Below are 72,089 nucleotides of genomic sequence, written 5' to 3'. Positions count from 1 at the left end.
CAATTAGAGTACCAGGGTGTGATTGAACCCTGTGTCTCACCAATGAATAACCCATTATTCCCTGTAGCTAAACCAGACCATTCATATAGAATAGTCTTAGACTACAGACATTTAAACAGTCATACACGCACCTATGCTATCCAAAACTCGCATAGCACAGCACTAATGAGCAACATAGTGCATAAAAAATACAAAACAACACTGGATATTTTGAATATTTTTTTCTGCCAGAATATAGCGCTTGAGAGTACAGATTTAACAAGCTTCAGTGTACTAGGCTCCCAGAAAAAATTCTGTTGTTTACCTTGTATAAGAACAGCCCAGGACTATTCACAGCTTGTGTTACTGCAATTTTGCACGAGATTGACCCTGATGCATTATTCTATGTAGATGACATCTATCTTATGGATGATGAATCGCTACAACATTTAAGACGGGCAGCTCACATTATTGTCGGATTTGCTGAATTTGGCTACAAATTCAACTTTAAAAAAACAAAAATAGCCTTCCTCAGCGTCCTGTTCCTAGGATATGGGCTGTCAAGTGATGGGAAGAGCCTAGCGCCACAATTCTTAGAGAAATGCACACAGGTACAACCACCAAATACGATTAAAAAAACTCCAATCACTATTAGGTTTCCTAGATTTTGGCAGAACTTACATTCCAAATTATGCTACACGCATAAAACCTTCATATGATTTAATACGTCCCGATTTTTCAAGTAAATTCTGGACAATTGAACATTCACGTATTCTTCGAGAGTGGCAGACAGATATGCTTGCAGCACAACACTTGCACACGAGGGACAACAAAACACATTTGGTCATCAGAGTAATAGCTGGGGCCATCGGTTTCACCTATGTGACATTTAATGAAGATGAGACCGGCCCGATTGCATACAAATCACACTCATACTCAGCGGCAGAACAACGCTTTGCTCCCACTGAGAAAATTCTCACTTCTGTACAGATGGCTGTCATTAAAGAAAGACCTCTTGCCCAAGGAAAACGCATTATTGTTGTTTCCGATCCCAGCCCCAGCCCTAGAGGCTGTTACAAAAGCTAGCGTTCCCAATGCAAAAGCATTACATCCACGTTGGATACAATGGGCTATGTCTCTGACAGCCACTGATGTAGACTACATTTTTGACCCAAAGTTACAAACTCAAGAATGTTCACAATATGAAATAGAATACCCAGTTTCAGCAAATACATTGCCTATTGAACAATATCATAGAGTCATGTACACCGATGGCTCAGCACAACCTGCAATTGGAACTAAACGTCAATATTCTGCTGCTTGCACAGTTTTTAGTGGCTACATGGAGGGCGATAAATTCTGTCCTCTACATACCTTTACACAAACCCTAGGGGATTGCACAGCACAATTGGCAGAACTAAAAGCTGTGCTGATGGCACTGGAACACACGGACCCTGCACAGCCTACGCTGATTGTTTGTGATTCGTACTACTGTGTCCAGTCTTTTAATGAATACCTGCATTACTGGCGCCAGAATGGGTTCAGAGATTCCAAAGGCAACATCATTAAACACAGACTACTGTAGGGGAAAGTAGCTGACCTAAAAGCGATGCTACCAAATGTCCATGTTGTACATACACTTGGACACCAGCGCGTTGGAATACATGTTGCTGGAAATACACTGACTGATGAAGCCGCAAAGTCAGCATTGGCAGTAGCCATTGTGGTTGCAGTGACTCGCTCGTGTTTCAAACCGGACGCAGACATTTGGGCTGCCGTGAGAGCTACGGCTGATGGTAAGCCCTATCCTAAAGGATTTCCTAATAAATATACCTATCAAATGGGGGATCGCCTGAACGGTGAAGTTAGAATACCAGGTGTAGGCATAAGGGACATCCCCAACAAAGACATAAGACCAAGATTGATTAAAGCAGCACATGAGGGGGTGGCATCTGCCCATGCTGGCGTGGCAGCTATGATTTCAATATTGCAGGCCCGTTACTGGTGGCCAGGTCTCTACAAAGAGACCAAGCAGTCTGTTTTTTGTTGTGACATCGGTCAACAAATTAAAGTTTCCACTGACAAACGCCCGCCACAAACACCCCTCCTAATTTCTAACAAACAATTACAATGTGTGTACTTGGACCATTGCGGTCCCCTAACCCCGGATAGTGCATACAAGTATATTCTAGTCACTGTTGATTCATGCTCCAGATTTATATGGGTATGGCCACAATGCTCGGCTGACGTTCGGACTGTTATTAAAGATTTGCGAGTCTTTATCTGTACATATGCAGTTGCGGCTTTCCATTCGGACCAGGGCCGTGCTTTCGCCTCAAGGGCATTCAGGGACACCATGGCTTCGTTGGGGGTCCAACTCCAGTACTCGTCTCCATTTCATCCCGAGGGAAATAGTGTTGTGGAGCGATTAAACTGTGATTTAAAGCAATCCTTAACAGCCAGAGTCTTAGGTACAGGTTGTAGATTACTTAACCACCTGCATGAAGCCCAGAGAGCACAAAATAATCTGCCTAGAAGGTCCCTGGGGGGGTCATACTTCATATGAGTGCCTGTATGTTCTGGATCTTCATGGTCCTGGCGTGGAGGCAGCAGAAACACCTTTTGACATAAATGAACGTGTCACTGTCTTACAGGAATTGCAACAGTTCCGTGATGATAAGTCTTCTAACAGTGCCGCCTTCACAGGAATTAAGGATGTGCCTGTAACATCTACCAGCTGGATTCCCAGAGTTGGGGATCTTGTACGTGAGAAAGTTGCTGTGAAAAAGGAATTTGGTCCTTCTTATCGAGCACCAGTCCCTGCACTATGGATACGCGGTACCAGATCTGTAATTCTATCATAGTTGGAAACACCAACTCCACCACTGACAATGGCTCCGCCATTTGCGCGAACTGCCTCTGGATATTTTGCCGACTTCAACAATGACTTCTCAGATTCATTCGCCTCTTCGCCAGCTGACTTGTCAGGTACACGTAAGCTAACAAACTGGCTTAAAGAAACATATTTTATTTTTCCATAGAACTATCTATGGCTTCCTCTGACTGTCTTAGCCTTTCTACTTTGGATTGGTTTTGTCATCACCTTTTTCTTATTAATACATCGTCACTTTGTTCCTGAAACATCAATAGTTGAACTGGTAGAGGAGGTTTTAAAGCCACATTTTTCATAGTATAAAATCTGAAGAGACTTATCCTTTGTGAACATTTCTGCAATGCCAATTCCTGATGTGATTGTTTAGGACAAAGTAATGTTTGATATATGTGGTCCCACGGAAGTTATTCAAATACCGTATGTGTTCAAATTGTTCAAATTATCAATGAATGATATAGTAATACCAGGCATTTTTTCTGATGATTGGGATGTGAGAAAAGTTAATTCTATGATGACTGAATTGCAATACTATACTGTCTTTGAGAACGAAGATGTTTACCAATTTAAAGAAAATTATGGTGATATGTTTTGCTATAATTATTATGGGCACCATTTCATACATAGAGCGAGCAGCCACAGAACTGTTTTTAATTACACGCAACGGGAACATTGCCTGACTCCGCCTCAGGGGAGTTCCAAAACATATTCTGAAAAGTTTGCATATTTTCCTGGGCACAATCCAAAGAATGCTGAGTCATATTATTTTAAAGTACCACTTACCAAGGATATAAATATGTTAATGACCAATAAGAAATTGATATATTTGGAATGCTTTGTTTCCCGGTTATCGATAGAGGGTATGAATATTGACTTAAATCAATTGATCTGAAAAGTGTGTGGGGAACAAGAAATTGGCAAATTAAGGGAAAGGAAGTTGTTTAGAGCATGCCTTATTCCTGTACAAATTATCTTTTTAAATGACACAGTACAATAGACAAGTTGTTTAGGCTTAGCTAAAATTAGGGAATCAAACATGCCCAGTATACCTGCCCCCACAAAGTTTTATAAATGGCAAAAATATACAAATGCAACTGAAAATAAGCTCAATGAGTGGGTCTGGAATGGTACATTTAATACATCACTGACACGTCCTGGCGGGTGGTTATTGTGGCCAATAGATACCAATGGGTGTCATCAACGTTTTATTAACTCCTCGGGGTTTTAGGATGAGTAGGCCAGACCCTCGCTATTTATGCAGGTATAATTACAACATATAGTGTGGGAAAATTATGCCAGCAGTGGCTAAAATCATCCTCACTAGACGCGGTTGGAGAACACCTCAGTCTCCTGTCTAACTCCACTGACTTACAAGATTTCTTGTCAGGCCCCAGAACACCACGTAGGAAGCGTTTCTTATATGTGGTATATAATTAGATTTTGAAACTTTCCCAACAAGATGCTGCTGCCTGGTTAAGGCAAATAGATCAGGAAAATCTAAAAAAGACATTAGCTGTTGTAGATAATGGGATTAACACCTTGTCCGATTGGATATATACCATAAATAATATTGTCTCTTCTGCTATAGACATTATACAATCAGATATGTCTTCTTTACACCATGGACAGAGTCAGATCAGGTCCATTATGCAGTTGGGTTGGACGCTTCAAACATTGAAGGCAGGTCGCATTCCATGGCAGCACGTCAGTGCAAGGGAGATATTTTCTTCCTTTAATCTAACCCGACCACAGCAACTAATGGCTAAGAAAGAAGCGACTTATGTCATGCTTATCATTGGGAAATTAGAAAAGCTGCCTTTTACTGTGGCCGAAATACCATCTGTTGAATGGTTAATACATGGGGTCATTAATCTGCCTATTTCAACACTTCAATTCACCTCCTATTTAAAACACATTCCGGTAGGCAGATATGAAAACCTGGGAGATAGTTACATCCTTGCGGTGTGGGAGCTTACCTTCTCGTACAAATGCTTCAGTGGCATGAAAGAGGTCTTTCTTAGTGGTAGTGAATTCGAGACTTCAGTCAGCCATTCGATGGTTTGTAAACAGCTGTCCTTGCATGGGGCGTGTAATGCATCTGCAGCAAACTTGGCTTGTTATCTGAAGGGAGTCCCAGTCCCCTTGATTAGACCTGCCTTCCAGGTGCTTTCAAACGTCCGCTACGTCCTCCTCAATGGTGAAGACTGTTGTGGCATGCGGGCCGGAATAGTTTACGTTGTTTCGGTCTCTAAGGTCATTTTCTGCTGCGAGAATGTACTGTTTCTCCCCACTAAATTTAAGGAGGTAGCTGATATTTGGCCTTACATTGCTACTTCAAACATGAAATTTGACAAGTTAAGCAGACTCAAGGCTTTATTGTTTCAAAAGCATGTGGCCCTTACATCTGCGCACAAGACCTAAGCACTTCAAGTGGCAAGGTCATCCGCAGAAATACAGTCCCTATTAAATACAAACTTTCCGAAACACTTTGCTGAACTTGTGGGATAAATATTTAATGCGCCCAGTACAACGGGAAATGCACATTTTTTCACAGCTGTTGGTTCTGGTTTTGTTTACTCCTTCTTCTCCATATTTGGTTTGATACCTTCAGCTATCCACTCAATTTTCGGTAGTATTTTGGGGGGGATTTCCGATAACTTTGGCTTTATTAGCTGGTATCCTGCTGTTGCTGTTGTTTATGCGCAATGGCTGTCCCGCCACAACGAGGAGAAATGACGGCGCTTCCATCTGCGCAGCTGTGTGGTGAGCATATGATGCAGTATTTTGGAGCAACACTCCTGGAGCAATTGGAGTGTGGCTGGTCTTTGTCATTCAGACTGGTTTTGCATTGTGTGCAGCCCGTGTTTCGGTGCCTCTGGTGCCCTTTTAAACATGCACTGGAGGTCTGCCTTTCACAGCAGCGCTTGCCTGCAGTAGATGCTGATCTGTTGATGTTCTCGCTGAGGGTTCATTACTGGAAATGCGCATTGAGGTTGCGTTTGCTGCGTGAAGCTAATTATGAGTTACCCTTCCTGGAGGAAGTTGTTCACAACTCATCAATGAGCACTCCATGGGATGCCGCCTTGGTTGACAATGGGGCTATGGAACTATGGAACACACCTGCTCCTTGATCATTTTTGGCACGGACTTTCCAGTTTTGACATCTGCCGAAGTAGAAGATCTCCTGTTCTCCATGACTCGTACCTAGCTTGGAACTTTTCTAAATTGACATGTCTTTCTAATTTGGTTGTAAGTCACATGCTCATGTTTTAAGTTGACATGTAGGATGCTTGTGTGTCCTTTTAACTTGTCCAAATTGACGTGGTTTTTCTATATATCATAGGTTGAGCTTTTTAGCAGTAAGATTTTAGCTTTCGCTTTGAACCACTTTCAACCGACAAGGGAAGGGTGTTGTGTTGCCATTTTAGTTATAGCTCCATGCACGTTATCTTAACACACTGGCTGCTGTGCACTTTAACCTAGATATATTTTATTTGGCTTTGCATTGTTATTTTTACAATAACCATTTTTACGGTCTTGTTTGATTTTCATCTATCTGTTTTTGCCTAGCCTAGCACTGTGTTCTCAAACAAGACATTCTTGATCACTCTGTGCTTCATTCAAGGCTACAATTTGGTACATTGTTGGTGAATGTGGTAGAAGTTTAGTCTCCAACATTCATAGAAAATACACATTCTTACGTAGGGACATTTTCTCAGGACATCAGCTGTGTTATAAAAACACTTCCTAGTCCCATTACACGTTAGATGGAGATTCCAGCCAGGGAACCACAACTGTATGCTGATTGCTGAATGCTTTGCTACAGATGCTAACACAGACTACAGGCCTTTGCTCAGGTATGAGGGTTGATGTCTTCCCAGTGGAACTTGAAAGGCAGAATTAGAGCTTAACATGATGTGCTCAAATTATGACTTAGATAGGAAATAATTCATCGATCATGGTGACAATATGATAGCGTTGTTTTTATGCTTAACTCTTCTCGTCACAATTCTAATACTGTCATGTTGTGTCATCCTTGTTATTGCTTGCTATCTAAGATGCAGTCATTTTATTAAACTAATTATTAAAACATATACTGCCTCTGTTTGTATCATCATCAAACAGACTTTATTCGGCTTTCAACTGGCCATAAAAGTATCAAGTAATAGCACATTTAGTAATAAATAAATAGATACAAAAAATAGATAATAAAAAGAGGGAAAGTAATAAGGCACATCCTTAATTTATTCTGTACAAGTATATAAAGCCTAATGAATTTACACCAATGCCAAGTCAAGTTTCCTTGCAGTTTTTTTTTTTTCCAAAAGGTAAAACGTTTAGCAAAATTCCAAACGTTCCAATAAGATTAGTCCAGAGCTCCCATGGACTTCCTTAGAGTCAGTACTGTGCAGAGGAAGTTTGCTAAAATTCCACACATTTCAATTGATGATAAAAACTGGAAGCTAAAATACGCGTCACGACACTGACACAAATTAATCGACCTTAAAAGAGGCAATAAAAGGCATTTTCTTTGTAAGTCGTAAAATTTGCAGAAAAGGACCACGTGCATTGTGGATTGAGGGGCCTTCGCATCACAAGGACATACTCTTAAAATTGTACTCCAGTCGTTCATGGTCGGAAAGGTTACTAGCCGATGGAAGATATCTAAGCGGAGTCTTGTTAGAACAAATCGATGTCAAGGGTTTGCCACGCTTACTAGGTAAGGCTGGATGGCATCCGTAGACAAAATTAGTTGGTTAGACATTACAGTGTTTTTTTTTAATTCCACTTCCCATCTCTGTTCTTTCAAGTGCTTCAATGTCAAGGCCCTCAATTCTCTCCTGGTTATTTTTTCCAGTGATTGTGGATTTGAGTAATAATCTTTGCAACCCATTTTTTAAAAAAAAGTCGTGATGTAACTCAGCCAGGGAACTCTAAGCGAGTGCGTTAGCTTTATGCAATCGGATAGAATGGCCTTATTTAGTTCAGTATGCTCAGTGGTCCACACTTTGTGGCATAATAATAATGGCTGAATTTTTATCAGATCAATTACAAAGTGGACCCCAAGTTCTGCTTGACTAATATATGATGATGTGCTGTTTGGTACCATTAGCAAGTGTCTAAGGAAATTGTTTTCCGCTGTCTGAATCGCATTGCAGTTGGTATACCCCCAAATACATGCTCCATACGTAGCCGCCGGGATGCACTTAGCCTTGTAGATCTTTACCATATTTGTCGGGGTAATCCCCCCCTATCTTTTTAGAGAAGTTCTTCAAGGTCGCTGTTGTTTTAATAAGCTGATCTTTTTTTGTTTTCACACAATGTGCCCAAGTGGCCTGTTTGTCAAACAGTATGCCCAGATATGAGAAGGTAGGGGCTATCTTCACCTTGTCCTCATGAATAGTAATATTATAGGTCTTACTCAATTTCCTGCCACAGTTCATTATGAAAGTTTTTGAGCGGTTAACTGTAAGTGCCAAGTCTGTCATGTAATTTATACAGGTGGTTTGGAGTTTCTGAAGGGCTAGCGGTGTCCTGGCCATGAGTACTGAATCATCTGCATAAAGAAGTATGGGGACAGGTCGATTACCTATTTGTGGAAGGTCTTTGCATTTACCTGTCAGTTCACTTTCGAAATTATTTATGTATAATGAGAATAGAAGTGGAGCAAGAATGTAACCTTGACGCACCCCTCTGTATATTCCAAAGGACCTGGTACATTCCCCTCTCGTCCCATACCTTACTCTTGCTCTACACCCTGTATACAAATCCCTTCTAAAGTGAACTATTGTTGGTTCGACCCCCATTCTTGTTAAAATGTCCCATAGCTTCTCGTGCAGGACGCAGTCAAATGCTGAGGATAAGTCTATGAAGGCCAGGTGCAAGTTACCCTCTCTGATCTTCGTGTACTTCCCCACTAAAATAGTTAAATTCAGAGCCTGTTCCACTGTGCCTAGTCCTGTGCGGAAGCCATACTGCACTGGGGATAAAATATTGTTTCCTTCCGCCCATGTTTGGAGTCTATTTAAAATGATTCTCCCCGCTAATTTGGCTGATGTGTCAAGGAGAGAAATTGGCCTATAACAGGCTGGATTAAGGCGGTCGCCTTTTTTATATATAGGTATGATGATAGAGTTGCGCCAAGTCAGTGGAAGGCCTTGTGTACAGAAGGCCCTCAATACCTGCATCAATAGAGGGCCCCATAAGTGGATGTTAGCTTTGTATAAATCCATTGGAACGCCATAGGGCCCCGGCGCTTTCCCAGCTTCACTTATATTTATGGCTTCCACTACCTCTCCTAAGGTAAACTGAGGTGATACTGCTAGGTGTATGTCTTCCTGGGAGTCTGGAGCCTTTAAAGGGACCAGAGGGGCTCTGTCGTTAGATTGGCAGTATATCTTGGAAAAGTACGTGATCCAGTCCTCTTCCGGGATTGCAATTTCCCTTCTAGGAGTATCATTCTTTCCTAGAACAGGTATATTTACTGTTTTCCAGAAGAGGACGTTGTCTTTCATGAGACTAGCTCTGTGTAGGTTATCCCATAACTTTCCTCTCAAAGCAAGTTTCCTCTTTTTTATGGCTATCTTGTATGCCTGTCTGCAAATACATATTTCAGTTGGGCATCTTGTAGGGGCACTTAGGGCTTTTTAAAGTCTTGTATGGGGTATCGTGCAGTCATGATCAAACCAGCCAGTTTCCCTTTTTTTCCCCCTGCCCCTCCCGTCCTGATCGTAAGGGCTTCTTTCACGGCTTGCGTTATCTGTAGGAAAGCACTTAGGCATTTTCCTGGGGCCGTATCCTCGCCGAGGCAATCAAGGAACGCTTGGATATGTTCACTTAGTATATGTTTCAATAATACCTGTGGGTCAGTCCGAGTCCATCTTAGTGTATAGCCATTACCCGGGGCTGGTTCAATGTCATTTACCATCGTTACCTTTCCGACTTTAGCCTCTGAGGCAGGGGTTAGTGACAGTTCCAGGCTTTGGGGAAAATGGTCGCTTATTGCGATATTGTGAATTGTGTAATTAGTAAAATAATGTGCAAAATGGGTTGACATTAAAATATAGTCAATCACTGTGTTGGCATCCCTTCCATTGAAGGTTGGTTTAAACTGTAGCTCTTTAGAAAATAAATTGTTTACAAGAGACAGGTTGTGTTTTTGGGCCACTAAGTTCATTGGGTCTCCTTGAATGGTGTGTGAAAAATGCGGCCCTATGCCGATATCTTCGGTATCCCAGCCACACACCTTTCCCGTAGGTTCCTTGCAAAGATGTACATTAAAATCGCCCCCCTATATAATGAGATTCTCACGTCTGTTACTTGCACATATTCTCTCTAAATCCTCGCTCATCTCTGTTAAAATTTTAGAAACTTCTCTTGGCAGTGCATTATTATAGAAGTTAATAAGTACTAACTGCGTGTTCTGATCAAGATTAGACTCTATCAGTTGGTAATAGGGTTTCGTAATTTGCATTTTTGGGTTATGTAACCACGCATTGTTGGAAATATATGTACATAGGCCTCCTTTTGGCCTACCATGGTTAGTCTGTACAGCTGGGGTGTGAAATGTCTTGTAGCCATTTATTTGGACAGGATTTAATATCAAAGTCTCCTGAAGGCATATACAAGGAAACTCCTCAATAAAGTTCACCCAGAGCTCATTATTAATCTTATTAGTTAGCCCTGCCACGTTCCAATAAAGTATAACTGTTTTCATATGTTGGTGGGGTTGAGAACACTCCTTCTCTATACTTGATAAGGGTAATCCATCATCTGAAGTGTAAATTATTTGAGAGGGAAGATTTCCCGAATTCAAATGCCTGTCTATGATGTTCCTGTCGGATACCATCTCGCGGAATACATCTCCCCTATTCTTGATAGGCTTTTCTATATTTACGACCAAGGCCTCCTCATGTGGAAAATCTTTCTTATTCCTAGTTAGTCAATCCAAATCTTCAAGCGTGGTAAGAGATTGAAATCTATTGCTAAGGGGAATAGGGTCCAGGGTATTTAATGCTTGTTCATTTACAGATTGTGAGTTCCTTGAGTTACGCCCCGAGGATCTTGGGTAAAAAAGCCCAGGGGTAGTAGTGAGATTCCTTGACAGGTGGCTTGCCTAACGCCTAATTTGTGGATAATGCTGTGCACCAATTCTGGGGTCTTAAATGAAAGGACCACACAGTCTCCTTCCACTACTTTCTCCCTGTTTCCTATCCACTTGACTCTTCTGGCCATTTTTATATCATCAACTGTTTGTTGTTTATATAGGAGACTGAATTATAAATGAGAGAACCGGAAGCGACCTGCGTGACCACGACTTCCCTGAGAAGCCTAGTATGTCATGCGCTCGGCTGCCCAATTATCACTATCCCCTGGTAGAAATAAGGCACTGCTAGTTGGCCGGAGCAAAACCCAGATTTAGAGTGACAGGTGTCACCAGCAGTGGGTTATGCTCAGTTTCCCACACCATGGATGATTCTGCTGCTCGAAATCTAGTAGTCTCATTAGAATAATGAGAGCCTACGCAACACCAAAATGCAAGGAAAGTTTAGATCACCCACCAGAATTACCCATTGTTTTGGGCAATGATTTCAAAACAGAAAGAGTCTCTGAGTTGCATCAAGGACATTACAGACTTTTCAAAATACATTTATGACATCCTGTGGGAAACTGATTTGTTGCTATTAACCCTGGATGTAAAATCATTATTCATGTGCATTGGAAATATGGTGGGTCTTGACTGTGTGAAATATATTTTAATATGAGACCAGCTAATCTACTACTCCATAGTGAAATTATCAGAATGAGCATTCAAAAATGTCAACTCTGATCAGAGGGACTGCAATATGTTCCAGATTTGATCCTTCATATGCCCAGCAAGTTATGAGGTGCTTTGAAAGGGAGGGAATTTGTCACCCACAGCTATGAGATTTTTGGTGGTTATGTTCTACTTTGGCTTCACTTGATCAATTACATTTTTATAATATGTAATGGTGAAAGCAATGTTTTATTTGAATCTAGTCACTCAGTTAACACCTTTTTGGATTGTGAGTAATGTAATGGCCAGAGCTACAGATTTTGGAACTACTGAATCAAGTTTGCATCCCAGCGACAGCTCATCATCATGTGAATTTGGAGTGGAGAGTGGCATGTGGAGAAATGAAAGAAGGAGCAGTGAGGCCCTCTGAATTTTGTTGAACGTTTGGTTAACTTTAGTGCTTATCTTGGTGCTTTCCTGGTAGCCTGCCCCCGAATAGCAGAGAGTTACAGGCATTAGACCTGTAGTGGAGGGTTAAGCCTCCAGGCAATTAGCGCAAAAGCAGCCAGACTAGGGGTCTTATTTACATGCACGTGGCACTGCTACTTATTTACATGCGTGTGGTTTCTTCCACATGAAATGTTATGCACCAGTGGTGCAAAGGGCCTCTAATAAGCCCCTAGGTCTTTTGTGACTAGAAGGAGCCCCCCATGGCTTTCAGTACTTGCCACAGATCCTGGCACCCAGGACATAGGATCCTGTTTTGTAGAGTAGCCCTTGTCGGGATTGAGGCTAATTCCTATGACCCCTGCATAAATCATGTGAAATTGATCAGCTTGAAGCAATTATGACTAAGGTCAAGCCAGAAGGCAGAGTGGGAGTCAGAGGTGAGGTTTAAAAAGAGGACTATCATGGAGGGAATGCAATAGGCATTGACCAGGTTGTCGACTGAGATGTGGAGGCAGCCAGGTTAATTAGTAGCTGATGCAACTTGTGTCTGGAGGGCTTATCTGTCATGTAATTACTTTTGCTTGTTTTACACTGTGGGAAAATTGAGCTGATTGCAGAAGCCCTCTAATTGTTTGCCCCCAAGTTTCACTTTTTGCTGGTGTGGTGATGCTGATGGTGCCCTGGGCACTGCTAAACAGTCCCAGGGGCTGATTAAAATGACTGTGCAAATTAGGCAAATTATCAACCTACCTATAAGTCCCTACGATATGGTAGGGCATGTAGGTTTCGGGACCCCCAGCATAGGTATTGCACCCATAGGTACACTGCTGAGGTGCCCAGTGTCATTTTAAATGTAAGCCTGCCTTGATGGCTGCTTTTAAATTAAAGCTACATGCAGATTCGATTTTGGAATTAAAAGTACTTCCAAAGTCTTAAACTTCCTTATTTTTATAAATGTCACCCCTAAGGTGTACCCCCTATGTGCCCCCAGGGTCGGGTGCAGTGTAATTATACGCAGAGACCTTATAAAATATATTTCATAAGCCCTGGTGAGGAAAAGTAGCCACAATTGTTTCCCCCTCATTTTAGTGAATGGGCTCCTAAGGCTAAAATGGGGAGACTCTATTTCAATCAATAAAGTCTCAAAAGGAGCTAGATATATCAAATGTGGTATCAAACATATTGTTATAATAAATCAAACAACTTTCCATTGTTGCATTTAATGTAACTAGTTCAGGGAAAGAGTTTTAGAACGCTACCTGAAAGCTGCTAACTTCAGCTCTGTAGTGCCCTTCTCTGATTGGCCAGTCTCTGTGAAGTTGCCTGGGCTGAAGACAAAGGTATTGCCTGGGGGAGGAAATCTTCTTCAGCAGATGGTGAAATAGGATGGGGGAGAGCAGCCAAAGTGGCATTCAAAGGAGAAAAGGACATTTGGAGCTTATAACCTCCCCCATATCCTGCAAACCCAGACAGCCAGGTGCCTCCCTGATTACATTAGGGGGGAGCTGGAGAGGGGTGTGTTAAGGGAACATAGCCACACTAGTAGGCGGACTCAGCCAGACCTAACCTCCAAAATTCAGATTAAGCCATTTTGGATTTTTAAAGAATGTTGCTCCCTGGATTGATTTTTCGCACAGTTCCCGGGAAGTGGTCATCCAAGAGTGAAAAAAAGGAAATTTTCATTTTTTATGTAATGGATCCTATTTTCCTTTAAGGAAAACAAGCTACATTTAAAAAAAAAAAAACCTCTTTATTTAAAAAGCAGTCGCAGACATGGTGATCTTCTGACCCCAGCAGGCCACCATCCCTGTGAGTGCTCACCATTCCTTGTGACCCATGTGCAAACAGTATTTGAGACACAGTGTACGTCAGCATTTGCGACTCGTAAGTTGCAAGTTATTGAAAATCACAATTTGTGAGCCGCAAAAGCTGGCCTTCGTACATCTGGCCCAAAGTGACTAAGTAGGTATTTACAAAGTATACACAAACAGGCTTCATCACAAACTCTTAATGATCGCAGGTACAATTCAAAAGTAAAGCTGGTGTTTCTGGGACTCCAAAGACTCGGTTAACATACAGTTTTCAGTTCAATCTTGAAACATATATAGTGCACTCTAAGGTCTTCTCTTGTTCTTGGTACAACAACTTGTCAAGAAATGTTGACGTGAGGGTTTTCAGTTCTGATGCAATTTAAAGTTCAGAGCACCCACTCAGTAAATGTGTCCAGAGTGCTAAGACCAAAGAAACTTTGAGAACAAAAATAATGTCCAATTTTACTAAAGAACTGTGAGAGTGTTGTCTTTAGTCTCATACTTTATCTATAGACCAGTGTGCACTACCCTGTGGTATAGGGAACCAAAAAGGAAATTTTAATTGTTTCACTGAACACAAAGACGACAGAAACTGCAATGGCATCGAGAGCATAGGAGCAGCAGAGAGGCTTGGGCTGAGGAAGACTAGAGTGCTGGAGGATTACGACTCAGAAGGTGAGTGCAGGGATGATGCTTACTCAGGGCAGGAACCAGGTCAAGCACCGACTCAGGTTCAGATGTGGTTTAAATACTCAATGGGTGAGATTTATTTCTGAAAGGTAAGTGGCTCACATGGGAGACCAGAAAGTTCCAAACGAGCCCTGGGAGAGAACACGTCAGCATAATGGTTTTGATGTTAATTGAAGGCAGGTGCAAATGACGGTTGGAACCAACAAGCATTAACAAGTGGAGTTGATAGCTCATGGCAGTTGAAGCCAATAAACCATGGCAGGTCGAACCAATAAATGGGAAAAGACTTGGCTGTCCATGTCAAGTGTGTAAACCGAAACAACTAAGTGAACAAAGGTACAGGAGGTACAATAGGATCATGTGCTCTTGGAGGGGTGTATGTCTTGGTTGTATGAGACCATGAACTGCCACAGGAGCAATACATGGGCCCTGTACACCAACCCCATAGTGCAGAGGGCACAAGAGGGGGTTGTGACACTACTTAAGTAAGTGGCACAATCAATGCTGAAGGCCTACTAGTAGCATTTAATCCACAGGCCCTGTGTATACGCTATATTACTTTACAAGGAACTTAAAAGTAAATTAAATATGCCAATCAGGTGCAGCACAGTTTTGCCATGTTTTAGGGAGTGTCACAAGTACTTAAGCACTGGTTAGCAGTGGTAAAGTGCACAGAACCCTAAAACCAACAAAAATGAATTCAGCAAAATAAGAACGTGAAGGCAAAATGTTTGGGAGAAGACCACCCAAAGGCTGACAGGTCTAATAATATACAAATCAGCTAGTACTACAACATCTGACAGAAATAAAGGCTTTGTCTCAGCTTAAAATAATAACAAAGAGTTTGATACTAATGCATAGCAACAAATGAGAGAAGGCAGAACTGTCTGTCATAAATAAATATAAACTACTCAAGTGGAAGAAGGGATTTTCTCCATTATTCCTTTAAAACCAAATGATCTGATGAGTGGAATAGGGTAGGGGTGGATAGATGTTTTCCCTTCAATCATGGCCACGAATAAGATAAAGGTAAGTCTAAAAGAGAGCCCCTATTGCCCTCAGTAGAACCAGCTGGGAAGGGCACTAAGGGGGCTAAGAAGTATGTAAACTTGAGTTGGAGGAGGGACAGGGACATAAGAATGTATTTTCAATTTTCAAAAGAATAACATATGAAACAACTGTCCAAGAAAGCCCAAGACAAGACAAAATTAGAGAATAACAAAGAAAGACATGAGAACTCTTAAGTTTGCATCTCAATTGGAAAAGGAAAATGACAGTTCCCTGGGAAATTCTAAGTGTAAAGAAGTGAACCCCAACACAAGCAATAACGGGACTATGAAAACAATCTATGTTAATGGAAATACAAGAAGAAAATGAAATACTAGGCTCATCTTCCAATAACCGTGCAATGCAGTAACAATGGAGGGTATTATGCAAAAAAAAGAGGGAACCCGATAACCCTCACCTGACCTGGGTTCAATACCAATAAATAAGCAAAAAGTGGTCTGACGGTAGGGATGAATTAAATTAATATTTCTGAAGAACAGTATTCATTACTGTCTTCATGGATTATTTACTTTCCAACATTTTAATTCAATTAGTTGAGTGCAAGGCAAACCGATGGCTCATACATGTATTGTACAAAATACAACATATTTACACAAAAATATATATATACAAGGAAATATCCAGAATATTTACAAAAACATTTTTTTACACAAAAAAAGGACATTACATATATCTGATTCTAGTTACACCTAGAATCGACATTGGACAGCTTCTAGTTTTTAGTAATCTCAAAGCTGCCCATTTCGTCAGTAGAGGGTTGTGCCCATCAACCTTTCTTTATAGAATACTCGTGGTCTGTTAGACCTGACAGCCTTAGGGTAGTCACCCCTAACTTTTTGCCTGCCTCCCTCCACTTTTTGGACACTGTTTTTGCTGGTTTTTAGACTCTGCGCACTTTACCACTGCTAACCAGTGCTAAAGTGCATATGCTCTCTCCCTTAAAACATGGTAACCTTGAATCATACCTGATTAGACTATTAATTTACTTATAAGTCCCTAGTAAAGTGCACTTCATGTGCATAGGGCTGGTAAGTTAAATGCTACTAGTGGGCCTGCAGCACTGGTTGTGCCACCCACTTAAGTAGCCCCTTTTTCCTTGTCTCAGGCCTGCCATTGCAAGGCCTGTGTGTGCAGTTTCACTGCCACCTCGACTTGGCATTTAAAGCTACTTGCCAAGCCAAGAACTACCCCTTTTTCTACATATAAGTCACCCTTAATGTGTGCCCTAGGTAACCCCTAGAGCAGGGTGCTGTGTGGGTAAAAGGCAGGACATGTACCTGTGTAGTTATATGTCCTGGTAGTGTAAAACTCCTAAATTCGTTTTTACACTACTGTGAGGCCTGCTCCCTTCATAGGCTAACATTGGGGCTGCCCTCATACACTGTTGAAGTGGCAGCTGCTGATTTGAAAGGAGCAGGAGTGTCATATTTAGTATGGCCAGAATGGTAATACAAAGTCCTGCTGACTGGTGAAGTCGGATTTAATATTACTATTCTAGAAATGCCACTTTTAGAAAGTGAGCATTTCTTTGCACTTAAATCCTTCTGTGCCTTACAATCCACGTCTGGCTGGGCTTGGTTGACAGCTCCTTGTGCATTCACTCAGACACACCCCAAACACAGGGTACTCAGCCTCACTTGCATACATCTGCATTTTGAATGGGTCTTCCTGGGCTGGGAGGGTGGAGGGCCTGCTCTTACACAAAGGACTGCCACACCCCCTACTGGGACCCTGGCAGACAGGATTGAACTGAAAGGGGACCTGGTGCACTTCTTAGCCACTCTTTGAAGTCTCCCCCACTTCAAAGGCACATTTGGGTATAAAACAGGGCCTCTGCCCTACCTCATCAGACACTTGCTGGAGAAGAGACCTGAACCAGAAACTACATCCTGCCAAGAAGAACTGCCTGGCTGCTCAAAGGACTCACCTGTCTGCTTTCTACAAAGGACTGCTGCCTTGCTGTTGCCCTGCTGCCTTGCTGAACTCTTGTCTGGCTGTGAAAGTGCTCTCCAAGGGCTTGGATAGAGCTTGCCTCCTGTTCCCTGAAGTCTCAGGACCAAAAAGACTTCTCTCTTTTACTTGGACCCTCCGTGCGGCGAAAATTTCGACGCACAGCTTGTTTCGCGGCGAGAAAAACGCCGCACTCCGACGCTGATCGACGCGACGCTCTTGGGACGATCGAAGATCCGACGCACGGCCTCGCAAGGACAACGCCGCCCGACCTCTAGAGGAGAAATCGACGCGACGCCTGCCGTGAGATCGTAATTTCGACGCGCAGCCCCGCAGACCGACGCGCAGCCGGAGAACAAGCAGGAAAATCCACGCACAGACCCGGGACATCTGGTAATCCCCGCGATCCACAGAAAGAGACTGTCCGCGCGCCGGAAAACGACGCCCGACTTCCCCGCGTGGAAAATAACGATGCAAGTCCGTGTGTGCTGGGGAGAAATCGACGCACACACCCGTTTTTCACGCACCTCTTCTTTTGTGGCCCTCTGAGGAGATTTTCCACCAGAAACCAGGTACTTTGTGCTTAAAAGAGACTTTGTTTATATTCTAAAGACTTAAGACACTTTATATCACTTCCCTGTGATATTTCTACAATTTTCCATTGCAATGTTATTCTTTTTGACCTACAATTATCCTGATAAATATTATATATTTTTCTAAACACTGTGTGGTGTATTTTTGTGGTGCTATATGGTGGTATTGTATGGTTTATTGCACAAATACTTTACACATTGCCTTCTAAGTTAAGCCTGACTGCTCGTGCCAAGCTACCAGAGGGTGGGCACAGGATAATCTTGGATTGTGTGTGACTTACCCTGACTAGAGTGAGGGCTTTTGCTTGGACAGGGGGTAACCTGACTGCCAACCAAAAACCCCATTTCTAACATTGGTGATCAGCGGTGAGGATAGGACTTGTATTTGTGCAGTGACATACAGTAGCTAAGTATTTCACTACCTACCCACAGTTGAAGGTCAACTTGGTTTTTATCTCTTTTTGAAAACCTGATTTTTTTTCCTGACAATTTTCAAAAACTAAATCCTCACTCAACATGTCTCTGACTGGGTCTCAGACAGGGGACTTTGACCTAGTCCAGTTGGATACATATACGGTCAAACAACTAAGAGGATTCTGCAGGGCACTGAGGGTACCCACCCAAGGGGCCTCCAGAAAGGAGGACTTTCAAGTGGCGCTGAGGGCCTGGGCAGAAGCCCATTTAGAGGATGATGAGGAAGAGGAGCCAGAAAATGGCACCTCAGAGGAATTTTCACTATCTGTGGATGGTGTTACCACTGCAATTGTGCCCCCTTCCAGACCAGGGAGCAGTGTCTCTATGCAAAGCCTGACCGCAGAGGAAAGGAGAGAGGAAAGGGAGTTCCAATTGCAAATGGCAAAACTGAAAATTGAGGCTCAACAGGAGGAGAGAAGGGCAGAGAGAGAAGCCAAACAAGCTGAAGCTGAAAGAACAGCCAAGCAAGCAGAAGCTGAAAGAGCAGCCAAACAAGCAGAAGCTGAAAGAGCAGCCAAACAAGTGGAAGCTGAAAGAGCTTTGGCTGAAAAGAAACTATTGCTGGCTCATGAACTGAGTCTCAAGGAGCTGGAGATCAAGGCGAGACAGTCTGAATCCAGCAATAATGGTGGCAGCATACAGACAGGACCTGCTGGAGAAAAGAAGGTTCGTATACCCAAAAATGTGGTGCCCAGTTTTGTGGTGGGAGATGACATAGATAAATGGTTAGCTGCTTATGAAGTTGCACTAAGGGCTCATGAGGTTCCTGAAGGGCAATGGGGGGTAGCTATGTGGGGTTATGTGCCGCCATTGGGGAGGGACACACTTCTCACATTGGATCAACCTGATCAAAACACATACCCACTTCAGAAAGCCATTTTACTTGCCAAGTTTGGGCTGACCCCTGAGGGATACGGTCAGAGGTTCAGGGACAGCACCAAACAAACCACACAAACATGGGTAGATTTCTTTGATTTCTCCAGTAAGGCACTGAATGGATGGGTGCGGGGCAACAAAGTAGCAGATTATAAAGGTTTATATGACTTGATTCTGAGAGAGCATATGCTTAATGTTACTTATACAGATTTGCGCCAGCACCTAGTGGATAGTAAGCTGACTGATCCCAGGAAGCTTGTTGAGGAGGCGGACCTCTGGGTTAGCACCAGAGTGTCCAAGAAGGTACCTGGGGGGGACTCCCACAAAGGTGGTCAGGGTTCCCAACAGAAGAAAGAGGGGGGAGATAAACTTGCAGATAAGGAACTCTCTAAAGGCCCCCAAAAGAATTCCCAGGGAGGGTGTGGCAACCCTTCCTTTTCCAAATTTGGGAAAAAAGCCAGGGACATATGACAAGTCAGGGAAATCTAGCCCCAAATGCATGGAGTGTTACCAGTATGGTCACTACAAAGGCGATCCACAGTGCCCCAAGAGGGCACCGTCCACTACTGGACAGGCACCTGGGTTGACTAGTGTAGCGCTCGGGGGGGAGATGGACCCAAGTAGCTTTGGGGAGCAGGTAGAGATTTCCCTAGTGTCCCTGGGAGAAGGAGAAATGGTGCCCAAGGCCCACATGCCCAGAAATACTTCCAAGTACCGGCAGTGGGTCACCATTGATGGGCAGAAGGTGGAGGCTCTGCGTGACACAGGAGCCAGTATGACTACTATCAAGAGTCAGCTGGTGTCAACAGAGCAGATAGTACCTAATACATTCCACCAGGTCAGAGTCGCTGACAATCGCGAGAGTCACCTACCGGTGGCTCTGGTTCCCTTTGAGTGGGGGGGGGTCTCTGGTACTCTGAAAGTAGCTGTGAGTCCTGCCATGCCTGTAGATTGTCTGTTAGGCAATGATCTTGAGCACACTGCTTGGAAAGAAGTAGAGCTCAGGTCTCACCTGGAGATGTTAGGGTTACCTGAGTGGGTCTGCATGACCACACGGTCCATGGCTGACCGCGAGGGAAGTCAAGGGCATCTGGAGCCTGGAACGATGGCCCAGAGGGCTGCCAGGAGGAGGGACCAGGGGTGCGGGGAACCGGCCCCAGAAGTTCCCACAGTAGCTGACTGGGCTCCTGAGGAGGATGCTCCCGAGCCAACTGGGGAAGACATTGCCGCCCTAGGTGACTTACCTGAGCTTGCTGGCTGGCAAGTTGAGGGTGGACCCACCAGGGAGGAATTCTGCAAGGCGCAGAAAGAATGTCCCACTCTGGAAGGTTTGAGGAAACAAGCCTCAAACCAGGCAGCAGGCGACGCCTCTGGCGATCACCACCTATATTGGGAGAATGATCTCCTCTACAGTGAGCCTAAGGCTCCGGGCTTTGGGGCAGCACGTATGCTGGTGGTCCCCCAATGTTACCGAACCTTCCTACTGGGTCTGGCTCACGACATTCCCCTGGCAGGACATTTGGGGCAGGACAAGACCTTTAACAGGCTTGTCACCCACTTTTATTGGCCCAAAATGAGGACACACTCAGATAAGTTCTGCAGATCTTGTCCTACCTGCCAGGCCAGTGGTAAAGCAGGAAAAAGGGTTAAAACCCCCCTGATCCCACTTCCTGTCGTTGGCACCCCCTTTGAAAGGGTGGGCATCGACATTGTTGGTCCCTTGGACCCCAAAACTGCCTTAGGCAAGAGGTTCATCCTGGTTTTGGTGGACCATGCCACCCGTTATCCAGAGGCAATCCCTCTGAGGACCGTAACTGCACAAGTGGTGGCCAGAACCCTGATGGGGATATTTACCCGTGTGGGATTCCCCAAGGAAATAGTGTCTGACAGAGGCACTAACTTCATGTCTGCATACATGAAGTGTCTGTGGGATGCGTGTGGTGTGACTTACAAGTTCACCACACCCTATCACCCCCAGTCTAATGGTCTTGTGGAGAGATTCAACAAGACCCTGAAAGGCATGATTGGTGGCCTCCCTGAGGCCATGAGGCGTAAGTGGGACGTCCTCTTACCATGCCTTCTCTTTGCTTACAGAGAGGTCCCCCAGAGGGGGGTAGGGTCCAGCCCCTTTGAACTTCTCTACGGGTACCCTGTCAGGGGACCCTTAAGCATTGTCCAGGAGGGATTGGAGAAAGCTCCAAAGACACCCCCGCAGGATGTGGTCAGCTATATGTTGGCCCTCCGCAACCAGATGACCCGCTTCTGGAAAGAAGCCCAAGATAACCTTGAGGCCAGTCAAGAGGTGATGAAACAATGGTATGACCAGAAGGCCACCCTGGTAGAGTTTTAACCTGGAGACAAAGTGTGGGTAATGGAGCCAGTAGAGCCCAGAGCTCTCCAGGACCGCTGGTCTGGCCCATTTGAAATAAAGGAGCGGAAAGGGGAGGCCACTTACCTAGTGGACCTCCAAACCCCTAGGAATCCCCTAAGGGTGCTCCATGTGAACCGACTAAAAACTCATTTTGAGAGGTCGGAGATCAACATGCTTCTGGTCACAGATGAAGGAACGGAAGAGGAGAGTGAACCTCTCCCCGACCTCCTCTCTGCCCAAGAAGGTGATGGGTCAGTAAGCGGGATCATTCTGTCTGACTCCCTGACTCTAAATCAGAAAGGAGACTGCTATGAGCTGTTGGAGCAGTTCTCCCCCCTGTTCTCCCTTACTCCTGGACTGACCCACCTCTGTGTTCATGATATTGACACTGGTGATAGTCTCCCTGTGAAAAACAAAATTTACAGGTTGTCGGATAAGGTGAAGGCCAGCATCAAGGAGGAGGTCTCCAAGATGTTGACTCTAGGGGTTATTGAAAAATCCAGTAGTCCCTGGGCCAGCCCAGTGGTGTTGGTCCCTAAGGCTACTGCCCCAGATGCGAAGCCAGAACTCCGGTTCTGTGTGGACTACCGGGGTCTCAACTCAGTTACACGGACTGATGCTCACCCCATCCCCCGAGCTGATGAGCTCGTGGACAGACTAGGCGCTGCCAAGTTCCTGAGTACGTTTGATCTTACTTCAGGGTACTGGCAGATCGCCCTGACTGAGGGGGCTAAGGAAAGGTCCGCATTTTCAACCCCTGATGGCCATTACCAGTTCCGGGTGATGCCGTTTGGGCTGAAAAATGCCCCCGCTACCTTCCAACGGTTGGTTAACGAGGTCCTAGCTGGCAAGGATGCCTTCTGTGCAGCCTACCTGGATGACATAGCTGTCTACAGTTCCAGCTGGGAGGAACACCTGCTTCACCTCAAGGAGGTGCTTCAGGCCCTGCAACAGGCAGGCCTGACCATCAAGGCTAGTAAGTGCCAGATTGGGCAGGGTTCCGTGGTGTACTTGGGACACCTGGTGGGTGGTGGCAAGGTGCAGCCACTCCAGGCCAAGATTGAAACTATCAAGGCCTGGCAACCACCACGAACGCAGACTGAGGTGAGAGCCTTTTTAGGCCTCACCGGATATTACCGCAGGTTTGTCAAGGGCTATGGTACCATTGTGTCACCCTTGACAGAACTCACTTCCAAGAAACAACCTAGGTTGGTGAATTGGACAGAGGCTTGTCAGAAAGCCTTTGACACCCTGAAGGAAGCCACGTGCACGGCCCCCGTGCTCAAGGCCCCTGACTACTCCCAGGAATTTATCGTGCAGACAGACGCTTCAGAGCATGGCATAGGGGCAGTCCTAGCACAGCTAAATGAGGAGGGCCAAGATCAACCGGTAGTCTTTATTAGCAGAAGGCTATTACCACGGGAACAGAGGTGGAGTGCTATTGAGAGAGAAGCTTTTGCTGTGGTCTGGGCACTGAAGAAGCTGAGACCCTACCTGTTTGGGACTCACTTCCGGGTTCAGACAGACCACAGGCCCCTCAGATGGCTCATGCAGATGAGGGGTGGGAATTCAAAACTCTTGAGGTGGTCCATTTCCCTACAGGAGATGGACTTTACGGTAGAACATCGCCCAGGGGTTGACCAAGCCAATGCTGATGGTCTCTCCAGGTACTTCTGCCTTAGCGATGAGAGCTCCCAGGAGATCGGGTAGCTCCCCCCACTTTCAGCTGGGGGGGACACATGTTAGACCTGACAGCCTTAGGGTAGTCACCCCTAACTTTTTGCCTGCCTCCCTCCACTTTTTGGACACTGTTTTTGCTGGTGTTAGAGACACTAGTGTGGAACAGTTACACGTGACTCACTGATTGAAGTAGTTTGAAGCACAGGGATGGTGTGGTGCTCACCCAACACAGCTAGATGTAACAAAGTTGTTTGTAGATAGTGTCCAATATATTTTTAGCAAGTCTCCATATGTGTTTTTAATCTTTGTAGAGGTGACGTAGCCCCCGATAGTCCTGATGAGGCCCTGATTGATGAGGCCTAAACGCGTTGACATATACAGTGGCGAGATTGTGTTCTTTAATCGGAGTCAGCTTAAAAAAATAATCTAATATGCACTACAAGGGCCCAACAAGAAATATATAGGCACTTGTTAGTTGCTTGTCCGTGAACTTTTCAATCATCGCAATTCAGTGGATTACATCTATAAAATGTGACATTGTGACCACGAGTATTCTATAAAGAAAGGTTGATGGGCACAACCCTCTGCTGACGATATGGACAGCTTTGTGATTACTAAAAACTAGAAGCTGTCCAATGTCAATTCTAGGAGTAACTAGAATCAGATATATGTAATGTCCTTTTTTTATTTAAAAAAATGTTTTTGAAAATATTCAGGATATTTCATTGTGTATATATATATTTTTGTGTAAATATGTTGTATTTTGTACAATACATGTATGAGCCATCGGTTTCCCTTGCACCCAACTAATTGAATTAAAATGCTGGAAAGTAAATAATCCATGAAGACAGTAATGAATACTGTTTTTCAGAAATATTAATTTAATTCATCCCTACCGTCAGACCACTTTTTGCTTATTTATTGGTAACAATGGAGGGTAAGCAAGAACACACGTCAATGAATAATCCTGTTAAATCACCAACAGCTGCCTCTATTTTGTGTGTCTCCAATAAAAACCCACTAAAGCCTGTGACATGAGAATTGTAAATGTAAAGAGCTTAGAAGAAACACCTAGACTCCAAAATGGCGGCCCATTTGGAAAAATGAAGGAACATGATTTCCATGAAACAGATGAGAGATTAATTCTGGTGGTGGATGTCTTCTCAGATTGTGGGTATGAACCCTTTTTAAATCGATAGAGGATTTTGACAATTTTATGTTCCCTTCCAAGCCCTTCTACAATTACATCTAAGGATATGACTTTTGTCACATTGCCCAAAGAAAAGGACCAATTGGACCGATACACTGTTATTCATAATAGATCCAAAAATTGTTTTAAGCTGTACTGATAAGCTTAGATGCTCTGGTTATGATATGTATAAAAATAAAGAAAATAGTGATTAACTTTTACAACTAAAAGGAAACCAGAAATATAAAGTTGCCAAAGTCCAAATCAGCTTGCTAGACAATAAATCAATGACGGCTACAGAAAGGTTCAATAAGAGTGATGATTTTAGGGAAAGTGAACAAACCGTTATATTTAAAAAAGGTCAAGGAAGATTAATTATAGGAATGTTAATGACATTAGCAGATTGGAATAGGATAGCATCAGCAATATACTCTGAAAATCAGGTTCCTTAGCAATCAACTTGGAAAATACGATGGTCATTTGATTTGCTGCTTGTCGTGGGATATCAATCGGTTAATAAGGAACTGACAGTCCTTTACTAAAAAAGTGAAGGATGTGGATTTTACAGTTCGTACATTACAGGAAATATGAGAATCAGATGATGTTCTGATGAATGATTTTGTTGTTTACAATGTTAATGCTATTAAAGGTCCATTTGGAAGAGCAGTTGGTGGCCTTTCTTACCGCGTCAGACCTTAATAAGTAAACTTACAAGGGGACGCAAATAGGTTGATGAACCTTTTGACTCACAATTAAGAAGTTCTTACCAGAGAGCCAGTACATAAATCAATAATCAATACACAATAATCAACAAACAGTATTCAATACAATCAACAAACAATGGAGTCAGTAATTATCATGCACCATGACCTTTCAGTCATGAATAATCACACCTTTAGTGAGAGTTTAGAATGTTTATTTCCCTATATTAACATTGCTAAGGTCATGTAGATTAATCTCAAAATCAAATGAAACACATACAAAAACAACACTGGTTGTCCTAAGCAGCGGAAGAAACGCAATCTAATCAAGGCTTGAGCTACAATACATTCTAAAGTTATGGTGCAAATCAATAGCAGAGTCAGCTGAGTCAACGAGATAAAATACATGTAATTAAGCAGTGAAATCCATCAAGCATTAGTCTCTTTTGTCATCAGTCAGGACCCATAACTCTTAACTAAAATCAGAATAGCATCAGCATGTTGGGCTTCATGCAAAACAATTTAGTAACACCACTTTGGAAAACATCTAAATGTGGATCTATCAAAACAGCACAGGTGGTACCTAGAAAAGGAAAGCAAATATGCATAATAATCACATTTCAATTTATACCTATCCTCAGTAGGGGTCAGCAAGCAGAATCAATCTTCATTCCCAGAACATCAGTCGATCAGCAAGGCATCATGCTCTCAGTCAGGGAGTATGAGCCCAATGAGTCAGAATATCTCCTAAAGTCTCCTAAAATCTCTCAAAATCTGAATCTTCTAAATCTCCAAAAAATCTGAAGTATTTTCCCTCTGCGGCGTTGTTATTTCAAAGTCATCTAAACTATCCCCTAATTCCCTATTGGTCAGTTAGTTGTATGTTCAAACTCTGTCTAGTAAAACTACTATACCAAATCTATGAATTGTAATATTTCTGCATTTTCATATTGTTGATTGGTTCGTCTTGCGATGTCTTCATCATCCGGCTTGTAAGGTAACAATATTGTTGCAGCTTCCACTCTAGTCAGTATCTTCATTTTTCTTGTCCTGGGAAAGTCAGTCTTTCACTTATTACACATAAAATTTGCATTAGAAAGAACATCATCTCCTAGCAGTCAGTTCTCACGAAAAGCTTCCGTTATGAGCACATTTGAACAATACAATAGACATTTCACAGTGTAATTCACTTGGTCAGCATTTTTATTAAATGCTAAGAAATACAGCTTCTGCATGAGGCCTGGCAAAATAGGCCAAGACACTCGCTAAGTTAAGGCCTATAATTTATAAAGCTAAAGCATACTTCATAACTCTTAATATGACATTTTACTGCATTAGTCTAACATATATTCAATATTTCATAAGTATTAATGATTGATTGGTACACTTCGCCATTCTTCGTGGTTACATTTTCAAATGTGTGCATTATTTTTCCACGTTATTTCATTTTTTACTTAAACTCATTATTCAAAATACATTATCACTCATTAATATTTTCTGAATAAGACACCTGCACTAGCACCTTTTAACATTATTATCCATAAAAAGGGACTTGAGGATCCAGTGATTTTGTAACAAATTCACGACCTTTTTCACAGTTAATTTTAATTTGAAAACCCCTTATAATCTTTACGGGGATAATGATTTTATCATTATAAACACATATTTCCTGCCAAATAAGTCTGAGGATAGAAAATAACAGCAAAGTATTTTCCTTTTGGAAAAGAAAAGCATACTATACCCCCAGTGTGCAATACTTTTATTTGGTTATTTTAATGCAAGCATGCTTATTCTGATGTGTATAATAAATTTCAAGTAGAGAAAGAGCCGAGTTAAAATATTCCCACCTAGTTACTAATATATATTACTGAGTATGTTAGAGGGAAGAAATTAGCATTAACAAACATTTTAAATGTATTAAATATAGTTATTAATGGAAGACGTAAAGGAAATTAAACTTGGTAGGCCAAAGTTTAACAATGGCAACACGTCTTCCTTGATTCATTATGCGATAATATCAATGGAGGAGTTTTACCTAGTTGATTATCTTATTTTTTTGTCCTCATTCACCCTAGGCCTTATATAAACCTCCTTTTCTTTTCAACCAAGACGAGAGAAGTTTTCCTCGGCCAGGGGTTGCCCTTTCCTCTCAAACAATCCTCAGACTGTCCCAGTTCTATGAGGATTTCAGAGCAAGGTGTAAAATCATTGGACAGATATCACAAATACATTTCCATTCCAGCATTACTTACACAAAACTTCTATACATCAATGTCCTGATTTCCAGTTCAGTAATGATACCCAAAAGTTCCCCCGCATCCTATCCTTTCCCCCCATCCTTTGATCCAATTCTGCTGTACAAAAAACATCCCCAAGCCATTCTGAGTGGCTTGGAGGGGTCTTTGAAGTCCATTCTCTGCATATTTCTCGCCTCCCCAACAATATTGCATAAAATACAAACTTCATATCTGCAATTGTATCCCGGCAAGGCCGCCCCCGCCAATCTTGAAATTGCCCAAAAATTATTAACTGGAGAGAAGGTTCGATTTCCCGATTTATTATACTCGAGATTGTTTCACATACTCCTTCCCAAAAATGTCGAGTATCAGGACATTCCCAAAACATATGGATATCTGTTGCTTGAGTTAAACCACACTTTGGACATCTCACCTCCTGCCCTCCTTTAATTTTAGATAGCTTCTCAGGGGAAATATAGACTATATGTATCGTAAAATAATGTTTTTTCCTAAGAGTGGCCAGTTTCACAATACAAAAAAGCATTTTTAATTACTCTTCTCACCACCTTTTAACTGCCTCTTCTGGAAAGAATTTCCTCCACAAGTCACTGGGAAGTACAAACTCGCCATCCACCCCTTCTAGGATCCCCCAATACCAAGCAGACACTCCGTGGGAGCCTCCTAACGGCTCGGGGTGATTTCACTCAATGGGTTGGACATGCCAACACCCTCCTTAATCCCCTGAGCCCATTTTCTTATTTGTAAACATTTCCACCTAGACAGAGAACCACCCATATTCGACTGCAATTCTTACCAGGAGAGAAGAACCCCTTCCGAAAACAAATCTCCCCAATGCTCTAATCCTGCTTGTTTTATCGGTAACGCTAAAATATTGCGAAAACATTCTGGGGTTCCCGGGGAATCCCAGATAGGTGCGTCAAGATTATAATAGGTGAGTTTCGCAGATTGCCTGATATGGTACCAACTTTCTGCCAGCCCCGCATAATTTTCAACCTTATCTTTTTGAAGAATTTAGGATCCCCAAATTTAAACATAAAGTTGGTTGAAGCACCTTCAATATTAGAAGCCATTATCTTAAGCATTAAACCCGTTGTCGTAGAGTCTGAGGCAAGGAACAAGATTCTAAAGTTTTTCAAAAGAAAGGCCCATGCATAATATTGCAGCTCTGGTAGTGCCAAACCGCCCTTATCCTTACGCCGACGTAAATTCCTCAGAGAAATTCTAACACCTTTAGATCTCCAAATAAAATCGCTTATAAGGCGCTGCATTTTTTTCTATATATATTTTCTGCACGGGGAGAGGGGAAGTAGAGAACAAAAAATTCCACTTCGGAAGGATAGACTTTTTTACCAGATTAACTCTGCCAATAATCGTTAAGGGAAGATGGATCCAACCTTGTAGTAAACTCTTACATTCCAACAACAATTTTAGCTGGTTCCTCTCCGCTAGCTGATTGATATTTTGAGGTATCAAAACTCCCAAATATCTAATTTCCTTTTTACAGTAAACAGATTTATACTCCATATTCCAAGCCATAATCTCAGTTTTTTTCCACATTCACTTGATAGCCAGACACCTTGCCAAACTCCTCGGCCAACTTAAAGATCTCAGGAAATGCAGTTACTAAATTATCTGTGTACACTAAAAGATCGTCAGCATACAGAGCAAGTTTCCTCTCCCAGCCCTGACAACAAAAAGGAGAAATCATCATATTCCGCCGAATTTTCCTCGCAAATGGTTCCATGTATAAGTTGAATAGTACAGGGGATAACGGACAACCCTGTCCAGTGCCCCTAGCTATAGCTATTGGACCAGTAAGGTTCCCATTCACTAATATTCTAGCTGTAGGAGCCCTATATATCTGATTTACTACCCCACAGAGATTGTTTCCCAGTTTAGCTTTTTTTAGCAAGAGTTTCAAATAAACCCAGTTTACCTGATCAAAGGCTTTTGCAGCATCAACCGTAATAATCCCCAAAGGGGAATCGAAAGATACTGCCATATCTATAGCCCCGATTAATTCGTATGTCAGCTCGTACAGATATCTCCCCTTCGAAAAGCCCTTCTGGTCGGGGTGAATTAAACTGTTTGCTACCCTATTTAATCTATCCGCCACTATTTTGGTAAACAGCTTATAGTCACTATTCAGTAATGAGATAGGTCTATAAGAAGAGCAATTAGTCTGATTTTTCCCGGGTTTCAAACTCAATGTAATAACTGCATCATTCCACGAAGCAGGCATACCTATCTCATTAAAAAAAACCTTGCCAAATAACTCGACCAAAATCGGGGTAATTACATCACCTAATACTTTATACAGCTCCACCGGAATGCCATCAGGGCCCGGGGCTTTCCCTTCTTTACCCCCAGCTAAAGCCGCCCGCACTTCCTCAACCGTAATAGGGCCGTTAAGAAATTCCTGACTCTGCTGCGCGATTTCCGGTAACACATCCTGGGCTTGCCAATCCTCCACCAATTCTTCTCACACCTCTACATGCTCCGTATACAGAGATGTAAAAAAGTCTTGAAACCCTCGTTCAATATCTTCCCTACGGAACAGTTTAGCACCAGTATCCTCTGCCGCTATTTCCTTAATATGGCCCCTAACTTGATCTGTTTTAGCTTTCCAGGCAAGCAATTTCCCTGAACTCTCCCCATATTCAAAGTGTTTTAGTTTACTAACCTCCCATCTCTTAACCATTCGCGCCTGTAAATTATTTGCTAATCGTATTCTTAGCTCAGCCAGTTCCGCTCTTCCTGCCTCCTCCTGGGCCCCTTCACCTTTACCAACCAGCTTCTCGCTTTTTATTGACATTTCCTGTTCTAACATGTTTATTTTGTCTCTAAATACTTTACGTTTATGACCTGAGATACTCTTGATTTCCCCTCGTATTACAGCTTTAAAGGAGTCCCAAACCATTGATAATGATGCTGAGCCTATATTAACCTTGAAGAAACCTTCAGTCTCTCTACGTAGTTGCACCAAAATATCCTCATCTAACAATAGTGCGCGCTCCAATGTCCACCTCTTCAACATTCTTCTCTGTGGGAGCATCAGATGCAATACTACTGCTGCATGGTCTGATAAATGTGGGGGTAGATATTCAGTCCTATCAACATTTTCCAACAACCTATCATCCACTAAAAAATAATCAATACGTGAAGCGTGGCTATATTTCTTGTTAAAAAAGGAGAAGACTCTAGCCCCCCCTTCCCTCTTCCGCCAAATATCACCCAAACCGTAGTCTTTCATCAATCTCCTTAGATAATGTTGTGATTTTGGCGTGCCTAAAGATCTGCCAGTATCCGTTCTATCCAATCTATTATCCAGCACCACATTAAAATCCCCCGTCATAATACCCGAACCTGAGAATTCGATTAGCTGAGAAAAAACCTTTTTAAGAGGTTCAATATCATCACAGTTCGGGCCATAGAATCCAACCAATACCAGAGTTACCTCATCAACCTGAATTCTTACTATGACCCAGGGACCAGCTTGATCCGCCCTTATTTCTAGAATTTCTGGTCTGGCTTGTAGCCCCTGTTTACCCAAAATAACTACTCCCCTTGTGTGAAAATTGTGTGAAAATTGTTGGTGGTACAAAAACACATTTCACCCATTTTTGGGCCTTAAATAACTCCTTACACTCATCTGCGGCCAAATGAGTCTCCTGTAAAATTAAAATTTGTGCCGGAGAATCTTTTAAGTATTGTAGAATTTTGTTCTGTCTTGATTTAGTCCTTAAACCATTAATATTCCAGGAAAGTAATTCAATCGTGGACTCGTTGAATGAGGAACTATTTCCACGCAAAACTCAAAAACAAAAAACCCAAAGAAACCCCCCCTTACCTAATGTCTTCCCCTCCCTACACCATCCCATGGGGGACCCCCCCACTATATCGGCCACCATGGGCATTTGTTTTAGAGCACCCCGCCTACCTGGGAGCTTTAAGATTTCAAGAAAAATTATTTTGCATGATCGGTCTGTTCTTTTTTTATAAGATCTAAAAACTCATCCGCCCTGACTGTTTCCCTTATATTATACATTTTATTGTTGTACATTATCCGCAAGAATGCCGGAAACTTCAACTGTGCCGTAATTCCTAGCTTTTTAAATTTGTCCAACCTTTTCCCCAACTCCCACTGCCTATCCATTGTAATCTTAAATAGAACGGATCTAATCTTGAATGTCACGTTTTCAGCTCTTAATGATTTCTGTTTCAATGCACTGCTCAATTTGTTTTCCTTTAGATGATAGGGTAAGAAATTAACCAAGATTTTCCTTGGTCTAGTGCTGCTTGGCCGCCTCATAAAGGGGTCACGGTGAACTCTCTGAATATCTCTTTCAATCTCTTCCCTACTCTCTTCCAACTCACATACAGATTTGATAAGAGAAACCACATATGACTTCAGATTTGCCCCTTCTGCTCCTTCCGGGACCTTTAACAACTTTATATTGTTCCTACGCGAATAGTTCTCCAATTGCTCAATCTTGACTTGTAATCCTTGTTCTTTTTAAGTCTCGAATCTCATCCTTCCTATGTTTTAGCTCCTCCTTCATCCCCCCTACCGTCTCCTCCAATGACTGGATCCTCTCCATTAAATTATCAAATTTTCTTTCCAGTACCTCACAGGCCTCTCTGATTTCCCCTTGATTACTCTCCGAACTTGCAAAGCCTTTTTTTATATCCTCCGAAATGGAGAGAATCACCTCCTCCATGGAAAGACTGTGTCTTGGGTCGGGGGCCAGAGCCTGAGGAAGAGGAGGGCTAGTGACTGCTTCTGCCGTACCTCCTTTCTCCTGTCTCCGAATAGGTGAATTACCACCTTGACTCAGAGAGACCTTGAAACCGACTTGTATATTCTCCTGGTGAGCCAAATTGTTAGTTGAAGGGGGAGGGTTACTTTCACTCCCCTCGCCGGAGTCTGCACTATTTCTGGTATATTTAGTCATGTAGCTATCCATTTTTCCTTGTCCCAGTACCAGCACAATGTCTTCCGGCCTAGCCTTAAAATAAGCTCTTATTGAAGGTACAAATCTGTGCTTATTTTTTGGTCTCCCCTCACTTCCTTCTTTCTTTTTTTTTTTAAGTAAACAGTTCGCTTGGTCAGAAATTCTGCCATTAGGCTTCCCCTGTCTCCCACTGACTTCCTTATCCCTTTTTTCCCCCCTCAGCCCCAGCCCCCCCACCTGCAAGGTATTAACGGAGGGCTGAGGTGAGGGAGAACTCTTATCTCCTTCTCTGGTAGTGCCCCTGGCCCCCGCAACACCCACCACCTTACTTGTTATTTCCAGGTTCAGCGGAGATGAAGAAAGGCGCGTTATCACGCTGTCAGGCTCCCGGGACACCTTCCCAGGAGCCTTACTGGTGCTGACTCTGCCTGGATTCCCCCGAAGGGGAATCCTCGCTGAGCCTCTTCGCACCCGGCAGAGCTCCAGCGCGGCTCGTCCCCAGTGCCGGAGCCTCCCGCCGTATGCCTCACCCGGTCTCTGGAACAGTGGGGTTTCCAAAATTCGTGCGGCCGGGCGGCACATCCAGCCGATCGCTGCATACACGTGTCACGCCTCCAGGAACGGCGGGAGGTGTGTCTAGCGAGCTGCGGCCGCTACGCTGCCCGCCATGTCCCCGCCTGTCTCCCTCCTTAGTTGATTATCTTGTCATAGGGGATTTGGCTGGGAGTGACCATAAGACTCTGCTATTAACCCTAGCCGCAATGACTAAAGAAAGAGATGTTAGGTGTAATTCAGCTCATAATCAGTTTAAGAATGGCCAATGAATAATATGGTCATTAAAAATGAAAAATCAAGTGACACAATTGGTTCAGAATCTTATCATCTCATATTGTAAAACTCCAGTCAATAAAATATTAATGGAATATGAAAGATTATTAAGTAAAATCTGTTAATTAGTGTTTCAGTTTCGAAATATTTTTTTATAAAGATAAGGGTCATTTTGTGGTCAGAGAAGGAAAAAGCAGATGCTAAAGTAGCTATGAATAAGAAATGTAGGGAAGTACACAAACAGTACCTTGATGTTAGAAAAACTTTGATTAAAGACAGTAGAAAGGATTATAGGCGAGAAACTAGAAAGATTGATTGAAAAAAAAAGGATCATAGTTGGACGGAAGTTACCCTAGCCCCACGTAATGGAAGAGTAAAGACTTTTGGTCATTGCTTGATAAAACATTAGGTTGATTTAAGGAATTATAGTGTTCTATGGCTCATACTACAATAGTAGGACTGCATGTTTAGGATGGTGGAACGGTGAAGTATCAGAGACTAAAGGGCTCATTACAAAATTGGTGGTCACACCACAGGACCCCCAATGCCACTGGGAAGACGCCACTGCTGGGCTGACCAGGTGGAGCATTGTATTATGATGTTCCCACCAATCAGACCAATGAGAACAGTGCTACCGTTTTGGATTCGGCTCCCTTAAGGGAGCTGAGGCCAATACCAAAGTACATCAGCATCTTCGGAATGTGCTCCATCTGCAAAGCAGACAGTTCGCATTCCGATGGTGCTGGGCAGGGGGGGCCTGCACTGGGCATGGGCAGTGCAGAGCCCCCCACTGTAGCTCCTGGCATTGGCTTTCTGCCAGAGTTCCCATGTTGGGGTGACCACCAGGGAAAGGCTGGCAGAAAGTTGAGTTATAATCAGCACAGCGGCATTGAGTTCAGCGCCTCCATGGCTGAGCACAACTCAAACAGCCATCTACCCATCTGGAACCATGCTCCTGATGGTAATGGTGGCCCCCTGGCGGGTCAGCCTGTCAGGCTTGCAATGTGGTGGTCAGATCACCTGGAGTGTGGCAGTCCAACCGTCACCGTGAGTCTGGCAGTCTTTGGACTACAGACTCACAATGAGGCCCTAAGTCTATCCACACAATGAGTGTTGGCCTATTTCCTGGCTAACTCACAGTGCCTCGCCGAACCTTCAACCCACCCGGGTAGACAGTGATTATGGCAACCTGAATGTGACACTTCAACATGCATACCAGGACGAGAGAAAAAAGATGCAAGATATGTTTTTCAATACAAATATTTATATTGGATTAATTGATGTTGATGCACACAGTGATACATTCATATACACAAACAAAATTGCATCTCCATTGTTAGATTCTCCCGTTGTGAACTCTCTGTCAACCCCGGCATGTCGGTATATGGCCAGGCAGGCTTTGAGACCTAGGCCTGAGGTTAAAGACTGACATGTCACAGGTGGGGTAACACTTAGCCTGCAGGCAAACGCACAAACTGGAAAACCTAGATCCGATCCCACAGAAAGGTGCAGTGACACCACAATGGTCCCAGGAGAATGGCCCCAATAAAACATACGTGGTCAAAGAGGTGCGTGCATTCCCAAAACACCATAAAGTTAAATGCCACAGGTAGTTAGGAACACACATCCAGTCAGAAAGTCTTTCCACGTATACCTGTCATATCGCTGTGTCCAGGATCTCCTGACATGGGGTATCTGCGCTGTTGTTCAACTCTCCCCTATGAGACCCATTTTTATCATCGAGGTGGATAGACCTGCACTGAAACTCCATATTGGGGCAAACGTTTTGTTAATGAAGATGGCCCCAGACGTGAGAAGGGCCACACCGGGACAACAGATGGAAGCAGAAGTGGACTGGTTTGTGCAATGGTTAAGTGGTTTAGCTACTTCCAAGAACCTCTGCTCTGGAAAATCTCTGGCCAAACAAGATCCTCCCCTAAGGCTCCCTTTCCACGCATCCTGTCTAGCTGAGTTTGGATATCGCTAGGTTCAGTGAGAAGGTACAATGCTATGGGGTTGTACTTGCAGTGGATCGGATTTACTACTACCCTATATGTTAACAAGTGGCTAATTTATTGGCAGGAACACTTAGGCTCTGAAATAAACAAGGCTTACGACAGAGGGATTGAGCTTTGTTGGTGAGTGGAAAGGATCATCCTATGTCGGGTTCACTAATGTTTTTATAGGTTTGATTATTGTATCTTTTAGGAGCAACACACTGTTTTTATATTTTCATATAAATTATTAGTATTTTAACTTTTCAGTGTGGTGTAGTACATTTTATTGATTTTATTTATGAAGCTGGAAGCTTGTCCTGTTTAGGTTTGTTATTTATTGTTTACTTTATAGGGCCCTACTCTATTAGGTTGCATTTTGGCCCTAATTCTATATAGTTAGCGGTGGAGAAGGCATTTTGCTTTTTCAAGGACTATCTCTTGGGACAAGTAAAACTTATACGCACCTACTGCATGAGGTATCAGCGAACAGATGTAACATGACCCAGCTGATATCTTGGAGCCCACGGTGATCATGTGCTGATACCACATGTTGTTTAAAAGGGCGAGGTGTAGTGCAAGTGGAACACTAGTGTTGGGTGCGGTGTAATTATAGGTGATGTAGGAGAGGTCCCTAAGCAAGCCCTGTGGTGATTTCTGAATAGACTCCATTAGACTAATTTTTTAGAAATGCATGTATGTGGTAGCACCGCTAGTAAACAGAGAATGTACACATGCATTAATAAATACGTTTTAGGCATTCTGGGATGGATCCAAGGGAGATGCATGTAGCCCTCTGGTGGTTGGAGTTTTAACAATTTCAACAGTTCAAAAAAGTTTGTGGTGTTGTTCAAGGGGGTTTGCTGCGGAAGGTTTCCATGTATGTCAGAGAGGTGGACCCACTCATCTCTCCCTTCCACCTCAAAGATGATTGGCATGGGAGATTACTCAGTAGGGTCCTTCAAATTTGGCTTGCTTCCATTTTCTTGCAAAATCCGGAATGTAAAATTCTTGTGCCTGTTGGGTTGTTTGCTATGGTAGTTTGGTGGTGGTGTACTTGGAGTTCTGGAGGGTGACCTGTTCAGATAAGAACTTGGCAGTTTTGGTTAACTCTAAGAGATACAGGTGCATTTCATCCCCTAGTGTTTGAGAGCTAGTCTCAGGGCTCAATTTGGTCCGAGGATTGGGGATGGGTGCCCTCATCAGTCTACCGTTTACTATCTGGTGCAGTGTGAGGTGGTTATCGCTTCTTGGTGTGTTCCTCAGTGCGAACAAGGCTAGGGGCAAACAGTGGAGACACTTCTCATTGAGACTCATGCAAATTTGACTTGTTTTATTTTTTAACAGGCTGTTGAGCCTCTCAACAACACTGTTGCTTTGGGGGTGGTACATTAAGGCTAGTTTATGTGTAATTCCTAAAAGGGTACGGATGTGGTCATGCATGGAGTTAACTAAGTGCTTTCCACTGTCCAACCGGGTGACATCTCCTCCTCCCCCACCTGAGTATTACCTCTATGACAAGGAACGTTGACACTGTCTTAGTGTTGCAGTGCACGCAAAGACTGGGTTCAATCCACCTAGAGTATGGGCAGACCACTACAATCAGGTACTGATTTAGCACATTGATCAATCATGTCAATGAAGTAATTGTATAATGCCCTTTGGCCTGGGGATAGCTGACGACACAACTTTGAGAGTGGATATGGGAAAATACAATTGCCAGACGTAACATCTTTTTAAATACATTGCCACTGCTACGGTAATGTTAAGAATGAACCAGTCGCTCTGAAGTTCTGCTTTTATGTTGTCTTTGGTTTTGTGTGCTGGTAAGTGTAACTGGCACAGAGTGAGGCTGACTAAGCTCTGTGGCATGATGGTTTTCCTGTGGGTGTGTGTCTGTAGATGAGGCCGTGTGTCTGTAGATGAGGCTGTGTGCTGTCTGTGTGCAGACCCTTTCTACCCATTACTCCTTTTCTTTGGGCAGTTCAGTTTCCTGGAACTCCCTCAAGTATAATCCTGTGGTTTATGTGTAGAGCTTGTCTTTATAGGGTTCTCCCTCTGATGTCGGCCTTAAGGGGAGTACACGTGCCTCCTCAACTGTATCATAAACTGCCCTTTTGGCAGACTGGTTGGCTAGTGCATTTCCCTGGGGTACGAATCTTTGCCCCCGGTGTGAGTAGTGACTTTACCACAGCCACACATTTAGGCAGGGATAGCGTGTTGATTAGTTACTCTAGAAGATCCCAGTGTCTGACAGGTGTTTGGCCTGACTTCAGAAACCATCACCTTTTCTACCTTCTTATGCTTGAGTGTACCGTGGTGGTGACATAGGCCGTCTGAATAAATTGTCACCATCTTACGCAAGTTTGAGTCAGGGCTTCAATTACTGCTTTCAATTCTGCTGCTTGCGCTGGGAGGTGGGGGAGGAGAGTTCAGCTGTGCGCTGACTTGCAGTTTTTCTGAGGGCGTGTGGCTATGAGCCTTTAGTACTGCTTCCCCTGTGTGTCTCACCCCAGTCTCTTGATCAAGTATAGAGGCGCCCTTGATGAATAATGCCTCACTGTCTAGGATGGGATCCTTCTCTGCTGGGTTGATCCCCTCTGAGGTGTATGTCGTGCAGTCATGGGTCTCCTTTTCCTCCTGAACCACATAGGCTGGGAAGGTGGCCAGATTTATTAGGTGGCACCCTACTACCTTTAGTGATGGCTTGCAGAGAATAAGTTTGTAGCTTAAAACCTGTTGCATATTCAGTGTGCTCTTGTTCTTTTGGATAACCTCAAACACTGAATGCTCTGCACACACTGTCAGCAGTGCCCCCACCATAATTAAGGTGCTTTTGTCTACAGCAAAGGCCACTGCTACTAGCACCTTCTTGCATGGGAAATTACCCTGCATGACTGAGACAATGAGCCCACTGTAGTACAAAAGGGGTTTGGGCCCAGAGGATGTTTTTGTCTCAGGACTGCTGACATGACTCATCTATCACTATGGCTGAATAAGAATTCCTTCTTATAGTTGGGCATTCCTAACACTGGGGAGTGCATGATCTCTACTTCGAGTCTGTAGAAGGAGTCATGCATCTCAGGCGTCCAGCTTAATTCCTCATGGCCAGCTTTCACCTTTTTCATGGCCTTGAGCAAGGGGACCACAAGCGTGCTGTAATCGAAGGCCCTCTGCTGGACGAGTTGCACAGCCCTAAAAACGTTTGCATGCCCTTTTTTGTCTTTGCTGGTGACATAGCCCTAATGGTATCCACATGCTCCTGTGTGATCTGCTGACCATCCGCTGATATCAGCTGACCCATCTAGCTGACCTCCTGCTGTACATACTGCACCTTCCCCTTCTTTACTTTGTACCCCCTTTCAGTAAGTTCAATTAGGAGGGCTATTGTGTCCTGATGACGAAGGTCCTCGGAGGGACTGCATATCAATAGGTCGTCAGCATACTCTATCAGGGTGCTATCTAATCGGAGGTTGGTGAGGTCCTTCCTCAGTATTTGATTGAAGATACTGGGGGGAACTCACAGTACCTATGTGGTAGTTTCTGGTATAGCAGCTAAATCCCTTGTAAAGAGAACGCAGTCAAGTATTGACTATCAGGGTGCAGCAGAATGCTAAAGATTGCCTTCTTGATGACTATCACAGAAAAATAGTGAGCATCTGCAGTTATGTTGATTACTATAATGAAGGGATCTGGCACCATGGGAATTCCTGGCCCACAAAGTCATTGAGAGGGTGCATGTCCTGCACCAGGTACCAGGTCCTTCTCTTGAAGGGAGGACCCCAGGATCAATTAGTGCTTGTATTGTGGGTACTATACCCTCATCAGCTTCCATGGATAGAGGGTATTGACACACCCAGGGTAGGATGGCCCCTTCTCATAAGGTTATCTTTACTGGCTTAACAGTATTGATGAGCCCCACATCATAAGGACCCCTTGCCCATAGCTGTGGTTTTACTGCTGACAAATCTTGTTCCAGCCCTATTTTCAGTACCGCCATGGGCGAAGGAGCCCCATTCCACAGTTCTACCCTAACCTTAACCAAATCGGCAAAGATGATCTCTGAGAATCCTGGACACTCGCTGAAGAGCTGTTCATCAGTTACCTCCTTTACACTGAAACCAGGTGTAACAAAGATGATGCATGTCCATATGGCATACGTAAGGTCAGTGGCCAGCAGGACCCTGTATTCAGACCACACCTTGATGGCCTCAAAGCAGAGTAGCACCTTTTCTTGGGGCTTCACATCAAGGTGACCATCCCTGTTGAATATGAATTCTCAAAGCAACTATAGCCTACGACTCAGCATTCCTGGTGCGTTAGCAATGATTGTGAGGACTGTGTTAGTGAAGGCCATCAGGTCAGCGAGCGCCACTCCTATTGTTCTGTGCTGTGTGGATGGGTTAAAGACATAAGTCTTGATTGGATAACCCAAGGGGTTGAACAGGTCCTTGTCCCATCTTCTGAGAAATTAATGGTCATGTTTAGTTTGGCCATTGAGACTCTTCCTAGGAAATTAGTTGGGGATACGGGATGATATTGCAGCCGTCCTTTCATACAGCTGCCGCCCACATCTATCTCCAGGAGTTTTGTAAAGGGGACCCTCATGACCCCTGCACATTAATTGAGTGTTTGGATAAGGGATCAATCTCTTCTTTTAAAGATGATTTTGTTGCCCCCATATCTATTAGGATGTGGTAGGGCATGTTGTTTACCAGTACTGTCCCAATAGGTTTCTCAGCAGATCCCTGAGTAACTGACAGCATGGGACATGTGAAAGTGTTTGTGTGTGTCATCCACCAGATGCATGACTGGCGCATGTTGACCCTGAAGCTTATCTGGTTCCGGAAGCAGAGGTGGTAGCTGACTTGGTCCCAGCTATGGGAGTCCTTCATTCCTGCTACTACATGCTTTATTCTTTCTGAACTACTGGGTGGTACCATCATTGGCGCCACTGCCTTCTGCACCATTGCAGTCACAGCTGTTCTGACCAGGGCCATCTGCTCCCAACTCAGGGACTTTGCAGTGACATCCTGGTCCCATCCCGTCCACTTCTTAGTGTCCATCTTTTCACTTCTTGCCATAACTTGCCTTCTTTCCCACCTTACGAGGCACTGCTGCATGTAGGGTAAATTCCAATTGAGATTTCCCTTCCTGTAGCTAATGCAGTCCTCAGCCATAGCCATGTCCTCTAGCTTCCCTCCCTAGTCCAATCTGCCAGCAAGTCGCAGAACAGGTGTGTAAAGTATTCCCCTTTTTGTCTCTCTACTGTCTCCCTTGGGGTCTACATATAAGTGTCATGCGCTTGGACTCTGGGGTACCCACTCTTTGCAGTAACATCCCAGTCCCATCCCATCAACTTCTTACTCTCCATCTTTTCACTTCTTGCTATTACTTGCCTTCTTTCCCACCTTACGAGGCACTGCTACATATAGGGGAAATTCCAATCAAGATTTCCCTTATTGTATCTAATGCAGTCCCCAGCTGTAGCCATGTCCTCTGATTCAAACAACCCTCCTCTAAGCCAGGGCCAGTCAACCTGGTTCCCCTCCCTAGCTCAATGTGCCATCAAGTCACAGAATGGGCATGTAAAGCATTCTTGTTCATTTCTCGCCACTATCTCCCTTGGGGTCAACCTATAATTGTCATGCACACGGACCCAGAGGTACCTACTATCGTTGGAGGATCTCAGAAGACTGGGAGCCCCTTCCTCACCCCTACTAGTTGTCCCACTATCCAGAAGTGCTATAAATCTCTCTGTTACTTGGTGCACTAACCAGAACCAGCAGGAGTGAGTGCTCTCTGTGCCGCTGGGGTTCGGTGGCCCGAACAGGATGGATGAGTATCTCTAGCGCTGGACTGGGGTAGTGCACGGATTGTTTGTGCCTGTTGGCCTGTTGAACATCCATGCATAGGCCTAACAGCCTATTGTTCGGTAGGGCTTCTTGGGCTCCCTTGACTAGGGTATTGGGGTATCCTAATGTGGGGATAGCAGATATCAGGGAGAGCACCTCCATTCCCACATATGGTGGGGGAGGTATGAGTGCCTTTTTTGCTGATTGCCGGTTGATGTTATCAGCCTGGGCCTCCTCAAAGACAGTCCATAATTCTAAGTGTGCTTCCGATTTGACCTTCTTTTGCCCTGTATACTTTATCCGTATTTGTGTTCTTGTGTGTTCAATTATGTTCGGTCAAGGGTTCCCGCTTTTGGCAAGGCAAACATTTAGCCTGTTTTGGGAATTTATCCTGTATATGCTTTAACAGCATATCCATGATAAATTTGGATAGTTTTTTAGTGGATAGTTACTTCTAGCTTTTACATTTTTTATTGGGGATTTTAAACTATAAGTATCTAATTTTTCTGTTTTTAGAGAATTTTAAGTGGTGGCAAAATATGTACACAAGGTTTACTAAATCCAATCTAGGGGCCCGATGTAGCAAAGGTTTTTACCCATTCTGTGTCTATGGGAATAAGTGTTCGTACATATGGCCCTAGTAGTGGAGAATATTTACACAAGGATTACTGGATCTAATCTGCTAGAGGGAAAGTATGCACAAGGGACTTGCTAGATCTAATGAGCTCAATGTTATTCACGGATGCATCAAAATTAACATTTTAACAGACATAAACATCAACACATATGAAGAACCACAACCTAGGAAAAGTGCAATTGTTAACTCAAAACATTTTAAAAATTTGGCATCAAAATAGCAAGCCTTATTTTGGCATCAAGTAGCAATTTGTAGGAATCAACAATGTCTTTACAGCATATTAATTGACAAAGCACAGCACTGAACACAGTTACATAAATTTACCGGTACAGCACATTGGGTCACCAGAAAAAACAACACTCAAGACAAAAAATATATATATTAATTCACCAGTGTTACAATATCAAAATGACACACTTACAACTGGCACAAAGAAAAAGCTGACAAAGCACAAAAAATAAAGGGAACAGCCTGTCAGGGATACCTTAGCCCACTCCTAGTACATGTTATTCTGTGACCAGGGGAAGCTCAGCCTAGTGTTTGAGACTAAGGGCCAGATGAAGAAAGCGTTTTACATGGCGCAAACTGCGAAAATCGCAGTTTGCGCCATGCAAAAGGCGCATTGCGATGCACATTCCCATTTTGCGAGTCGGTACGGACTCACAAAATGGGAATGCGACTCGCAAATAGGAAGGGGTGTTCCCTTCCTATTTGCGAGTTGCACCGCGATGCAGAATTGCTTTGTGACCGCGAACGCGGTCGCAAAGCAATTTGCAGTTAGAACCCATGTCAAATGGGTGCTAACTCATTCGCAAAAGGGAAGGGGTCCCCATGGGACCCCTTCCCCTTTGTGAATGTCGCCAAAAATATTTTTTCAGAGCAGGCAGTGGTCCAATGGACCACTGCCTACTCTGAAAAAAAGAAACTAAATGGTTTCATTTTTTCTTTTGTATTGCAACTCGTTTTCCTTTAAGGAAAACGGGCTGCAATACAAAAAAAAACAAAAAACTGCTTTATTAAAAAAGCAGTCACAGACATGGAGGTCTGCTGTCTCCAGCAGGCCACCATCCCTGTGAGTGCAGGGAATCGCAAGGGGGTCGCAAATTGCGACCCACCTCATTAATATTAATGAAGTGGGTCTTTGCGACCCCCTTGCGATTCACAGAAGGTGTCTGAGACACCGTTCTGCATACGATTTTGCGAATCGGAAATTGCGAGTCGCACCGACTCGCAATTTCCGATTCGCTAAATCGTATCTTGCTACAGCTGGCCACAAGTGAGCCTGATGATCTTGTCAATATCAGCTCTGGGACAAAAGTAACAATAATTTATGTGGAGAAAGAAAGGAAGAACTTCAATAACCACAGTCCCTTCTTGGCCAAATACAAGCTATGCCTAATCTCCTGGATCCCAATCGTTCTTATTCTAAAATGCCTGAATTATACCCTTTGTCTCACCCAGGGGCCTGCGAACCATCTGTGTCAAGCGCAACGGTCCAACAAACACACCTCTCACTTCTTTCAGATACTGTCATTGTTAGGAAACAGGTCGCACCGAGAAAACCTCTTTAGCCTAAAAAGATCAAAGTGTGGGCCCTATATCACAACCAGATCCTATGCATACCATCTGTCTCATGCCCAGCAGTCCAAGTGAAAGACACCTCTTACAACAGAGGTGTTTACCTTACACCATACCTAGAGCCTTATGCGTACCATTTGTGTCACACTGAGCAGTCCAAGAGATCAGCAACCAAAAATAACAAACTAGAAAAGAACAATATTCACCTTCCCTGATGCTGGTTATCAAAAAAGTGACTTCCGCAGGTTATGCAGGAATACTTTTTCCTAGTTTGCCACACCCCTAATGCCAGGACTAAGACTCTGATGTAGTCTTACCCTTCTGACAGGGGCTAAAGGATGGACCTCCACCCCGTAGATTCAGTAGAACTTCCAATCAATTGTGGTGTCTGCTCACCTCTCTTGTTGCGCAAATGTCAATCCGTCAGGGCGGGGGCCCTTTCCTTCGGTCGCAGTTGGGTCCAAGGAACCTTGCTCGCTAAAATGTTGCTCGAAAGGAGGTTTTACCTGAAAAAAACAAAAGACAAGAGCCATCTGGCAAAACAGGAATGGCTCATTTAACTAAACATTATTGCTGGCAGGGCAGTTACAGAACCGAAGTCTGAGTGTTTCTCAATGTACATTGGGTCGCAGTAGGTTTTTACACATTTCTCTGAGTTTCATAAAGCAATAAAATACATTATTTTCTTGGTCAAGAGTGAACAGTTGTTGGGGAGTCATAAATACAATTTCAAATAATGAATGCAGGTAGACCTCAACCTTGTATAAGCACAATGTGGGACAGTGAGTACATGCCCACATGATCAGATTGAGGGGTATGTGGTCGCTGAGTGTACTGTACATGTTATGTTCTGATTGGATGTGTGTTCCTAACTACATCTGGTACCTAACTCTATGGTGATTTAGGAATGTGTCCACCCCTCTTGCCATGTGTGTTTTATTGAGGCCAATCTCCTGGGACCAGTGTGGTGTTGTTGCCCCTATCTGTAGGATCTGATTTAGGTTTTTCTGTTTGTGCATTTGCAGTGTTACCCCACCAGTGATAGTCAGTCATTAACCTCAGGCCTAGGTCTCAAAACATGCCTGACCACATACCTACGTGCCGGGGTTGATGGGGAGTTCATGACAGGGGAATCCAATGATGGTGATATGATTTAGTTTGTGTATATGAATGTATTGCTGTGTGCGTCTGCACCAATTAATCCAATATTAACATCATTATCAGCCAAGCTCCATGTCACACAGCGTGCATCACAGGATAGTGGTGGTGGGAATGCCCTCTGTCCCCTCTCGGTCAGTGCACCATTAAGACAATAAACCATACTGTGCTGGAAGTACAGTTCCAATGCAATTCTTAGTCAAAGTGGTAGAAGCTGTCTTTTAAATGGGCAACACAAATCAGCATATCGCACACAGTGTTCTTTAGTCCTGGACAGAAAGTACTGATTATATGTTTTGCAAAGGCTAAGTAAAAAAGCAGCTTGTTCATTGTTTTTGTAGAATAAAAGTCAGCTCTTTATGATATGTAAAAGTCAGCACTAAAACAGCTTTACTAACGAATAAAGTATGAACACTAAAATGAAGCTTAAAGAGGGTTGACCCTACTGGGTCCTAGAGGTGCTCAAGACACCCTCCCTTTGACAGTAATAGAAAACAGATTCTAAAGAACCCATCTAAAATTCTAGAAGCAATAAAATGTCAAAAATCCTACAGGCAATAAAATGTTCACACCAACAAGCAGAGCACACAATTGAAAATGAGAAAATAAAAATAATCATTTTGCTTCAAACAAAGGCTGAATTGAAAAGTCATCAGATGCAGCCATGGTGTCACCCAACACCTCAGTGAAAAGGGAGTCCAAGAAGGAGCTTGCATCTGCAAATGACAGACACTTTAAAGCCTGTGTGAGCAAAGGTACAGTCAAGATCCTAAGCCTCAGCCTCCATCGAGGAAGTAGCTCCCTGCACCATGCCCATAGCTTTTGAGCCTGACGAATACATAATGGAGCTGCAGTGTCCATTTCCATATAAGATGCCTTATAAAAGTCATCTTATAGCATCCATAGTCTCATAGGACATGAAATGAAACTTCAATGGGAACATCAGAAGATCCATGTCAGCAGCTAGAACTAGTTGCTGTACAAGACACAAAACCTTGCACGCATTTGAAAGGGCACCAAAGGCAACAGAACACAGGCTGCATGCAATAAAACCTCATTGGTTGAAAAGACCAACTCTCATTTAGTTCCGCCAACAAAGAAAAAGTGCTGTGTCATGCATTTATGACAAATTAAGACATGTGGTAGTTTGTGCCCAGTGGATGAAGACCAGTGGAATAAATATATCAAGGATCTCTACTGTGTGAAGGAAAAAGAGAGTAACAAAGATAAAGAATAGCAGGAATATATTGTTAATTGTCAGGTGGCTAAATGTAGAGGCAGGGATTGGAATGATCTAACACCATCTATAAAGTAATTCACAACTATAATAAAGAATTTAAAGAGCTGTCGTACCCTAGGCCCAGATGGCCTTTCGGCAGCTATTTAAAATTGGAATCTGATCTCTGGGTGCAAGTTATAACAACTTTGACTGCCAATGTATCTTCCGGCAATCAAATCTTGGACACTTAGAAGGGAAGTAATTGTGTCCCAATTTTTTAAAAAGGGTCAAGACCAGCATTGACAGCTATAGCATGATAACATTGTTAGACATTCCAAGCAAAATGTATGTGAATCGCCTGCTACAAACTTAGAAAAAGAAAAATCAATAGATCTTGCCTAAAGTGCAGCTGGGATTTAGGAGGGACTATTCTACAGTTGAATGGTGCTTTGAACTGAATTTGATGGTGGACTGTTAGACCTGACAGCCTTAGACTGGTCACCCCTAACTTTTTGCCTGCCTCCCTCTACTTTCTGGAAACTGTTTTTGCTGGTTTTTATACTCTGCACACTATACCACTGCTAAACAGTGCTAAATTGCATATGCTCTCTCCCTTTAAACATGGTAACATTGGATCATACCCAATTGGACTATTTAACTTACTCATAAGTCCCTAGTAGAGTGCACTGTATGTGCCCAGGGCTTGTAGATTAAATGCTACTAGTGGGCCTGCAGCACTGATTGTGCCACCCACTTAAGTAGCCCCTTAACCTTGTCTCAGGCCTGCCATTGCAAGGCCTGTGTGTGCAGTTTCACTGTAAATTCAACCTGCCATTTAAAAGTACTTGCCAAGCCTAAAACTCCCTTTTTTCTACATATAAGACAACCCTGAGGTACGCCCTAGGTAACCTATCGGGCAGGGTGCTCTGTAGGCAAAAAGCAGGACATGTACCTATGTAGTTTACATGTCCTGATAGTGTAAAACTCCTATATTCGTTTTTACACTGCTGTGAGACCTGCTCCCTTCATAGGCTAACATTGGGGCAGCCCTCATAAATTGTTTGAGTGGTAGCTGCTGATCTGAAAGGAGTAGGAATGTCATATTAAGTATGACCAGAATTATGATATACAATCCTGCTAACTGGTGAAGTTGGATTTAATATTACTATTTTAGAAATGCCACTTTTAGAAAGTGAGCATTTCTCTGCACTTAAATCTTTCTGTGCCTTACAATCCACGTCTGGCTGGGTTTAGTTGACAGCTCCCTGTGCATTCACTCAGACTCTCCCCAAATACAGGATACTCAGACTCACTTGCATACATCTGCATTTTGAATGGGTCTTCCTGAGCTGGGAGGGTGGAGGGCCTGCTCTCACATAAAGGACTGCCACGCCCCCTACTGGGACCCTGGCAGACCGGATTGACCTGAAAGGGGACCTGGTGCACTTCTAAGCCACTCTTTGACGTCTCCCCCACTTCAAAGGCACTTTTGTGTATATAAACAGTGCCTCTGCCCCTTCCAACTCAGACAATTCCTGGAGAGGTAACTTGTAACCAGAACCTGCATCCTGCCAAGAAGAACTGCCTGGCTGCCCAAAGGACTCACCCGACTGCTTTCTGTGAAGGACTGCTGCCTTGCTGTTGCCCTGCTGCTTTGCTGCTCTCTGGTTATAGTGAAGAAGTGCTCTCTAAGGGCTTGGATAGAGCTTGCCTCCTGTTCCCTGAAGTCTCAGGACCAAAAAGACTTCTTCTCTTCAAGAAGAACTCCTTGTGTGGCGGAATTCAACACACAGCCTGTCAGACACGACACACAGCCTGCACCGCGGTGAAAATTTCACTGCAAGCCGAACCAGAACGATGCAGCCCAACATCGCAACGAGAAGATTGACGCAGCGCCAGGGTAGCAACCAGAAATTCGACGCACAGCCCACTGGATCGACACATAGCCGAGCCGGAACAATGATATCACTGATAATGTGGTGAACCTCAGCCCTGACTGTACTTTTCCTGTAAAACTAGGAGAGGAGTTAACTCCAACTGTATATATGCTGACAATACTATTCTGCTGAACAGTATAGCATTAAGGGTATCTATATGACTTTGTCACTCAGAACGCCAGACCGCCATGTTGGCAGTCCTAAAAAGATTGCCATGTTGACAGTCATTCAGACAGCCCTATTACGTGTTATACAGGCAGGACCGCCCACCACCAACCAAAAAATACAGACGGGCAGCATCACAGTGGCTTGGAAATAGGCAGTCTGACCTCCTGTGCCAACAGCACTGAGACCAACCACTAACCGTATTACAATCACACAGTCACCCTAGCAGTCCCCCATGGTGGTCAGCCAATGGCAGCCCAAAAAACAGCAGTCCATGGTCACCAAAGTAATACACAACTGCACATTAAAATAACAAAGATGACACGCATTGCCACACTGGAAACACCCACAAAGGACACTATAAAACACAGCCCTTCACACAACACAATCTTTTGCATCTCCAGCACAAAACTCTGAAGCCAGAGAAACCTTTGCACTCAGAACAGATAATAGTCACCACTTTTGTATCACCATCTCTTTTCACTCCCAGTACACACTTTTGTCCAGTTACACCCTTTTGCACTTCCCCTCTTTAGTAAGTCACTGTCACCTTTTTTCCCACTATGTCACATTAAAAAAATCTCAATTTTTCTGAGGATGAGTTAAGAGTCATTGTGGATGAAATCATACGAGTAGTGCCACAATTGTTTGGAGCACAAGTTAAGCATACTCCTCTCAGTACGAAAATCGAAATGTGGGACAAAAGTGTTGACAGATCAATGAGGTAGGCCCCACCCTGCACACAAAGGAGGACATTAGTAAGCGGTAGAATGACCTCAGGGGCAAGGTCTAGTCCCTGGTCTCCAGGCACCAGCTTCAGGCCAAAAAGACTTTTGGTGGCCCTCCCACTACCCCATTACATCTCTTTCCTTGGGAGAAGGTTTTGGCCATCCTGCCATCTGAGGGCTTGACAGGAATACCTGCAGGAGTCTAATAATTCACAACACTACAAATGTCACCAAAATGCTATGTTATGCATGGCCACAGCTCACCTTTTTCGAATGTTACTGTAACTCCAATCACCAGCGCAGTGTCCACCTGTCCAAAGACCTCTATTTGGCAACCCACATGTGAAGTATACTCCGTTGGGGTATTGACATTTGTATAGTGTGTGTTCTACAGGGACTGACATGATTACAACTCCCAGCAAGCACTGTTCTTCAACTTCAAACACCAGACCAGCGGTCACTTGTCCACATGCCCCTGTTTGAAAAATCACAAATGATCTTCACTCACCTGGGAGGATACCATTTGTCAAGTGTGGGAAGTGGAGAGAGTGACCTGACTGCAACTCCCAGGAGACACTATTCTGGTAACTACAAGCACTAGCATAGTGGTAACATTCTACAATACATCTGTTAGTGAACTCTCAATTGAAGTGGATGTAGTTGGTGGGAGAACATTGGTCAAGCGTGTGTACTAGAAAGAGTAACAACACTGCAACTCACAGGAGGTACTGTTAAGCAACTCCAAACACCAGAACAGTGGTGACTTGTCCAAAGACCACTGTTTGTCAATTGCTAAATGAAGTTTACTCACCTAGAACAATAACATTTGTCAGGTATTGGGGAGTAGTGAGAGTGACCTGACTGCAAATCCCAGCAGGCCCTCTTTCCTTAACTCCAAACACCAGCCCAGTGATCTATTCTACAAATACCCTTGTTTGTTAACTCACAAATAAAATATACTCACCTGGGGGGACAACATTTGTCAGGTATTGGGGAGTAGTGAGAGTGAACTGATGGCAACTCACAGGAAGCACTATTTATGTAACTACAAACAGCAGCCCAGTGTTCTCTTCTCCAAATACCTGTGTTTGCCAGCTCACAAATAAAGTGTACTCACCTGGGGAGATATAATTTGTCATGTATTGGGGAGTAGTGAGAGTGACCTGACTGTAAATCCCAGGAGGTGTTGTTTGTTTAACTCCAAACACCAGACCAGTGGTCACATTTCTCAATACATCTGTTGGTGAACTCTAAAATGAAGTTTACTCACCTGGAGGAATAACATTGATCAGGTGTGTGTACTACAGAGAGTGACCTGACTGCAAATCCCAGGAGACACTGTTTCTTTAACTCCAAACACAAGCCCAGTGCTCCCATGCCCAAATACCTGTCTTAACTCTCAATTGAAGTCTACTCACCTGCGAGAATGATATATGTATATTTTGTGTAGTATATGCCTGCAACTCCCAGCAGGCTTTGTATTGGTAACTCCAAACACCAGCACAGTGTTCTTTCATCCAAACACTCCTGTGCCTTAACTCTCAATTGGAGTGTACTCACCTGGGAGGAAACAATTTGTATGGTGAGTTTAGTACATGGAGTTACATGATTGCAACATCCAGGAGACTCTCTTACTGTCACTCTAACCATATGTCTAGTGTTCGCTTCTCTAAATTCCCTTGTTTGGTAACTCACAAATGAAGTGTACTGACCTGGGGGAATAACATTTATCAAGTGTGTGAAGTAGAGGGAGTGACATGACTGCTATGGCCAGGAGGCTCTGTTTCTCTAACTCCAAACACAAACCCCGTGTTCACATGCCCAAATGCCCCTGTGCCTCAACTCTCAATTGAGGTTTACTCACCTGTGAGGGACCAAGCTGCACATCATGCTCAACTCTGAGATGTGACTGGCCACCTAGCTCCTTCATGAACAGCTAACTCAAGATGAAGCTATTCAGGACAGTAGAGACACCTTACCCAGTGTATAGAACAATGATCCCAAAAGCCTCAAGGTGAATCTCCAGAATTATATTGGCAGGATACACATTCACAATGCAATGACCACATGATGACTCCAGTCACATATACAACAACATCCTGGGTCTGCATGTATAACAACTAACTAGGACTCAAGATGGCCAAACATATATCTTGCCTAGCAGCTGTTTTGCCTACACTGGTGGCAAGATGTCTTTCTCAGGCCATTATCCCAAGGGCTAACCATTAGCACATTTCAGCAGCTGCTTCAGTTAACAAAATCTGAAATGCTTCACAGATGGCATGTAAACACAACCAATGTCATGGCTACTTGCCAGAATAAGATTAACTGCAAAATAACTTTGTACAAAGTTAATGTAACACTAAATTGTTGGAGGTAGATGTCACAATACAACCAGTAACATTGTATCTTCACAGGTAGAGCTGCCACTGGACACACAGAGGCCACATAAGAGACTACCACTACCCGCATGGATGAAGCCTCAGTGAAGAAGACACTCCTGGACATTTTAGACGTGAAGGACGGTTCTGGCCCATCCGGGAAAACTGGTCAGACACCATGAGTTAGTCACACTGTGGCCACATAAACACCTCCCAGCCCAGTTGTCTCTACATTACAAGCAACCATTCACCCCAACCTGTGTTCCGAGCACACTGTCCACCATCTCTTGCCCCGTAATCCTGGATCCTCAGCTTCAATGCAACACTTATACCAATGAGGGTCCAGAACCCAGTGGGAGAGGGCACCCTGTGGCAAGGGCACAGGGCCATGGGGGTAGGGTATGTGGGAGGGATGCTGTGGACCAATAGGGTGAGGCCACTGGGGATGCTCCTGGCTAGGACACCATCAGCCACGTCTTGGGGATCTATCAGTAGTCCCAAGGCGTGATGGGCCAGGTCTAGACTGAACTCTGGGAAATCAAGCAGCTACAAAGGCACATGCATAGGGACATGCAAGAACAGTGGGAGGCTCACAATACCAACAAGGCCTCCCTAAAAGAGGTGATGAGGGACTTTAACACCACCCTGAGCAGAGCTCTACAACACCACTCTACCCTTCCTTTGGCCAATCGACACCAGGCCCTTTTTCATTGGTGAAAGCCACTGGAAGGGAGGCGTGCCAGAAAAACAAGACTCAGACACCCCTGCCTCTGTATCAGCAGATCTCCCCTACCATGCAGGATGTGCAGATTGTAAGACACCAACAACTGCCAGCAAGTGACCTCTTCCTTGTGTGCCATGCATTCACTCTGTTGACTGATCCTGAACTACCCACCAGTTCTAATACGAGGAGTACTCTAGACTTTGGACTCCCAGTGGTGTGGCATCTATTCCAATGATTTCATTTACCATGACTAAACCCTTCACTTTATTATTTTTCCTTTTTTACTGTTCAAATTTGATTTAGGCCCTCATTATGAACACAGCGGTAAACACTGTTGACCACCGTGGCGACCGTGAACAGAAGACCGCCATTGGCGGTGAATAGAAACCCACCATATAATGAAGAAAAATCAGAATCCAACAAAAACGTCTCTGCCACCAGTCACTGCCAGGACCTTGTCGGCAGAAATGCTGGACCTCCCACCCTACCACGGCCAAGCATACAAACACTCCGCCCTCCAAATAACGAAGCCACGGGCGGGACGGGCGGGAAGTAGACCCAACAGCAAGAAATGCATACATTGGCAAGTTTGAAACCCACACACCTGACACACTTCCACAACACTATAAAACACTCACAGACGTACCCTACAATCCTTTGCAATGACATTCGGCCAACTAATAGAGAGAGCCCCAGAAGCAGACACCAATCGCCACAATCCACGATACATACAGCCAACCACACAAGAGCATCCTCACCTAGATCCAGACAAGACACCATTCACAACACTCACCATGGCATCCACGCTTCACAGAAAGGGAGCTAAGGACCATGGTGGACGAGATCCTGAAGGTCGAGCCACAATTATTCGGGGCACAGGTCCAGCACACACCCATCACCAGGAAGATGGAGCTATGGCAGACAATAGTCAACAAAGTCAATGCAATGGGACACCATCCACGCACCAGGGATGACATCCACAAGAGATGGAATGACCTGCGTGGGAATATCAGGTCCATGGCATCCACGCACCACATTGCAGTCCAGAAGACTGGGGGAGGACCTCCACCAACACCACCCAACTACACTGACTGGGAAACGAGGGTTCTGACCATCGTGCACCCTGAGGGGCTCACTGGACTCACTGGAGGAATGGACTTGGGTAAGTCATCTACAATTATCCCAATTACCCCATATCCATCACACCTGAAATGCATGCACCACCTCCCCCCTCCAACTACCACCGGGACCACAACCCCACCCAGGCCACAATCACTACATCCAGTCACCCTGCATGTCCACAAACCCACTAACAGGCCCACATCCCTCCCCCTGTGCACAGCCACCCACCCCTGCAAGGAATCACAATGGCCTACAACACCCACAATGCACCTCCACATCCTAAGCAAAAAGCAATGTTAACCTCACAAAATTAATCTGCATGGCCCCAAAGTGTGAAAACCTGCACAAAACGCCCAGTCCTGTGCACCCCATCTGATCATGCTAATGTGTCATACATGTTCATTCCCCCCAACAGGCACCACCACCCATGCCACCGTGACAGACAGGACAAGGAGTGGCAGTGCCACACAGGGAGACAGAGGCACCTCCCAGGACACTGGGGATGGAACCCTGGAGACTGACGATCACCCTGGCCCCTCACACAGTCCTGGACTGTCACCATCCAGCAGCCTCACTAAGGATACCACTGACAGCCCTACCACCCAGCCAACAACATCAGCCCACAGCAACCGTCCCCACACCAGTATCCAGGCCACAGACTCGTGGAACACAAGTACAGAAGCCACAGTCACTCCCTACCAACAGGCGGGAAGACGATGGCCCCAGTACAAGTGGTACCACCTGACCTGTGCAGGGACACAGGCACAGGGTGCTTGGCCCAGTGGGAGGGCATCAGTGGCCCAGGGGGAAGCCACAGGATGGATGCTGCATCCCAGGACGTGATCTCTGAGGTCCTAGGAGCATATCACCATACCCAGGACTGATTGGCCCAGATAGTATCCACCCTGGAGCAGAGTCAAAGGATGCAGCTAGCGCACCACCAAGAGGCCATGGATCAGTGGAAACTGCACAATGCCACAATGGCCAGCATAGCAGGTGCGCTGCTGCACCTTGTCCCAACATAGCCTGAGGCCCACACAGACTAGGAAGCCCCTACTACATGCCAGGATACAGACCGGACAACAACAGCATCAGCAGCAACTGCATATGTACCACCCTCTCAGGACACACATGGCACATCCATCTCAACCTGTACCGGCCAACACCAGGCACCCAAACGGACCCTCAGGCCCAGATATGGCACAGGAACACCTGCCAAGACCAAGGCCCCCTCAAAGGAGTGACTAGGGTGGCAAGAACTGTCCTCCAAGTGTCCCACTGAATCAACGACCAAACTATGTGAAAATGACGACAAACTCTTGTAAGCATTGGTGGACCTACCACAACTGCCAAAAATGCTACGACCATGTTGTCATATTGTACAACCACCAGTAGCCCACTCCCATCACTGTAATCTGCATGATTTAATCCAGGCACCAAATAAAATACCTTTTCACCTGTTACAATGTCCCCTGTCATTACGTTTAAGCAAAGTGAAGTATGGATGCAACTGTATGATAACTCTTTTATTATTATCTGAGTAGCAGGAAATGCACCACACGCATCACATGTTGTGCCTACAGATGTGTTGAACTATTATACTATATTGTAACCTGTCCTATGCAGACCTGGTCACAGTGTCAATGAGTATTGACCCAACACCCCCCTAGATGACAAGGCACACTGACAGTATGATGCACAGACAGCAATCTCATCCAATTGTCCCACAAAGTTACTGGAAGTAGAGTTGTATCAGTTGGGTTCTGGTATTTACATCTCCCCCCTCCTCATCATCACCATCACTCTCCTCCCCTATCTGAGGAAGCTGGTCTGGATATACAGCACCCTCCTCCTCCAAGAGGGGCATGCAGCAGGCCACCACTATTCTACACACCTTTTCAGGCCCATAGGCCAGGGAACCGCCAGAGATATGTAGGCAACAAAATCTAGCCTTCAGGAGACCTATTGTGCGCTCTATCACTCTCCTAGTACGTCCATGAGCCTCATTGTAATTCCTCTCTGCATCTGTTCCAGGATTCCTCACTGGTGTCAGGAGCTAATGCAAGTTGGGCTAGCCAGAATCACCTAGAAAAAGGTGAAAAACAGGACTGTCATTGACAACCCCCAGAGGCAGACAGCCTGGCTGTCTGCTATATGGCAATAAGTGTCAGAAACACCTACCTATGATCCACCCTCTGTCCTCTTGTAGTTGTTCCATCTTGTGTGGCACACTACTGTTCCTCAGCACAAAGGAATCATGGACTGAACCAGGGAACATGGCATTCACATGGGAGATGTACTGGTCTGCAGTACACACCAATTGAATGTTCAGAGAATTGAAGTTCTTCCTGTTTCTGTACACCTGTTCACTGACTCTTGGGGGGATGATAGCTATGTGGGTGCCATCAATGGCACCTATCACATGGGGTATGTTGGCAAAGGCATAGAAGTCTGACTTGATAGCAGGTAGGTCAGCACTTTGGGGAAACCTCACATAGGACTGTAGATGTCGTACAAATGCATTCAGAAGTCTGGACAGTATAATGCTAAACATGGGCTGTGAAAAACCTGCATCCATGCCCACTGTCACTAGAAATGAGCCCGTGGCCAGGAAATGGAGTGCAGAGAGCACCTGCACTTCAGTAGGGATGGCATGCTGATTACGATTTGCCGGTCTCAGTGCTGGATCCAGTAATGCACAAAGTTCATGAACAGTTGCACGAGTGAGTCTGTAATTGATAATGATGTGACGCTCCACCTTGGTCCGCAAATCAACAAGTGGTCTGTACAGTGATGGGGACGTTCTTCGCCACAAGTGTCTGTACCTAGGTGGAGTTAAAAACATGTGTGAGGAACACACATTCATCTGCACACATTGTTTTTCATTCAGCGCTGCTGGCATGATTGTCAACAACACAAATGCTTAGTGTGTGTGACATTACAGCAACATGACCACAATGATATATCAGGACTGGTCAGGTAGGTAATGTATATAGTTACATACCTATGGGTGTTTAGGGGACAATAGGGCCTGCATCATGCTGATGAGGGTTTTACAACTGCGTAGTTAAGGCCAAAATGTCTGCCCCCTGTAATCCAGACATGTCTTGGTGGAAGTGACCTCATACCACTAGCAGTTGACGTAATAGTGTAAGGCGGTGCTTACCGCCGTGTGCAAATTCATTGGTTAACATGGCTGTCAATGGGCATTCTTAGCGTATCATGATCGCCGCCGGCAGTGACGGTGCACACCGCCATGGTGCGTAAGTGAACTTGTCACCCCAGCTTCACTTGACTCCCTGATCTCGTGCATGCAGGTACTCCACTGAGTGTACTGCTGTGTCCTGCCTCTGGTCATGGAAATGGGACGTGTTGCAGGGGAAAGGGCCCAAGCCTTCACCAAAGAGGAATCGGAGAAGCTCGTGGATGGGGTCCTGCCCCTGTACGCCAACCTCTACGGTCAGCCAGAGGTACAGGATTAGGGGGCATGGATGTGTGTAGTGGTGGGTGTTGGCTGCATACATGTGTACACTTGTGATACTGTATGGTCCAAGGTTTCTGACATGCTGCCTTTGTGTGTGCTGTTAGGCTGTTTGAAATGTCTGTCCCATAGTGGACGTATAGCCAGCTGTATATGATTGGCCAGTGTCTGACCTCAGTGTTACTTTTCTGTGTGTCCCTTATAGGTAAGCGCCCACCAGAAGAGGGGACTTTGGCATGCCATCGCAAAGGAAGTGCGGACCCTGGGGGTCTACAACTGGCGGAGCACCCACTGCAGGAAGAGGTGGGAGGACCTGCAGTGCTGGGCGAGTGAGATCTGTGAGGCCCAGCTGGGGAAGTCCTCCCAACGAGGAAGGGGTGCCCATTGAGCACTGACCCCCCTTATGCAAAGCATTCTGGCGGTGACGTACCCAGACCAGGATGGGTGCTTGAAGGCTGCACAGCAGTTACAAGGGGGTGAGTATATACACCATATTTTGGCCCCTTGATAGATGTGTGTGGGTGTGCATTCATAGTTATGCTGTCTAGTGGCAGGGACTATGACTGATGTCTGTCTACATAATGGCCCCCGTGGGGAGTAGGGGTGTTTGGGTCAAGTCTGCAGTACGTCAGGTCCTTAAGTTAGTTGGAGAATGGCTGTAGAGCAGGGTTCTGGCCTCTAGTCAGAGGCATAGCCATGTGTATAGCGGTGGGTGCTGCCTGGTGGAAAGTTTTCTGGGTGGGTGTATGTGTGAACCACTTATGTACCTCCACAAGTGTCTCTCCTGTTTTGTCTCCTCATCCCTATTCTCTTGTGTTGTCTGTGTACATCAGCATCATCTGGCGAGGGAGCAGAGGCACCGGCGAGTGGGGAGGCAGCGGCCAACGGGTCCTCAGAGGCAGAGTTGTCTGATGCCAAGGGGACCAGTGGGTTGGAGGGTGAGGAAAGTACCACGGGGAGGCAACTACCACTGGAGGTACTGACTCCAATACCTCTTCCGATGGGAGCTCCCTGGTGGTGGCAGACCCTAGTGGGTCCACCCCTACTGTGTCATCTTCCGGAACCCCCATACCATCACCGCCCTCTCAGTTGCTAACCACTGAGTTGCCTGTGCCCGCTCACCCAGAAGGGTGGGTGTCTCCTTCACCCCAGGGACCTCCTCCCCTGCCCCAGTCAGCCGTGCTGCCCTCAAGGAGGAGGCTATTGATCCCCTGAGAACCATCTCTGTAGGGCAGACAACCATCGTCAATGCCATCCAGGGGCTAGCATCAGAGGTGCAGCAGACCAATGCCTATCTGGATGGCTTTCACGGTGCCGTGTCTGGCCTACAGCGATATTTACAGGATCTGGCCTCTTGGACGGCAGCCAGTGTCCCTGGTCATTGCATCCCCCTCCAACCACCTCTACACCTTCCAGCACCCCACTCCATTCACCCGTCCAAAGCACACATTCTGACACGCAGGCACACACCTCAACACACAAGAAGCACACTTCAAAACAAAAGCACCACATCTCCCACCACAAGCATACACACAGCCAACATACACATGCACACACCAACATCCACTTCCCCCAGTGTGTCCACCTCTTCCGCCTCCCTGTCTGTCCCCTGTACATGCACACCCATAGGCACTGTACCCTCATTCAATGTTGCTGACCCTATTCCTGCAGTCACCACAATAGCACACATCCATTCATGCACCCCATACACCACACCTGCACTCACCACAACGACTTTAGTTGACACACGCAGCACACTCATCAGACTTGCAGATACCCAGACAGCATACATTTACACTGGCAGCCTGTCTTGTCCCACTGTGTCCACCCCCACCTCCCAAGAAACTCAAACACACCAATACACATACCTTTCACACATCCACCACACCTCAGCATACTGTCCAGTCACCTGCAGCCATGTCATACACACCTACACCTGTCACGACCACTCCCTCTACTTCCACTCCCACGCCTTCCTCCAGGTACACCCCAATTGCACCTAAGAATCTTTTCCTATCTTGTGTTGACCTATTTGAACCCACTGGCCCACCCTGTCTCATCCCTAAACGTGCTCACCTCCTTGCCCTGTCCACTCTTCCCACGTCACAGGCCGCCCCTGTCCGACCTTCCCATTCCCGTGCTACCTCCCCTGTGAGGAAGAGATCCCATGCTGGCCCAGGAACATCTGCCGCACCCCAGGCCAAGTCCGCTCCACCAGCTGCTGTGACTAAACCTAAGCCCCCTTCACCTTCCAAACATAAATCTAAGCCCCCCCTCCCAGTCATAAATCCCCACCACCATCACCCCCTGCCCCTTTTCCCTGAGGTGCCTGTTTGCCCCATTGTCGCCCCTCTGAGGTGGAGTACCGTTGCACTTATGGGAGTCAAGTTGGGGCCATTGTGGCGCATCGGACTTATTTGACTATGGATTGGCCATTGGCCTTCTATGCACTTCTGTTGCTCAATGAGCACAATAAAGGTTAATGTGTGGCCTGTGTTGAGGCACACTCTGGATCCGTGGTCTCTCGTTTCATTGTTTAAGGGTGTTGGGCACATGTATGTAATTTGGGCAGGTTGGATTTGCCTTGTGTCAGTAAGTACCTCTTGCTGTGGGGTGCGTGGCTTGTGTTGCTGTAAAGGGTTGTGGGAGCATTGCAGGGTGGGTGGAGTGGGTGGGTATGTAACTGTGCCCTTTCTTCCCTTGTTTAGTAGGTTGCTGTACTTACCGTTGTCGTCTTCGTTGGCGGTCTTGGTCATGGAGGTATGTAGCAAGGAGCAGGGCTGGCATGATCTGCAACTCTCTCTCCATGTCTGCTTCTGTGTGTTGCGTGAGCCTCCTGTGAGTGTTTCCTTATATTTGGTTTGTTTCTGCCTGGCTTTGTGTGGCGGTGGTTCCCGCCCCGGAACTGACGGCAGTCTAGTGCTTCATTTTTTTATTTTTGATGGGCAGGTAGGGCCTTTCCATCGGCCTGTGGGAGGGCTTTGCCGTCGTTGTCGGTATTCCTCTGCTGGAGGTGAGTGGTTTTCAGGATGCCTATGTTTCAGTTGGTTCATTATTTGGCAGTTCGGACCTCACTTCTGTTGGCGGTTGTTACTGCCACCACCGACGGTGTGATGTTTACCGCCGTGTTCATAATGAGGGCCTTAATGTAGCAGCACTGTTATAAATTCACCCATCACAAACTCATTGCCTGCTTGCTTAATGTCAACATTTTGCTATGTAGAGATGTAGGACCATGTGAACCCCATGATGAAGACATGAAGTGCAAGGAGGGATATGTCACAGGTACAGAGTGTCCTGCTCAGGATTACAACCATTAAACACAAACACATCAGTACAATTGTCTGGTCACAACATGCATTTTATGCCAGTGACCAGCACAGAGGCTGTCCACATGTCTAGACCTTTGTGACATAACAATGTGTGACTCATACTGAGTTAAAGTACATATCCCTGGGTACAGCCCCCAAGACCATAGAACAGAGAGATTTGTCAGACATTGACCTGTATAATAGTCAAACATTAAAGTGGCTGATGTCAATAGATTGAGCCTCATCACATACCACACCAAAGTAATCCATCATCACATAATCCAAGATACAGACAGATGGCAGTGCAACAGTCCCTGATCACACAGTCATCCCTCTACAATGACCATGCATTTGGTGGTATGACACAAACATATGTCAGTGTTGTAGTACTAGCCCTGTGGCCTGCAATGATGAAACACATCTTCAGCTACTTACAGGGCATACAAGAAGAGTGTTTAGCCAATGTGAAGGGTTAATGCCTTGTTGGCAATTGATGACTGCATATGTCATGCCCACATAATGACACACATGATGCAACTGGCCCACCACAGCACATTAAACAAGTCCAATTTGCACTTCTAACTTTCCACCCAAATACTGTTCAAGCTGCTTTGACCCTCAAAATATGTGACCTATATTACCTGGAACAATCCATGTCCAATCTGTATGTCAGAACCGCATCAGATACCTGCCAATGTCACAACTCTGACGTGCCCACATGAGGATATCATGGTGAAAGTACCTGTGCAAAAACAAAACAGGGATTATAGGGTTGAAAACATACATAGCACACAAATCACATAGCAAGCATCTGGAAATGAAATTACATTGGAATGAGATGGACACAAACAAAGAAGCATCATCAAGGTGGGGATATGTCAAAGGCTACTCTTCAAGCAGCCTTTGACGAAATATTGCAGAGTATCAGCTCCTGAGCTGTGGCTAAAACACTCAACTCCACACATTCTCACAACTACAGTTCATTGTACAGTCACAGTCATTACATCACATCACATACTTACACTCATGAAAAGTAGCTGTTGATGAAATCTTCCCGCAAGTCAGCTCCTTCCTCTTCACTACTGTCATCCTCACTTGGACTTTCAAGGACTTACCCAGTGGCACTGCAGGCTCCCCTTCCTCTGGGATGTGCAGGATATTCCTCTGCAGGGCAATGTTGTGGAGCATGCAGCATGCCACAGTGATCGGACACACTTTTCAGGGGAGTAGAGGAGGGCTCCACTAGTCTAGTCAAGACACCTAAGTCTGGCCTTCAGGAGCCCAAAAGCCCATTCCACTACCTGCGTGTTCTTCCATGGGCCTCATAGAATCAGACTTCCCCTGGAGTAGTTGGAATCCTTATTGATGTCAACAACCGAGGAAGGTTTGGATATGCAGAGTCACCTGTTAATGAATGGGACATATGTGCAACAAGCCACTCTGTTTATGATTGTAGCACCTGACATCACACACATACAAACAGGATAGATATGACTTACCAACCAACCAGGCTCTCTCCGGGTACAGTTGTAACATCAGCTAGGGTTTGGTGCTGTTCCATATAGTGAAGGGATCATGGGCTGAACCCGGATAATGGGCATAGACCTGTGAAATGTAGAGATCTACCAAACAAACAACTTACACTTTGATGGAAAGGAAGCTCTTTCAGTTGTGGTATACTTATTCATTGGCCTGTGGAGGGACCAAGCCAACATGTGTGCCATCAATGGCCCTCACCAGATGTGGGATGCTTGTAAAACCAGGAAACTGGATATAGCTGTCCAGGTGTTTCAACATTGCTAAGAGGACATCCTTCAACACCAGACTGAACATAGGTTGGGAAATGCAGCAGATAGGTCTACAGTATGTTGGAAGGACCCTGTGGCTTGGAAGTGCAATAACGACATAACTTGTACAATGGGTGGTATGCTGGATGGATAACTAATAGCTGGATTCAGATCTGACACCAACTGACAACATAAGTCCACCATTATATGCCTATTCAGATGGTACAGCAGGATGATGTGCTGTTTTTCCATGGTCTGAAGGTCTGGCAGTGGACGGTAGACAGGAGGTTGTTGCGTCCTGCTTCCCCCTGGGTACCCTATGTATGACAAACATGATTTGTCATGTGTGTCCACAGCAACATACATGATGCATGCCAATGATATCATGAGGCAAGGCATTTCTGAATGAATAGACAATTAAACCAGTACGCATCATAGCTACAAATAGCACAAGGGTCACATGTACCCCACTGTTAAATGCCATTTGTGCCCTGCAACATACCACAATGGTGTTTGAGTGGTAGGACCTACATAAGACAGGAAAGGCCTTTTTGTGAGGACAAAAACACATTTCTACAGGTGTAAAGCAGTTTATATAGCCCAAAACAGCATTTCAGGCTGCCAAAATGGCGGCTGCCTGACCTACCCCACTGGACATTAGGAACCACCCGTGACCTCCGGAGGAAGCCATTATGATTGTAGGTGGTTGCAACTGCAGCGGACAAAGTCATATGCTAATGTTACTAGTGGCGGTCGCGGGCTAACAGCTGTGTCCGCTGGCGGCAACGACCGCATAGGTGGTGATGTGACCACCATCTGAAGATTCACTCATTTGACTCCTGACTCCTGAGCTGCTGTGTGCCACCTATAAGAGTAATCATGCCTTGTGCAGCAGGTGATAGGGCCCCTGCATTCTCTCCAGAGGAGGGGGGAGTCTAGTGAATGAGGTCCTATCCCTGTATGGACAGCTCTATGGCTCACCAGAGGAGCAGGTAAGTGCCTTAAATGCACACTTTTCTCTGTAGTTCACCACCCTTTCCCTCCTCATAGGCAAGAATGTGGCCATGTGCCTGTTGTTGCAGTCCTTGTGGCATCAATGAGATGGACAATGTGCAAGTATTGGTAGCCATTTCCAAATGTTAAGTTCAGTCACACCGTGTTGTGCAAAATTTTTTGGGTCCTAGATCATCTGTGCTTTGGATGCACATACCTGTATTAGGAGACATTACTGCCATCCACTGACATTTCTTTCCTCGTGATTGTTGTAAATGTCAGACAACGTGTATGTCCATGCGTATGCATGTTGTATGCGTCAGTTGAGAGTCATGTGAGCAATGTGAATAGTACTACAGATCTCTCAAAACACATCTGCCCTTGCTAAACTGTTGTGTAGAATGCATATCATGACTCCCTCTACCCTTCAGGTTGCCACACAAACCACATGCCAAATTTCTGTTGCCTACATGATGTACTGTTATGCATGGAAGTGATGGGAATGGAGTGTTATGCAGGTTCTATCAGCACAGCCTACAGAGACCCGGGCCTGTCAAATGTAGCTCCCAGTATAGGACCTAGTGTTTGTTGGATGCCATCTTTGTAGGATGGACACATATGTTCAAAGGAGTGTTTGGTGGTACAGTTATATAGCACAGAACCCCAACCCCTGAAGTGGCATGAGTCTGCATTTGCTAGTCAACATGTCCACACATGGACAGGGTTTACACTTTTTCAACCCACCATGCCAGCCCCTTGATAGTTACTCATCTGTAATGTTGGAGTTAATACTCGGGCAGTTGCCTGTAGGGACTGTATGCAGTGAATCATTCTCACAGAGTGAGAGAAGGTGTTGGTCCATTAAGGAATAAGGAGTTTGCCCTTCAGAAGCCACATAGGTGTGCATTGTAGGCCCTGAGCAGGGTAGTTGGTTAGCCTGCAGATGGAAATCTATATGTCTGTAGTCATGTCCCTGTACTTATTGACTTGTGTATGTCACACTTTGGAAAACATTGGTAAGCTGCTGTTTCATGCATGGTCTACCGGTGCTGATGGGCTAATGTCTGCATTCCCTCATATATCTGTGCATGGTAGCCTGTGTGTGGAATAAGCCATTTATATTGGGGGTACATTTCATGTTGTGCCACATACAGGTGTGTGTCACCATTGTTTACTGTCTGACACATTTCCTCATGCGTAATAGCATGTCATTTAGCATTTACAACTGCAGTAGCAATGAGGGACATGACAGGTAGGCCAAGAGTTTTGAACTGCAATGTGCATTGCTATGCCATTGATGTGGCAGCATGAAGTAAAGTGCACTGCACATGTGTAATGAATACGTACTGTAACCTGACTATTGTCATGGAGTGAATTGCAGTCATGTTGAAATCACATGTGTTCGGGTACAAGCATTTATCTACAGACAGACATTGGGTTTGCATGAACAAAATGGAGACAATGATGTAGCTTCCAATTAGGCAACATATTGATAGCCTTCAACAAGGACTTACAAATATCAGGGCCTATCTAACTTTCTAGGGACTAATGGTGTCTACTGATGCTCTCAGAGTATGTCATTGCGATGGGTGCCACACATTAGTGCTGATTCATTGTGTTGTGGATTTTTGGGACATCTCTCACTGGCAAATTGCACATGATGTCTACAGTGTCCAATTCCATGCCACATGTATGGTCTATCTGAACAACATTAGTACTACCTCCATGACTTTATTGGGACAAATATCACTTGGTGAATTGTGCATTGTTGATATGTTTCCGGTGTGACATGAGTATTTCTACACAAATAAACACACAAAGGTCCAGATCTCTGTACTGGGGGTGAATGTTTGACATTGTTCAGCAGTCCGTCCATCACTTGTTCTTTTTGCAATTGTTGTCCCAAGTGGGAAGGGTATGCCCAGATGTAGGTCCTTGCTCCCATGCCACCGGAGGCAAGCTAGCCCAGCTGATGAAGGGTGAAACCATGAAACCGGTCTTAGGACATTTGTTTCCAGACCAGGGAGGACCTGGCTTGGCAGTTCGGGCTCGATTGTTCCCATGGGGAACAGGGTCAGGACTCAGCTGCATATGGCTGAGTCCACACTGTAATGACATGGGTAGCAAAATAATGATGGATTTAGGCCCAGATCTCTATACTGGGGAGGGGGGGAATGTTTGACATTGTTCAGCATTCCATCCATCACTTGTTCTTTCTGCATGAGTATTTCTATGTCACCTTCCCTGGGCTATTGTACTTTTAATATCAAAATGACAGGATTTCGGAGCATCATTTCTTATTGTTCGGTCATTATGTATGTGACAAATAGATGTGTGTATGACCTTGTGTGGGATCTATTTGAATGCGTTTGGCATTTTGTCCACTGTTGTACAACAACAGGTAACTGAGGTCTGCTCCATGGGGCAAAGCTTTGAAGGTGATGAGGTCTCCTACTTGTTAAATGGTTACTGTGATTGCACAACTTTAGCCATGCAATTTTAGTTGTCTGAGATCCTGAATGTCTTTGTATTTGCAGCATCAGCATCGGCATTGACAGAGAGGTACCTAGTGGCCCGGAGTGGAGCGCCAACAGGGAAACTGGAACATCCTCTTCATCATCAGATTCTTCCTCCAGTGGACACTCCCTAGTTGTGGCACACCCATCGTAGCATCACTCATACCACCTTTGTCTGCCACCCCCTGTTATGTCACCGCCCTCCCTTTTGCTCCCCATCCAGTTGGCCGTGCCTGCTAACCTGAGAGGGATGAAGTCTCCTTTGCAGCAGGCCCCTCCTCCCCAGCCCCCCATGCTGCCCTCAGTGAGGAGGCTATTGACCTCTTGGGGAGTGTCTCTGTGGGTCAGATAACACTTGTGAATGCCATCAAGGGATTGGCAACCCAACTCCAGTAAACAAGTGCATTCCTGGAAGGCATTCATGGTGCAATGTCTGACCTATAGAGATCTTTTCAGGCTCTGGCCTCCACACTAATGGAAGCCAGTCACCACCTACCGTCTGTCCCCCCTCTACCTCCCTCTTCCGAATCCAAATTCCCCCTTCCCCTACCAACCCAAAGCACACAGACCAATCTGCATGCGCCCACCTCAAAACACAAAAGCAGAGTACACAGACACAAACACTACAAAACACACTGGCATGCAAGCAAACAACAGACACCCACAGACACAACATCAGTCACCAAACCCCAGACACCGCCCACCACCTCCAGCATAACACACATGACCTCAAGCTTATCCACAGGGACCACCACAACAGACAGTGACACACCCACCATATCTGCAGATACCACCCCAACATACACACAGATATCCACCAAAAGCACCATTCCTGAAGATACCACCCAAACAGACACCTACCACATCCAGCATTCCTGCAGACACCACCCCAACAGACACACAAACATCTACCACTCCACCCTCCTGCACCGCCACCTCCCAGCCCCCAAGACATACAAACACACTCACTCACCCACACAACAGACACCACCCAAGCACAGGCATACCTCCCATATGCACACACCCACCACATCCACACAGACACAGCAGACAACCACTCTCCCAACTTCCAAATCCCAGCCCTTTCTGCAAACGGCCCCAGTGTCCCTAAAATAGTTTTTTTCTTAGACCTTGACATTTCCCCTGTTCCCTCCACCCTGACCCAAACCCAAAAGGCACCGACCCACCTCTCAACCCCTCACTTCCTCCTCTAAGTCCTCCTCCACCCCCCTGCAAGCACCCATACCCTTTCCCCCAAGAAGCTCACCCCTCCCAAGAAGCAGTCCACCCCTCCCAAACCCAAGACCAAACCCACCTCTGCCAAATCCGATCCCCCCCAAAGATGATCCCTGAGGTGCCTGTCTGCCCACTTGATGCCCCTTCATGAAGAGGTTCCCTGGCAGTTATTAGTCAAATGATGGCACCATGATGTGCCTGTGCCAAAGCATATGGATTGGCAAATGGCCTTGGACATTTGAAAGTTGTTTGAAAATAAACCCACACAGTTGTTTGTGGGGGGGTATACATTTGTCCTGCAATTCCTTTTTTGCCTTTATGCTGTTCCTGAGAAACGTGTGTTGTCTGCCTTCAGTTGTGTGTGTTTCAACCTGCTTGCTGATCCATGTGCTGTTGTTTGCAGTATCTGACTTTTTGGGCAGTGCTGGTATTCCCTGAGACAAGGGTATATGTTGAATGTATGGATATGTGGGAGTATATGCAATTGTGGTGTCATTGCATTGTGTTCTGTTTGGTATGGTAAGTATTTCATCTTCTGTTGTCCAATGTGAGCATGTATAGTGTTAGACTTGTCCCCCTGATATGAGTTATAGATTCTTCTAATGTGTGGCAGGTTGAGTTTTATTTGTGTAGACATGCAGGGTGTTAAATGGTACTACCTTTGTTTCCAATTGACTGTGAACACATTTAGGTGTGTTTACCTTGCAGCTACTTCATGCAGATGTATGTCACATGCAGTTTGAGTTGTATATGCTTTGCTGACATGCACTTCCACATTGTGCAGATAGGAATGTCATTTGGGTCCAATATTGTTTGTCCCTGAGATACATGTAGGGCCAGTTCCTGTGCAAATGTTGCTTAAGGGGCATGTGCAAAGTGTGATGTGTCCCAGTGCAGCCTTCTTCCCTAAGCGTTCCTGTTGGCCCCATCCCTACTGTGCAGGTATTGTTTGCATAGTGAGCTTGAGATATTTGTATCTCTGACTATTGTGCATCCCATTGTTCTTCCATTGTGTTGCAAGGCGAGTGATGTATGTGTTAATTGGAGGGAACTCAGAATGTTGTATGCGTTCCATGCCACATCCATACATAAGTTTGTTGAATGTGATAACAGTCCATGGCATGTGTGCATTGTGGGTATGTGAGTTGTATTTGTAGATGTGATGTTGGTGTGCTGGTGTTGTGTGTCTCTGAGCCTGAGCTGAGGTGAGCAGACATGTGCAGTGCTGCAGTGCAGTTCGAGTGACCTGCCTAAAGGGGGCATATTATGACTGTGAGTGTGCCTTCCTTGTGTCTGATTCCGACCCTGGACACAATGGCAAGTGCACTTGGTGCCCTTAATGTGACCCCCATATGATGTGGCTGACGGCGTGATGATCTGTTGTTACAGTTAATAACTGTGAGAGAACAGGACTGATTGCCGAGGCCCCCTAACTTTTTGCCCCCATTTTCCACTTTTTGCTGGTGTTTTCCTGACTCTGATGGTGCCCAGGGCTTGTGCTCAGTGTAAAATCAGTATGCAAATTAGGCTAATTATAATTGGCTAAGTCAACCTACCTATAAGTCCCGAGTATATGGTAGGGCATGTAGGTTTAGGGACCCCAGCATAGGTAGTGCACCCATAGGTGCACTGCTGAGGTGCCCAGTGTTATTTTAAAGGCAGGCCTGCCTTGCTGACTACTTTTAGATCTGCAAATTCGACTTTGGAATTAAAAGTAGTTCCAAAGTCTTAAAATACCTTATTTTTACATATAAGTCACCACTAAGGTGTGCCCTATGTGCCCCTAGGGCTGGGTGCCATGTAAGTATAAGCAGGGACCTTATAATAATAGTTTTATAAACCCTGGTGAGGTAAAACAGCCAAATTTGTTTTCCTCATTGTAGTGAATGGCCTCTATAGGCTAGAATGGGGAGAATTTATTTTAATTTTAAAAGTCCTCTTAAGTAACAGATACCATATGTTTGGTATCAAATTAATTGTTATAATAAATCCCACAACTTCCAGTTGCGAGATTTAATATAACTTGTTCAGGTAAAGAGTTTTAAACTTTACCTGAAAAGTTGCCAGCTTCAGCCCTGCAGTGTTTTTGCTGCTGTGCTCTGATAGGCCAGCCTCTGGCAGCCTGGCCATGCTTCACACTAAGAGGTGTGCCTGTGGGAGGAGATCTCCCTTCAGCAGATGGTGAGGCAGGAAGGAGGAGGGCTGCCAAACTGGGCTTCAAAGGCAGAGAAGGACATTTGGAGCAACCCAGCAACACCCCCACATCCTGCTAACCCAGACAGTTAGGTGCCCCCTTGATTAGATTAGGAGAGGGTAGGAGAGGGGTGTGTTTAGGATTTTTAGCCACACCAGTGGGTGGGCTCAGCCAGATGTAACCTCCAAAAATCACTTTCAGCCATGATAGATTTTTGAGGAATGTTGCTCCCTGGGATTGATTTTTGCCACACTTCCCAGGAAGTGGTCATCACAGGGGGAAGGACCTTGCACCTGATTGGAGAACCAGGACCCCCTGTTTTTCACCCAGGAGCTGGGATAAAACTGTCAGACCTGCACCCACACCTCAGTTCCCGACCAGATCCCTACCAGGAAGAACTACAGAAGAACAAGGACTGCCCTGCTGGACCCCTGGCCTGCACCTGGACCCTGCACTCTGAAGGACTGCACCAGCTGCACACTCGGGCTTCACCACAAGAAAGACTTTGCCTGGCTTCAACTGGTTCAAGGAGGGACTCCCTGTTTGCTACAGGTGAAAAATTGCTCACCAGAGTCCCCTGCACCAACTCCTGAAGAAACCAACCAGCTGACCACTGTCCAGTGGCCAAAAAGGAATTTGCTCCAGGTGCATTCTGGGAGTTGTAGTCCACACCACCAAGGAGCATCTCAGAGCTTCTGGAACCTTGGGGTGAGCTGTGGACCCCAAAAGAACCTTAAAATAACATCTGGAAGAAGATCCGAATGTTTGGAGAAGTTTGAAGAACTTTTGAAAAAAAGCTCCATAGAGGGACCGACCCGCTACAGCAACTCTAGCCGGCTTGCCTCTACCGTGACCCGGCCTGACATGCAGGTTCGTCCCGGTCAAGAAAATCTCCAAAAAAGAGACTAAGTCCGAATGTAGGAAGTTGACTGGGACCTCCCAGCCAGTGTATCCGAGGAGGTCTCCAAGGATGGCGGATCAAGATCCAGGTTTGCCCAAATCTATACCTGGCCACCGAATTGAAGGATTTCACCTCGAAAAAACGACTGACTCCAAAGGTAAAAATCTCCACTGAGAGCTCGCGCGACGCATATCCGGAGAAGAGTTCCAGGAGGTCGGATTCGACTGGCAGGTTCGTCACGCTGAAGAAAATCTTCGGAAAAACGACTAAGTCCGAAGGTAAACTTTTGACCGGGGCCTCCCGCGGGCTGTAGCTGAGACGGGCTCCATCGCGGTAGGCCTTAAACTTTGACTTTGCCCGGGTCGAGGTGTGACCAGATAATCAGATGACCAGATTGGAGCTTTTTGTTTCTAGGCGCTAAAAAACAATAATTCTTTAAAAATTCACATCTCCAGTTCCCCTTATCTATTTTCGTAATGTGGTTTTGGATTTTTAAACTGTTTCCTGTGTTCTATTTAATTACTGTTTTGTGATATTTGAATGCTTTACACTCTGTCTCCTAAGTTAAGCCTTGTCGCTCGTTGCCAAGCTACCAGGGGTTGAGCCGGGTTTAATTTACTGAGACCTAACAGGACCTAAGTGGAGGTTAGTGGTCTATTGCTAAGTGTAGATACTTACCTGCCCTTACCAATAACCCATTTTCCAACAATAACACAGGTAGGTGTGTGTACTTACAGTTGGTTGAGCACACAGAGACATGGATTTTGTGCTCCATCGATGATCAGCAGCAGCGGGAGGACATGTTTGATGGGCTCCATAGCAGCACCAAATGTGTAAGGCTGCTTGAAGGTTATTTTTCTCCCTTTATAGTCCCCGTTTCTGCCTGCTGAGTTGTGGTGGTATGACTGCCACAGTCACATTTACGGTGTGCAACCTCATAATGTGTCCAACAGAAACACAGGCTCTGCTGGCCTGTTTGTGCAGCCTCATGACCATGGCGGTCTGTGCTGCCTGGTGGTGCTGGCGGGACCACGCCAGACTTTGCTCTGTAGGCCAGCATGACTTGTAATGCATCAGTCAGACCGCCAACGCTCCTAGGGCCCTAAGCCTTGAAAAAAAGTTGGGCGCCTTTTGTGCCTAGTGTCTAATTAATGATTTAACAATCAATATCTCAAAGATTAAAGTAATGATATTCTGATAGGTAAGGAAAAATAACAATAAATTCGATTGGTGGATTATATCAGAGAAATTGGAAGTTGTGCATGAATATAAATATCTGGGTACACCTTTTGAAGATAATGTTAATTTCAGCCATATGGCTGTTCAGGATCATATGGCTGTTCAGGATCAGAAGTCTAAGGCTGTTGCGTGTTGTTTAAACCAGATGGATTCTGTCCTGGAGCATAAGTCAGTTGAAGTTCGAAGATAGATATAATAAAAAAATAATACATTTACGGTTGCAAAGTTTTTGTGGAATCAGATATCCGTTATCTGCAGGCTACAGGCATGCTTCTCTGGAAAAACTGATGGAATCTCCCAAAAGGCTCCGTTAACAGTGCTCTTAGACTGGAACTTGGACTTATGAATGTTTAACTAAGGTACTTGCAAATAATTTTAAAATATAGGACAGATGTATGGTCAGCATCTTAAGGTACATTTAGGCACTTGCTTGAAGGTCAGTTACAGTTGAACGATCCAATGCCTTGGATTAAGAAGTTAAGAAACATTTTGCAGGCCTTGAATTTGTTTCCTGCCATTGGTTTAATTGAGCCTCAGCATCTTGTTGGGAAAAGTAAAATAAAAAAATGTGATAAAGAACCATGCTCTTTAATGTGATATAAGTGACTGCAGGAAAATACCTCAGTTGGCCCATTTGGGGGTACAGATTACAAGGGTACTCCACAACAGTACCCAAAAGATACAAAGGCAAAAAATATAAACAGATGGATTATGAAGATGAGACTTGGCCAAGTGCTTGCTCTTATAAAGTGGAGCTGTAGCACTTTGGTTTCTAAAAAGGAGGCCTGACTAGAGGTTATTTGTCCGTATTGTACACAATGCCCCTTGCTCTTATGCCAATATTAATATTCTGTACTATTTTTAATCAAGAAAGAGGGAAAGCTTTACTTGCCATTTTTAGAAAGCTTCAGGATTTTTTGTTTACCATATTAGCATGTAAGTAAAGGCAGCCTATGTTACATGGTAGGTAAATTTCTGAAGATAGTGAGTAATAGATAATATGGCAATCCACATTTCCAATATGGTAAATACTGTGGCAGTGATGACACAATTGCTTATTTATATATTTGATTGTGCACTTTATGCTACCAGCACTACAATACTTTACTGTTCTACTTGAAATAATGCACACTGATAGTTTATTAATTGCTATAAGGTTAATTAATTAGATTGATTAGAATGATTAACCATGATTTTGACAATAGATCAGAAATATAAAGCTATCTTGGGCTGATGATGTTAGCTCAAGATTTTGTTATTCATATGGAATTAAATCATACTAATGAGTATACATTTCATGCTCTCGTGAGCATACACAAGGTCCCTTTTAAGTAGAATAAGTTATTGGTACTTATTCAGAGTACCGGGTAGGGAACCTAAATAATACATAAGGTGTGATTTTAAGACAAAGG

Source organism: Pleurodeles waltl, chromosome 12 (assembly GCF_031143425.1).
Source record: "Pleurodeles waltl isolate 20211129_DDA chromosome 12, aPleWal1.hap1.20221129, whole genome shotgun sequence".
Classification (NCBI taxonomy): domain Eukaryota; kingdom Metazoa; phylum Chordata; class Amphibia; order Caudata; family Salamandridae; genus Pleurodeles; species Pleurodeles waltl.
The sequence above is the reverse complement of the archived record's forward strand: the minus strand, read 5'-3'. Positions refer to the sequence as shown.